Source organism: Schistocerca piceifrons, chromosome 4 (genome assembly GCF_021461385.2).
Source record: "Schistocerca piceifrons isolate TAMUIC-IGC-003096 chromosome 4, iqSchPice1.1, whole genome shotgun sequence".
NCBI classification, from domain to species: Eukaryota; Metazoa; Arthropoda; class Insecta; order Orthoptera; family Acrididae; genus Schistocerca; species Schistocerca piceifrons.
In genome coordinates, this window is record NC_060141.1 from 847,382,475 (window position 1) to 847,454,563 (window position 72,089).

Consider the following 72,089-nt stretch of genomic DNA (forward strand, 5'->3'; position numbering starts at 1 on the left):
TCTTGTACTTAATTCGGCATTGTGCTTTTGTATATATTTCCGATGCAATTTCTGTGTTTCATCGTCAATAAGAAGGTCAGAGGGATACATTAAACCTGAAGTGAAGCATCGGAATCTATAACTAGTGTCACAGGAATGGCTCAAAACATAGACAGGAAGAAGAGTCAGTCTTCTTGTACTTAACTCGGCAATGAGACTTTTATATTTAATACCGATGCAATTTCTGTGTTTAATCGTCAATAAGAAGGTCAGAGGGATACAGCAAACATATAGTGAAGCACCGGAATCAAAAACTGGTCTCACAGAAAATGTTCACAACATAGTCAGTAAGAAGAGACAGTCTTCTTGTACTTAAGTCGGCATTGTGCCTTTTCTATTTAATTCCGATGCAATTTCTGTGTTTTGTCGTCAGTAAGAAGTTCCAAGGGATACGTAAACCGTAAGTGAAGCATCGGAATCTAAAACCGGTCTCACAGGAAAGGTTCAAAACATAGACAGTAAGAAGAGCCAGTCTTCTTGAACTCGATTCGGCATTGTGAATTTTGCAATTAATTTCGGTGCAATTTTTGTGTTTCATCGTCAATAAGAAGGTCAGATGGATACAGTAAACCCGAGGTGAAGCATCGCAATCTATAACTAGTGTCACAGGAATGGTTCACAACAAAGACAGTAGGAAGAGTCAGTCTTCTTGTACTTAATTCGGCATTGTGCCATTTGTATTTAATTCCGTTGCAATTTCTGTGTTTCATCGTCAATAAGAAGGTCAAAGGGTTACAGTAAACCTGAAGTAAAGCATCGGAATATATAACTAGTGTCTCGGGAATGGTTCAAAACATAGACAGTAAGAAGAGTCAGTTTTCTTGTACTTAATTCGGCATTGTGCCTTTTGTATTTATTTCCGATGCAATTTCTGTGCTTCATCGTCAATAAGGAGGTCCAAGGGATACAGTAAACTTATAGTGAAGCATCAGATTCTGAACTGGTCTCACAGGAAATGTTCAAAACATAGTCAGTAAGAAGAGCCAGTCTTCTTGAACTCGAGTTGGCATTGTGCCTTTTGTAATTAATTTCGATGCAATTTCTGTGTTTCATCGTCAATAAGAAGGTCAGACGGATAACTTAAACCTGAGGTGAAGCTTCGCAATCTATAACTAGTGTCACAGGAATGGCTCAAAACATAGACAGTAAGAAGTGTCAGTCTTCTTGTACTTAAGTCGGCAAAATGACTTTTATATTTAATACCGATGCAATTTTCGTGTTTCATCGTCAATAAGAAGGTCCAAGGGATACAGTAAACCCGAAGTGAAGCATCGGAATCTATAATAGTGTCACAGGAATGGTTCAAAGCATAGACAGTAGGAAGAGTCAGTCTTCTTGTACTTGAGTCGGCATTCTGCCTTTTGTATTTAATTCCGATGCAAAAATCTGTGTTTCGTCGTCAATTAGAAGATCAGAGGGATACAGTAAACCTGAAGTTTAGCATCGGAATCTATAACTAGTGTCAAAGGAATGGTTCAAAGCATAGACAGTAAGAAGAGTCAGTCTTCTTGAACTTAAGTCGGCAATGTGACTGTTATATTTAATACCGATGCAATTTCTGTGTTTAATCGTCAATAAGAACGTCAGAGGGATACAGTAAATATATAGTGAAGCACCGGAATCTAAAACTGGTCTCACAGAAAATGTTCACAACATAGTCAGTAAGAAGAGTCAGTCTTCTTGTGCTTAAGTCGGCATTGTGCCTTTTCTATTTAATTCCGATGCAATTTCTGTGTTTTGTCGTCAGTAAGAAGGTCCAAGGGATACAGTAAACCGGAAGTGAAGCATCGGAATCTAAAACCGGTCTCACAGGAAAGGTTCAAAACATAGACAGTAAGAAGAGCCAGTCTTCTTGAACTCGATTCGGCATTGTGAATTTTGTAATTAATTTCGGTGCAATTTCTGTGTTTCATCGTCAATAAAAAGGTCAGAGGGATACAGTAAACCTGAAGTGAAGCATCGGAATCTATAACTAGTGTCACAGGAATGGCTCAAAGCATAGACAGTAAGAAGAGTCAGTCTTCTTGTACTTAAGTCGGCAATGTGACTTTTATATTTAATACCGATGCAATTTCTGTGTTTAATCGTCAATAAGAACGTCAGAGGGATACAGTAAACATATTGTGAAGCACTGGAATCTAAAACTGGTCTCACAGAAAATGTTCACAACATAGTCAGTAAGAAGAGTCAGTCTTCTTGTGCTTGAGTCGGCATTGTGCCTTTTCTATTTATTTCCGATGCAATTTCTGTGTTTTTTCGTCAGTAAGAAGGTCCAAGGGATACAGTAAACCGGAAGTGAAGCATCGGAATCTATAATAGTGTCACAGGAATGATTCAAAGCATAGACAGTAGGAAGAGTCAGTCTTCTTGTACTTGAGTTGGCATTCTGCCTTCTGTATATATTTCCGATGCAATTTCTGTGTTTCATCGTCAATTAGAAGGTCAGAGGGATACAGTAAACCTGAAGTTTGGCATCGGAATCTATAACTAGTGTCAAAGGAATGGTTCAAAACATAGACAGTAAGAAAAGTCAGTCTTCTTGTACTTAAGTCGGCATTGTGTGTATGTATTTAATTCCGATGCTATTTCTGTGTTTCATCGTCAATAAGAAGGTCAGAGGGATACAGTAAACCTGAAGTGAAGCATCGGAATCTATAACTAGTGTAACAGGAATGGTTCAAAACATAGACAGTAAGAAGAGTCAGTATTCTTGACATGAGTCGGCATTGTGCCTTTTGTATTTAATCCGATGCAATTTCTGTGTTTCTTCGTCATTACGAAGGTCAGTGGGATACAGTAAACCCGAAGTGAAGCATCGGAATCTACAACTAGTGTCACAGGAATGGTCCAAAACATAGACAGTAGGAAGAGTAGTTCTCTTGTACTTAATTCGGCATTGTGCTTTTGTATTTAATTCCGATGCAATTTCTGTGTTTCATCGTCAATAAGAAGGTCAGAGGGATACAGTAAACCTGAAGTGAATCATCGGAATCTATAACTAGTGTCACGGGAATGCTTCAGAACATAGACAGTATGAAGAGTTAGTTTTCTTGTACTTAAGTCGGCATTGTGCCATTTCTATTTAATTCCGATGCAATTTCTGTGTTTCATCGTTAACAAGAAGTTCAGAGGGATACAGTAAACCTGAAATGAGGCATCGGAAACTATAACTAGTGTCACAGGAATGGTTCAAATCATAGACAGTAAGAAGAGTCAGTCTTCTTTTACTTAAGTCGGCAATGCGACTTTTATATTTAATACCGATGCAATTTCTGTGTTTAATGGTCAATAAGAGGGTCAGAGGGATTCATTTAACGTATAGTGAAGCATCGGAATCTACCACTGGTCTCACAGGAAATGTTCAAAATATAGTAAGAAGTGTCAGTCTTCTTGTACTTAAGTCGGCATTGTGCCTTTTGTATTTAATTCCGATGCAATTTCTGTGTTTAATCGTCAATAAGAAGCTCCAAGGGATACAGTAAACATATAGTGAAGCATCGGAATCTAAAACTGGTCGCACAGGAAATGTTCAAAACATAGTCAGGAAGAAGTGTCAGTCTTTAAGTACTTAAGTCGGCATTGTGCCTTTTGTATTTAATTCCGATGCAATTTCTGTGTTTAATCGTCAATACGAAGGTCCAAGGGATACAGTAAACATATAGTGATGCATCGACATCATGGACAGTAAGACGATCCAGGCTTCTTGAACTCGATGCGGCATTGTGCCTTTTGTAATTAATTTCGATGCAATTTCTGTGTTTCATCGTCGGTAAGAAGGTCAGAGGGATACAGTAAACCTGAGGTGAAGCATCGCAATCTATAACTAGTGTCACAGGAATGGTTCAAAACATGGAGAGTAAGAAGTGTCAGTCTTCTTATACTTAAGTCGGGAATGAGACTTTATATTTAATACCGATACAATTTTCATGTTCATTGTCAATGAGAAGGTCCAAGGGATACAGTAAACCCGAAGTGAAGCATCGGAAACTATAATTAGTGTCACAGGAATGGTTCAAAACATAGACAGTAGGAAGAGTCAATCTTCTTGTACTTGAGTCGGTATTGTGCCTTTTGTATTTAATTCCGTTGCAATTTTTGTGTTTCATCGTGAATAAGAAGGTCAGTGGGATACAGTAAACCCGAAGAGAAGCATCGGAATCTAAACTGGTCTCACAGGAAATGTTCAAATCATAGTCAGTAAGAAGAGTCAGTCTTCTTGTACTTAAGTCGGCATTGTGCACTTTGCATCTATTTCCGATGCAATTTCTGTAATTCATCGTGAATAAGAAGGTCAGAGGGATACAGTACACCTGAAGTGTAGCATCGGAATCTATAACTAGTGTCACAGGAATGGTTCAAACAAAAACGGTAGGAAGAGTCAGTTTTCTTGTACTTAAGTCGACATTGTGCCTTTTCTCTTTAAGTCCGATGCAATTTCTGTGTTTCGACGTCAATAAGAAGGTCCAAGGGATACAGTAAACCTCAAGTGAAGCTTCGGAATCCATAACTAGTGTCACAAGAATAATTCAAAACATAGACAGTAAGAAGAGTCAGTTTTTCTGTACTTAAGACGGCATTGTGCCTTTTCTATTTAATTCCGATGCAATTTCTGTGTTTTGTCGTCAGTAAGAAGGTCCTAGGGATACAGTAAACCTGAAGTGAAGCATCCGAATCTAAATCCGGTCGCACAGGATAGGTTCAAATCATAGACAGTAAGAAGAGCCTGTCTTCTTGAACTCGATTCGGCATTGTGCTTTTTGTATTAAATTTCGATGCAATTTCTGTGTTTCATCGTCAATAAGAAGGTCAGAGGGATACAGTAAACCTGAGGTGAAGCATCGCAATCTATAACTAGTGTCACAGGAATGGTTCAAAACATAGACAGTAAGAAGTGTCAGTCTTCTTGTACTTAAGTCGGCAATGTGACTTTTATACTTAATACCGTTCAATTTTCGTGTTTCATCGTCAATAAGAAGGTCAGAGGTTTACAGTAAACCTGAAGTGAAGCATCGGAATCTATAACTAGCGTCACAGGAATGGCTCAAAACATAGACAGTAAGAAGAGTCAGTCTTCTTGTACTTAAGTCGGCAATGTGACTTTTATATTTAATACATAAGCAATTTCTGTGTTTAATCGTCAATAAGAAGGTCAGAAGGATACAGCAAACATATAGTGAAGCACCGGTATCTATAACTGGTCTCACAGAAATTGTTCACAACATAGTCAGTAAGAAGAGTCAGTCTTCTTGTGCTTAAGTCGGCATTGTGCCTTTTCTATTTAATTCCGATGCAATTTCTGTGTTTTGTCGTCAGTAAGAAGGTCCAAGGGATACAGTATACCGGAAGTGAAGCATTGGAATCTAAAACCGGTCACAGGAAAGGTTCAAAACATAGACAGTAAGAAGAGCCAGTCTTCTTGATCTTGATTCGGCATTGTGAATTTTGTAATTAATTTCGGTGCAATTTCTGTGTTTCATCGTCAATAAGAAGGTCAGATGGATACAGTAAACCCGAGGTGAAGCATCGCAATCTACAACTAGTGTCACAGGAATGGTTCAAAACAAAGACAGTAGGAAGACTCTGTCTTGTTGTACTTAATTCAGCATTGTGCCATTTGTATTTAATTCCGATGCAATTTCTGTGTTTCATCGTCAATAAGAAGGTCAAACGGTTACAGTAAACCTGAAGTAAAGCATCAGAATCTATAACTAGTGTCTCGGGAATGGTTCAAAACATAGACAGTAAGAAGAGTCAGTTTTCTTGTACTTAATTCGGCATTGTGCATTTTGTATTTAATTCCGATGCAATTTCTGTGTTTAATCGTCAATAAGAAGGTCCAAGTCATACAGTAAACATATTGTGATGCATCGGAATCTAAAACTGGTCTCACAGGAAATGTTCAAAAGATAGTCAGTAAGAAGAGTCAGTCTTCTTGTACTTCAGTCGGCGTTGTGCCTTTTGTATTTATTTCCGATGCAATTTCTGTGTTTCATCGTCAATAAGGAAGTCCAAGGGAAACAGTAAACATATAGTGAAGCATCAGAATCGAAACTGGTCTCACAGGAAATGTTCAAAACATAGTCAGTAAGAAGAGTCAGTCTTCTTGTACTTAAGTCGGCGTTGTGCCTTTTGTATTTATTTCGATGCAATTTCTGTGTTTCATCGTCAATAAGGAGGTCCAAGGGATACAATAAACATATAGTGAAGCATCAGAATCTAAACTGGTCTCACAGGAAATGTTCAAAACATAGTCAGTAAGAAGAGTCAGTCTTCTTGTACTTAAGTCGGCATTGTGCATTTTGCATTTATTTCCGATGCAATATCTGTAATTCATCGTCAATAAGAAGGTCAGAGGGATACAGTACACCTGAAGTGAAGCATCGGAAATTATAACTAGTGTCACAGGAATGGTTCAAACAAAAACAGTAAGAAGAGTCAGTTTTCTTGTACTTAAGTCGACATTGTGCCTTTTCTCTTTAAGTGCGATGCAATTTCTGTGTTTCGACGTCAATAAGTAGTTCCAAGGGATACACTAAACCTGAAGTGAGGCTTCGGAATCTATAACTAGTGTCACAAGAATAATTCAAAACATAGACAGTAAGAAGTGTCAGTCTTCTTGTACCTAAGTCGGCAATGTGACTTTTATATTTAATACCGATGCAATTTTCGTGTTTCATCGTCCATAAGAAGGTCCAAGGGATACAGTAAACCCGATTTGACGCATCGGAATCTATAATAGTGTCACAGGAATGGTTCAAAGCATAGACAGTAAGAAGAGTCAGTCTTCTTGTACTTGAGTCGGCATTCTGAATTTTGTATTTAATTCCGATGCAATATCTGTGTTTCATCGTCAATTAGGAGGTCAGAGGGTTACAGTAAACCTGACGTTTAGCATCGGAAACTATAACTAGTGTCAAAGGAATGGTTCAAAACATAGACAGTAAGAAAAGCCAGTCTTCTTGTACTTAAGTCGGCATTGTGCCTATGTATTTAATTCCGATGCAATTTCTGTGTTTCATCGTCAATAAGAAGGTCAGAGGGATACAGTAAACCTGAAGTGAAGCATCGGAATCTATAACTAGTGGCACAGGAATGGTTCAAAACATAGACAGTAAGAAGAGCCAGTCTTCTTGTACATGAGTCGGCATTGTGCCTTTTGTATTTAATTCCGATGCAATTTCTGTGTTTCATCGTCAATAAGAAGGTCAGAGGGATACAGTAAACCTGAAGTGAAGCATCGGAATCTATAACTAGTGTCACAGGAATGGCTCAAACATAGACAGTAAGAAGAGTCAGTCTTCTTGTACTTAAGTCGGCAATGTGCCTTTTATATTTAATACCGATGCAATTTTCGTGTTTCATCGTCAATAAGAAGGTCAGAGGGATACAGTAAACCTGAAGTGAAGCATCGGAATCTATAACCAGTGTCACAGGAATGGCTCAAAACATAGACAGTAAGAAGAGTCAGTATTCTTGTGCTTAAGTCGGCAATGTGACTTTTATATTTAATACCAAAGCAATTTCTGTGTTTAATCGTCAATAAGAAGGTCAGAGGGATACAGCAAACATATAGTGAAGCACCGGTATCTAAAACTGGTCTCACAGAAATTGTTCACAACATAGTCAGTAAGAAGAGTCAGTCTTCTTGTGCTTAAGTCGGCATTGTGCCTTTTCTATTTAATTCCGTTGCAATTTCTGTGTTTTGTCGTCAGTAAGAAGGTCCAAGGGATACAGTAAACCGGAAGTGAAGCATCGGAATCTAAAACCGGTCACAGGAAAGGTTCAAAACATAGACAGTAAGAAGAGTCAGTCTTCTTGATCTTGATTCGGCATTGTGAATTTTGTAATTAATTTCGGTGCAATTTCTGTGTTTCATCGTCAATAAGAAGGTCAGATGGATACAGTAAACCCGAGGTGAAGCATCGCAATCTATAACTAGTGTCACAGGAATGGTTCAAAGCAAAGACAGTAGGAAGAGTCAGTCTTCTTGTACTTAATTCGGCATTGTGCCATTTGTATTTAATTCCGATCCAATTTCTGTGTTTCATCGTCAATAAGAAGGTCAAAGGGTTACAGTAAACCTGAAGTAAAGCATCGGAATCTATAACTAGTGTCTCGGGAACGGTTCAAAACATAGACAGTAAGAAGAGTCAGTTTTGTTGTACGTAATTCGGCATTGTGCCTTTTGTATTTATTTTCGATGCAATATCTGTGTTTCATCGTGAATAAGTAGGTCAGAGCGATACAGTAAACCTGAAGTGAAGCATCGGAATCTATAACTAGTGTCACAGGAATGGTTCAAACAAAGACAGAAAGAAGAGTCAGTTTTCTTGTACTTAAGTCGACATTGTGCCTTTTCTATTTAATTCCGATGCAATTTCTGTGTTTTGTCGTCAGTAAGAAGGTCCAAGGGATTCAGTAAACCGGAAGTGAAGCATCGGAATCTAAAACCGGTCTCAGAGGAAAGGTTCAAAGCATAGACAGTAAGAAGAGCCAGTCTTCTTGAACTCGATTCGGCATTGTGAATTTTGTAATTAATTTCGGTGCAATTTCTGTGTTTCATCGTCAATAAGAAGGTCAGATGGATACAGTAAACGCGAGGTGAAGCATCGCAATCTACAACTAGTGTCACAGGAATGGTTCAAAACAAAGACAGTAGGAAGAGTCAGTCTTCTTGTACTTAATTCGGCATTGTGCCATTTGTATTTAATTCCGATGCAATTTCTGTGTTTCATTGTCAATAAGAAGGTCAAAGGGTTACAGTAAACCTGAAGTAAAGCATCAGAATCTATAACTAGTGTCTCGGGAATGGTTCAAAACATAGACAGTAAGAAGAGTCAGTTTTCTTGTACTTAATTCGGCATTGTGCCTTTTGTATTTAATTCCGATGCAATTTCTATGTTTAATCGTCAATAAGAAGGTCCAAGTCATACAGTAAACATATTGTGATGCATCGGAATCTAAAACTGGTCTCACAGGAAATGTTCAAAAGATAGTCAGTAAGAAGAGTCAGTCTTCTTGTACTTAAGTCGGCGTTGTGCCTTTTGTATTTATTTCCGATGCAATTTCTGTGTTTCATCGTCAATAAGGAGGTCCAAGGGAAACAGTAAACATATAGTGAAGCATTAGAATCTAAACTTGTCTCACAGGATATGTTCAAAACATAGTCAGTAAGAAGAGTCAGTCTTCTTGTACTTAAGTCGGCGTTGTGCCTTTTGTATTTATTTCCGATGCAATTTCTGTGTTTCATCGTCAATTAGGAGGTCAGAGGGTTACAGTAAACCTGACGTTTAGCATCGGAATCTATAACTAGTGTCAAAGGAATGGTTCAAAACATAGACAGTAAGAAAAGCCAGTCTTCTTGTACTTAAGTCGGCATTGTGCCTATGTATTTAATTCCGATGCAATTTCTGTGTTTTATCGTCAATACGAAGGTCAGAGGGATACAGTAAACCTGAAGTGAAGCATCGGAATCTATAACTAGTGTCACAGGAATGGTTCAAAACATAGACAGTAAGAAGAGCCAGTCTTCTTGTACATGAGTCGGCATTGTGCCTTTTGTATTTAATTCCGATGCAATTTCTGTGTTTCATCGTCAATAAGAAGGTCAGAGGGATACAGTAAACCTGAAGTGAAGCATCGGAATCTATAACTAGTGTCACATTAATGGCTCAAAACATAGACAGTAAGAAGAGTCAGTCTTCTTGTACTTAAGTCGGCAAAGTGACTTTTATATTTAATACCGATGCAATTTCTGTGTTTAATCGTCAATAAGAAGGTCTGAGGGATACAGTAAACATATAGTGAAGCACCGGATTCTAAAACTGGACTCACAGAAAATGTTCAGAACATAGTCAGCAAGAGGAAACAGTCTTCTTGTGCTTAAGTCGGCATTGTGCCTTTTCTATTTAATTCCGGTGCAATTTCTGTGTTTTGTCGTTAGTAAGAAGGTCCAAGGGATACAGCAAACCGGAAATGAAGCATCGGAATCTAAAACCGGTCTCACAGGACAGGTTCAAAACATAGACAGTAAGAAGAGCCAGTCTTCTTGAACTCGATTCGGCATTGTGAATTTTCTAATTAATTTCGGTGCAATTTCTGTGTTTCATCGTCTATAAGAAGGTCAGATGGATACAGTAAACCCGAGGTGAAGCATCGCAATCTGTAACTAGTGTCACAGGAATGGTTCAAAACAAAGACAGTAGGAAGAGTCAGTCTTCTTGTACTTAATTCGGCATTGTGCCACTTGTATTTAATTCCGATGAAATTTCTGTGTTTCATCGTCAATAAGAAGGTCAAAGGGTTACAGTAAACCTGAAGTAAAGCATCGGAATCTATAACTAGTGTCCCGGGAATGGTTCAAAACATAAACAGTAAGAACAGTCAGTTTTCCTGTACTTAATTCGGCATTGTGCATTTTGTATTTATTTTCGATGCAATATCTGTGTTTCATCGTGAATAAGAAAGTCAGAGCGATACAGTAAACCTGAAGTGAAGCACCGGAATCTATAACTAGTGTCACAGGAGTGGTTCAAACAAAGACAGTAAGAAGAGTCAGTTTTCTTGTACTTAAGTCGACATTGTACCTTTTCTATTTAATTCCGATGCAATTTCTGTGTCTTGTCGTCAATAAGAAGGTCCATGTCATACAGTAAACATATAGTGATGCATCGGAATCTAAAACTGCTCTCACAGGAAATGTTCAAAAGGTAGTCAGTAAGAAGAGTCAGTCTTCTTGTACTTAAGTCGGCGTTGTGCCTTTTGTATTTATTTCCGATGCAATTTCTGTGTTTCATCGTCAATAAGGAGGTCCAAGGGATACAGTAACATATAGTGAAGCATCAGAATCTAAACTGGTCTCACAGGAAATGTTCAAAACGTAGTCAGTCAGAAGAATCAGTTTTCTTGTACTTAAGTCGAAATTGTGCCTTTTCTCTTTAAGTCCGATGCAATTTCTGTGTTTTGTCGTCAGTAAAAAGGTCCTAGGGATACAGTAAACCTGAAGTGAAGCATCCGAATCTAAAACCGGTCTCACAGGAAAGGTTCAAATCATAGACAGTAAGAACAGCCAGTCTTCTTGAACTCGATTCGGCATTGTGTCTTTTGTAATTAATTTCGATGCAATTTCTGTGTTTCATCGTCAATAAGAAGGTCAGAGGGATACAGTAAACCTGAGGTGAAGCATCGCAATCTATAACTAGTGTCACAGGAATGGTTCAAAACATAGTCAGTAAGAAGAGCCAATCTTCTTGTACATGAGTCGGCATTGTGCCTTTTATATTTAATTCCGATGCAATTTCTGTGTTTCATCGACAATAAGAAGCTCAGTGCAATACAATAATCCCGAAGTGGAGCATCGGAATCTACAACTAGTGTCACAGGAATGGTTCAAAACATAGACAGTAGGAAAAGTAGTTCTCTTGTACTTAATTCGGCATTGTGCTTTTGTATATATTTCCGATGCAATTTCTGTGTTTCATCGTCAATAAGAAGGTCAGAGGGATACATTAAACCTGAAGTGAAGCATCGGAATCTATAACTAGTGTCACAGGAATGGCTCAAAACATAGACAGGAAGAAGAGTCAGTCTTCTTGTACTTAACTCGGCAATGAGACTTTTATATTTAATACCGATGCAATTTCTGTGTTTAATCGTCAATAAGAAGGTCAGAGGGATACAGCAAACATATAGTGAAGCACCGGAATCTAAAACTGGTCTCACAGAAAATGTTCACAACATAGTCAGTAAGAAGAGACAGTCTTCTTGTACTTAAGTCGGCATTGTGCCTTTTCTATTTAATTCCGATGCAATTTCTGTGTTTTGTCGTCAGTAAGAAGTTCCAAGGGATACGTAAACCGTAAGTGAAGCATCGGAATCTAAAACCGGTCTCACAGGAAAGGTTCAAAACATAGACAGTAAGAAGAGCCAGTCTTCTTGAACTCGATTTGGCATTGTGAATTTTGCAATTAATTTCGGTGCAATTTTTGTGTTTCATCGTCAATAAGAAGGTCAGATGGATACAGTAAACCCGAGGTGAAGCATCGCAATCTATAACTAGTGTCACAGGAATGGTTCACAACAAAGACAGTAGGAAGAGTCAGTCTTCTTGTACTTAATTCGGCATTGTGCCATTTGTATTTAATTCCGTTGCAATTTCTGTGTTTCATCGTCAATAAGAAGGTCAAAGGGTTACAGTAAACCTGAAGTAAAGCATCGGAATATATAACTAGTGTCTCGGGAATGGTTCAAAACATAGACAGTAAGAAGAGTCAGTTTTCTTGTACTTAATTCGGCATTGTGCCTTTTGTATTTATTTCCGATGCAATTTCTGTGCTTCATCGTCAATAAGGAGGTCCAAGGGATACAGTAAAGTTATAGTGAAGCATCAGATTCTGAACTGGTCTCACAGGAAATGTTCAAAACATAGTCAGTAAGAAGAGCCAGTCTTCTTGAACTCGAGTTGGCATTGTGCCTTTTGTAATTAATTTCGATGCAATTTCTGTGTTTCATCGTCAATAAGAAGGTCAGACGGATAACTTAAACCTGAGGTGAAGCTTCGCAATCTATAACTAGTGTCACAGGAATGGCTCAAAACATAGACAGTAAGAAGTGTCAGTCTTCTTGTACTTAAGTCGGCAAAATGACTTTTATATTTAATACCGATGCAATTTTCGTGTTTCATCGTCAATAAGAAGGTCCAAGGGATACAGTAAACCCGAAGTGAAGCATCGGAATCTATAATAGTGTCACAGGAATGGTTCAAAGCATAGACAGTAGGAAGAGTCAGTCTTCTTGTACTTGAGTCGGCATTCTGCCTTTTGTATTTAATTCCGATGCAAAAATCTGTGTTTCGTCGTCAATTAGAAGATCAGAGGGATACAGTAAACCTGAAGTTTAGCATCGGAATCTATAACTAGTGTCAAAGGAATGGTTCAAAGCATAGACAGTAAGAAGAGTCAGTCTTCTTGAACTTAAGTCGGCAATGTGACTGTTATATTTAATACCGATGCAATTTCTGTGTTTAATCGTCAATAAGAACGTCAGAGGGATACAGTAAATATATAGTGAAGCACCGGAATCTAAAACTGGTCTCACAGAAAATGTTCACAACATAGTCAGTAAGAAGAGTCAGTCTTCTTGTGCTTAAGTCGGCATTGTGCCTTTTCTATTTAATTCCGATGCAATTTCTGTGTTTTGTCGTCAGTAAGAAGGTCCAAGGGATACAGTAAACCGGAAGTGAAGCATCGGAATCTAAAACCGGTCTCACAGGAAAGGTTCAAAACATAGACAGTAAGAAGAGCCAGTCTTCTTGAACTCGATTCGGCATTGTGAATTTTGTAATTAATTTCGGTGCAATTTCTGTGTTTCATCGTCAATAAAAAGGTCAGAGGGATACAGTAAACCTGAAGTGAAGCATCGGAATCTATAACTAGTGTCACAGGAATGGCTCAAAGCATAGACAGTAAGAAGAGTCAGTCTTCTTGTACTTAAGTCGGCAATGTGACTTTTATATTTAATACCGATGCAATTTCTGTGTTTAATCGTCAATAAGAACGTCAGAGGGATACAGTAAACATATTGTGAAGCACTGGAATCTAAAACTGGTCTCACAGAAAATGTTCACAACATAGTCAGTAAGAAGAGTCAGTCTTCTTGTGCTTGAGTCGGCATTGTGCCTTTTCTATTTATTTCCGATGCAATTTCTGTGTTTTTTCGTCAGTAAGAAGGTCCAAGGGATACAGTAAACCGGAAGTGAAGCATCGGAATCTAAAACCGGTCTCACAGGAAAGGTTCAAAACATAGACAGTAAGAAGAGCCAGTCTTCTTGAACTCGATTCGGCATTGTGAATTTTGTAATTAATTTCGGTGCAATTTCTGTGTTTAATCGTCAATAAGAAGGTCAGATGGATACAGTAAACCCGAGGTGAAGCATCGCAATATATAACTAGTGTCACAGGAATGGTTCAAAACAAAGACAGTAGGAAGAGTCAGTCTTCTTGTACTTAATTCGGCATTGTGCCATTTGTATTTAATTCCGATGCAATTTCTGTGTTTCATCGTCAATAAGAAGGTCAAAGGGTTACAGTAAACCTGAAGTAAAGCATCGGATCTATAACTAGTGTCTCGGGAATGGTTCAAAACATAGACAGTAAGAAGAGTCAGTTTTCTTGTACTTAATTCGGCATTGTGCCTTTTGTATTTATTTTCGATGCAATATCTGTGTTTCATCGTGAATAAGAAGGTCAGAGCGATACAGTAAACCTGAAGTGAAGCATCGGAATCTAGAACTAGTGTCACAGGAATGGTTCAAACAAAAACAGTAAGAAGAGTCGGTTTTCTTGTACTTAAGTCGACATTGTGCTTTTCTATTTAGTTCCGATGCAATTTCTGTGTTTTGTCGTCAGTAAGAAGGTCCAAGGGAGACAGTAAAAATGAAGTGATGCATCGGAATCTAAAACCGGTCTCACAGGAAAGGTTCAACACATGGACAGTAAGAAGAGCCAGTCTTCTTGAACTCGATTCGGCATTCTGCATTTTGTAATTAATTTCGATGCAATTTCTGTGTTTCATCGTCGGTAAGACGGTCAGAGGGATACAGTAAACCTGAGGTGAAGCATCGCAATCTATAACTAGTGCCACAGGAATGGTTAAAAGCATAGACAGTAAGAAGTGTCAGTCTTCTTGTACTTAAGTCGGCAATGTGACTTTTATTTTTAATACCGATACAATTTTCGTGTTTTATCGTCAATGAGAAGGTCCAAGGGATACAGTAAACCCGAAGTGAAGCATCGGAAACTATAATAAGTGTCACAGGAATGCTTCAATACGTAGACAGTAGGAAGAGTCAGTCTTCTTGTACTTGAGTCGGCATTGTGCCTTTTGTATTTAATTCCGATGCAATTTCTGTGTTTCATCGTCCATAAGAAGGTCAGAGGGATATAGTAAACCTGAAGTGAAGCATCGGAATCAATAACTAGTGTCACAGGAATGGTTCAAACAAAAACAGTAAGAAGAGTCGGTTTTCTTATACTTAAGTCGACATTGTGACCTTTCTCTTTAAGTCCGATGCAATTTCTGTGTTTCGACGTCAATAAGAAGGTCCAAGGGATACAGTAAACCTGAAGTGAAGCTTCGGAATCTATAACTAGTGTCAGAAGAATAATTCAAAACATAGACAGTAAGAAGAGTCAGTTTTTCTGTACTTAAGACGGCATTGTGCCTTTTCTATTTAAATCCGATGCAATTTCTGTGTTTTGTCGTCAGTAAGAAGGTCCTAGGGATACAGTAAACCTGAAGTGAAGCATCCGAATCTAAACCCGGTCTCACAGGAAAGGTTCAAAACATAGACAGTAAGAAGAGCCAGTCTTCTTGAACTCGATTCGGCATTGTGCCTTTTGTAATTAATTTCGATGCAATTTCTGTGTTTCATCGTCAATAAGAAGGTCCAAGGGTTGCAGTAAACCTGAAGTGAAGCACCGGAATCTATAACTAGTGTCACAGGAATGGTTCAAAACATAGACAGTAAGAAGGGTCAGTCTTCTTGTACATGAGCCGGCAATGTGACTTTTATATTTAATACCGATGCAATTTTCGTGTTTCATCGTGAATAAGATGGTCCAAGGGATACAGTATACCTGAAGTGAAGCATCGGAATCTATAACTAGTGTCACAGGAATGGCTCAAACATAGACAGTAAGAAGAGTCAGTCTTCTTGTACTTAAGTCGGCAATGTGCCTTTTATATTTAATACCGATGCAATTTTCGTGTTTCATCGTCAATAAGAAGGTCAGAGGGATACAGTAAACCTGAAGTGAAGCATCGGAATCTATAACTAGTGTCACAGGAATGGCTCAAAACATAGACAGTAAGAAGAGTCAGTATTCTTGTGCTTAAGTCGGCAATGTGACTTTTATATTTAATACCAAAGCAATTTCTGTGTTTAATCGTCAATAAGAAGGTCAGAGGGATACAGCAAACATATAGTGAAGCACCGGTATCTAAAACTGGTCTCACAGAAATTGTTCACAACATAGTCAGTAAGAAGAGTCAGTCTTCTTGTGCTTAAGTCGGCATTGTGCCTTTTCTATTTAATTCCGTTGCAATTTCTGTGTTTTGTCGTCAGTAAGAAGGTCCAAGGGATACAGTAAACCGGAAGTGAAGCATCGGAATCTAAAACCGGTCACAGGAAAGGTTCAAAACATAGACAGTAAGAAGAGTCAGTCTTCTTGATCTTGATTCGGCATTGTGAATTTTGTAATTAATTTCGGTGCAATTTCTGTGTTTCATCGTCAATAAGAAGGTCAGATGGATACAGTAAACCCGAGGTGAAGCATCGCAATCTATAACTAGTGTCACAGGAATGGTTCAAAACAAAGACAGTAGGAAGAGTCAGTCTTCTTGTACTTAATTCGGCATTGTGCCATTTGTATTTAATTCCGATCCAATTTCTGTGTTTCATCGTCAATAAGAAGGTCAAAGGGTTACAGTAAACCTGAAGTAAAGCATCGGAATCTATAACTAGTGTCTCGGGAACGGTTCAAAACATAGACAGTAAAAAGAGTCAGTTTTGTTGTACGTAATTCGGCATTGTGCCTTTTGTATTTATTTTCGATGCAATATCTGTGTTTCATCGTGAATAAGTAGGTCAGAGCGATACAGTAAACCTGAAGTGAAGCATCGGAATCTATAACTAGTGTCACAGGAATGGTTCAAACAAAGACAGAAAGAAGAGTCAGTTTTCTTGTACTTAAGTCGACATTGTGCCTTTTCTATTTAATTCCGATGCAATTTCTGTGTTTTGTCGTCAGTAAGAAGGTCCAAGGGATTCAGTAAACCGGAAGTGAAGCATCGGAATCTAAAACCGGTCTCAGAGGAAAGGTTCAAAGCATAGACAGTAAGAAGAGCCAGTCTTCTTGAACTCGATTCGGCATTGTGAATTTTGTAATTAATTTCGGTGCAATTTCTGTGTTTCATCGTCAATAAGAAGGTCAGATGGATACAGTAAACGCGAGGTGAAGCATCGCAATCTACAACTAGTGTCACAGGAATGGTTCAAAACAAAGACAGTAGGAAGAGTCAGTCTTCTTGTACTTAATTCGGCATTGTGCCATTTGTATTTAATTCCGATGCAATTTCTGTGTTTCATTGTCAATAAGAAGGTCAAAGGGTTACAGTAAACCTGAAGTAAAGCATCAGAATCTATAACTAGTGTCTCGGGAATGGTTCAAAACATAGACAGTAAGAATTGTCAGTTTTCTTGTACTTAATTCGGCATTGTGACTTTTGTATTTAATTCCGATGCAATTTCTATGTTTAATCGTCAATAAGAAGGTCCAAGTCATACAGTAAACATATTGTGATGCATCGGAATCTAAAACTGGTCTCACAGGAAATGTTCAAAAGATAGTCAGTAAGAAGAGTCAGTCTTCTTGTACTTAAGTCGGCGTTGTGCCTTTTGTATTTATTTCTGATGCAATTTCTGTGTTTCATCGTCAATAAGGAGGTCCAAGGGAAACAGTAAACATATAGTGAAGCATTAGAATCTAAACTTGTCTCACAGGAAATGTTCAAAACATAGTCAGTAAGAAGAGTCAGTCTTCTTGTACTTAAGTCGGCGTTGTGCCTTTTGTATTTATTTCCGATGCAATTTCTGTGTTTCATCGTCAATTAGGAGGTCAGAGGGTTACAGTAAACCTGACGTTTAGCATCGGAATCTATAACTAGTGTCAAAGGAATGGTTCAAAACATAGACAGTAAGAAAAGCCAGTCTTCTTGTACTTAAGTCGGCATTGTGCCTATGTATTTAATTCCGATGCAATTTCTGTGTTTTATCGTCAATACGAAGGTCAGAGGGATACAGTAAACCTGAAGTGAAGCATCGGAATCTATAACTAGTGTCACAGGAATGGTTCAAAACATAGACAGTAAGAAGAGCCAGTCTTCTTGTACATGAGTCGGCATTGTGCCTTTTGTATTTAATTCCGATGCAATTTCTGTGTTTCATCGTCAATAAGAAGGTCAGAGGGATACAGTAAACCTGAAGTGAAGCATCGGAATCTATAACTAGTGTCACATTAATGGCTCAAAACATAGACAGTAAGAAGAGTCAGTCTTCTTGTACTTAAGTCGGCAAAGTGACTTTTATATTTAATACCGATGCAATTTCTGTGTTTAATCGTCAATAAGAAGGTCTGAGGGATACAGTAAACATATAGTGAAGCACCGGATTCTAAAACTGGTCTCACAGAAAATGTTCAGAACATAGTCAGCAAGAGGAAACAGTCTTCTTGTGCTTAAGTCGGCATTGTGCCTTTTCTATTTAATTCCGGTGCAATTTCTGTGTTTTGTCGTTAGTAAGAAGGTCCAAGGGATACAGCAAACCGGAAATGAAGCATCGGAATCTAAAACCGGTCTCACAGGACAGGTTCAAAACATAGACAGTAAGAAGAGCCAGTCTTCTTGAACTCGATTCGGCATTGTGAATTTTCTAATTAATTTCGGTGCAATTTCTGTGTTTCATCGTCTATAAGAAGGTCAGATGGATACAGTAAACCCGAGGTGAAGCATCGCAATCTGTAACTAGTGTCACAGGAATGGTTCAAAACAAAGACAGTAGGAAGAGTCAGTCTTCTTGTACTTAATTCGGCATTGTGCCACTTGTATTTAATTCCGATGAAATTTCTGTGTTTCATCGTCAATAAGAAGGTCAAAGGGTTACAGTAAACCTGAAGTAAAGCATCGGAATCTATAACTAGTGTCCCGGGAATGGTTCAAAACATAAACAGTAAGAACAGTCAGTTTTCCTGTACTTAATTCGGCATTGTGCATTTTGTATTTATTTTCGATGCAATATCTGTGTTTCATCGTGAATAAGAAAGTCAGAGCGATACAGTAAACCTGAAGTGAAGCACCGGAATATATAACTAGTGTCACAGGAGTGGTTCAAACAAAGACAGTAAGAAGAGTCAGTTTTCTTGTACTTAAGTCGACATTGTACCTTTTCTATTTAATTCCGATGCAATTTCTGTGTCTTGTCGTCAATAAGAAGGTCCATGTCATACAGTAAACATATAGTGATGCATCGGAATCTAAAACTGCTCTCACAGGAAATGTTCAAAAGGTAGTCAGTAAGAAGAGTCAGTCTTCTTGTACTTAAGTCGGCGTTGTGCCTTTTGTATTTATTTCCGATGCAATTTCTGTGTTTCATCGTCAATAAGGAGGTCCAAGGGATACAGTAACATATAGTGAAGCATCAGAATCTAAACTGGTCTCACAGGAAATGTTCAAAACATAGTCAGTCAGAAGAATCAGTTTTCTTGTACTTAAGTCGACATTGTGCCTTTTCTCTTTAAGTCCGATGCAATTTCTGTGTTTTGTCGTCAGTAAAAAGGTCCTAGGGATACAGTAAACCTGAAGTGAAGCATCGCAATCTATAACTAGTGTCACAGGAATGGTTCAAAACATAGTCAGTAAGAAGAGCCAATCTTCTTGTACATGAGTCGGCATTGTGCCTTTTATATTTAATTCCGATGCAATTTCTGTGTTTCATCGACAATAAGAAGCTCAGTGCAATACAATAATCCCGAAGTGGAGCATCGGAATCTACAACTAGTGTCACAGGAATGGTTCAAAACATAGACAGTAGGAAAAGTAGTTCTCTTGTACTTAATTCGGCATTGTGCTTTTGTATATATTTCCGATGCAATTTCTGTGTTTCATCGTCAATAAGAAGGTCAGAGGGATACATTAAACCTGAAGTGAAGCATCGGAATCTATAACTAGTGTCACAGGAATGGCTCAAAACATAGACAGGAAGAAGAGTCAGTCTTCTTGTACTTAACTCGGCAATGAGACTTTTATATTTAATACCGATGCAATTTCTGTGTTTAATCGTCAATAAGAAGGTCAGAGGGATACAGCAAACATATAGTGAAGCACCGGAATCTAAAACTGGTCTCACAGAAAATGTTCACAACATAGTCAGTAAGAAGAGACAGTCTTCTTGTACTTAAGTCGGCATTGTGCCTTTTCTATTTAATTCCGATGCAATTTCTGTGTTTTGTCGTCAGTAAGAAGTTCCAAGGGATACGTAAACCGTAAGTGAAGCATCGGAATCTAAAACCGGTCTCACAGGAAAGGTTCAAAACATAGGCAGTAAGAAGAGCCAGTCTTCTTGAACTCGATTTGGCATTGTGAATTTTGCAATTAATTTCGGTGCAATTTTTGTGTTTCATCGTCAATAAGAAGGTCAGATGGATACAGTAAACCCGAGGTGAAGCATCGCAATCTATAACTAGTGTCACAGGAATGGTTCACAACAAAGACAGTAGGAAGAGTCAGTCTTCTTGTACTTAATTCGGCATTGTGCCATTTGTATTTAATTCCGTTGCAATTTCTGTGTTTCATCGTCAATAAGAAGGTCAAAGGGTTACAGTAAACCTGAAGTAAAGCATCGGAATATATAACTAGTGTCTCGGGAATGGTTCAAAACATAGACAGTAAGAAGAGTCAGTTTTCTTGTACTTAATTCGGCATTGTGCCTTTTGTATTTATTTCCGATGCAATTTCTGTGCTTCATCGTCAATAAGGAGGTCCAAGGGATACAGTAAACTTATAGTGAAGCATCAGATTCTGAACTGGTCTCACAGGAAATGTTCAAAACATAGTCAGTAAGAAGAGCCAGTCTTCTTGAACTCGAGTTGGCATTGTGCCTTTTGTAATTAATTTCGATGCAATTTCTGTGTTTCATCGTCAATTAGAAGGTCAGACGGATAACTTAAACCTGAGGTGAAGCTTCGCAATCTATAACTAGTGTCACAGGAATGGCTCAAAACATAGACAGTAAGAAGTGTCAGTCTTCTTGTACTTAAGTCGGCAAAATGACTTTTATATTTAATACCGATGCAATTTTCGTGTTTCATCGTCAATAAGAAGGTCCAAGGGATACAGTAAACCCGAAGTGAAGCATCGGAATCTATAATAGTGTCACAGGAATGGTTCAAAGCATAGACAGTAGGAAGAGTCAGTCTTCTTGTACTTGAGTCGGCATTCTGCCTTTTGTATTTAATTCCGATGCAAAAATCTGTGTTTCGTCGTCAATTAGAAGATCAGAGGGATACAGTAAACCTGAAGTTTAGCATCGGAATCTATAACTAGTGTCAAAGGAATGGTTCAAAGCATAGACAGTAAGAAGAGTCAGTCTTCTTGAACTTAAGTCGGCAATGTGACTGTTATATTTAATACCGATGCAATTTCTGTGTTTAATCGTCAATAAGAACGTCAGAGGGATACAGTAAATATATAGTGAAGCACCGGAATCTAAAACTGGTCTCACAGAAAATGTTCACAACATAGTCAGTAAGAAGAGTCAGTCTTCTTGTGCTTAAGTCGGCATTGTGCCTTTTCTATTTAATTCCGATGCAATTTCTGTGTTTTGTCGTCAGTAAGAAGGTCCAAGGGATACAGTAAACCGGAAGTGAAGCATCGGAATCTAAAACCGGTCTCACAGGAAAGGTTCAAAACATAGACAGTAAGAAGAGCCAGTCTTCTTGAACTCGATTCGGCATTGTGAATTTTGTAATTAATTTCGGTGCAATTTCTGTGTTTCATCGTCAATAAAAAGGTCAGAGGGATACAGTAAACCTGAAGTGAAGCATCGGAATCTATAACTAGTGTCACAGGAATGGCTCAAAGCATAGACAGTAAGAAGAGTCAGTCTTCTTGTACTTAAGTCGGCAATGTGACTTTTATATTTAATACCGATGCAATTTCTGTGTTTAATCGTCAATAAGAACGTCAGAGGGATACAGTAAACATATTGTGAAGCACTGGAATCTAAAACTGGTCTCACAGAAAATGTTCACAACATAGTCAGTAAGAAGAGTCAGTCTTCTTGTGCTTGAGTCGGCATTGTGCCTTTTCTATTTATTTCCGATGCAATTTCTGTGTTTTTTCGTCAGTAAGAAGGTCCAAGGGATACAGTAAACCGGAAGTGAAGCATCGGAATCTAAAACCGGTCTCACAGGAAAGGTTCAAAACATAGACAGTAAGAAGAGCCAGTCTTCTTGAACTCGATTCGGCATTGTGAATTTTGTAATTAATTTCGGTGCAATTTCTGTGTTTAATCGTCAATAAGAAGGTCAGATGGATACAGTAAACCCGAGGTGAAGCATCGCAATATATAACTAGTGTCACAGGAATGGTTCAAAACAAAGACAGTAGGAAGAGTCAGTCTTCTTGTACTTAATTCGGCATTGTGCCATTTGTATTTAATTCCGATGCAATTTCTGTGTTTCATCGTCAATAAGAAGGTCAAAGGGTTACAGTAAACCTGAAGTAAAGCATCGGATCTATAACTAGTGTCTCGGGAATGGTTCAAAACATAGACAGTAAGAAGAGTCAGTTTTCTTGTACTTAATTCGGCATTGTGCCTTTTGTATTTATTTTCGATGCAATATCTGTGTTTCATCGTGAATAAGAAGGTCAGAGCGATACAGTAAACCTGAAGTGAAGCATCGGAATCTAGAACTAGTGTCACAGGAATGGTTCAAACAAAAACAGTAAGAAGAGTCGGTTTTCTTGTACTTAAGTCGACATTGTGCTTTTCTATTTAGTTCCGATGCAATTTCTGTGTTTTGTCGTCAGTAAGAAGGTCCAAGGGAGACAGTAAACCTGAAGTGATGCATCGGAATCTAAAACCGGTCTCACAGGAAAGGTTCAACACATGGACAGTAAGAAGAGCCAGTCTTCTTGAACTCGATTCGGCATTCTGCATTTTGTAATTAATTTCGATGCAATTTCTGTGTTTCATCGTCGGTAAGACGGTCAGAGGGATACAGTAAACCTGAGGTGAAGCATCGCAATCTATAACTAGTGCCACAGGAATGGTTAAAAGCATAGACAGTAAGAAGTGTCAGTCTTCTTGTACTTAAGTCGGCAATGTGACTTTTATTTTTAATACCGATACAATTTTCGTGTTTTATCGTCAATGAGAAGGTCCAAGGGATACAGTAAACCCGAAGTGAAGCATCGGAAACTATAATAAGTGTCACAGGAATGCTTCAATACGTAGACAGTAGGAAGAGTCAGTCTTCTCGTACTTGAGTCGGCATTGTGCCTTTTGTATTTAATTCCGATGCAATTTCTGTGTTTCATCGTCCATAAGAAGGTCAGAGGGATATAGTAAACCTGAAGTGAAGCATCGGAATCAATAACTAGTGTCACAGGAATGGTTCAAACAAAAACAGTAAGAAGAGTCGGTTTTCTTATACTTAAGTCGACATTGTGACCTTTCTCTTTAAGTCCGATGCAATTTCTGTGTTTCGACGTCAATAAGAAGGTCCAAGGGATACAGTAAACCTGAAGTGAAGCTTCGGAATCTATAACTAGTGTCAGAAGAATAATTCAAAACATAGACAGTAAGAAGAGTCAGTTTTTCTGTACTTAAGACGGCATTGTGCCTTTTCTATTTAAATCCGATGCAATTTCTGTGTTTTGTCGTCAGTAAGAAGGTCCTAGGGATACAGTAAACCTGAAGTGAAGCATCCGAATCTAAACCCGGTCTCACAGGAAAGGTTCAAAACATAGACAGTAAGAAGAGCCAGTCTTCTTGAACTCGATTCGGCATTGTGCCTTTTGTAATTAATTTCGATGCAATTTCTGTGTTTCATCGTCAATAAGAAGGTCCAAGGGTTGCAGTAAACCTGAAGTGAAGCACCGGAATCTATAACTAGTGTCACAGGAATGGTTCAAAACATAGACAGTAAGAAGGGTCAGTCTTCTTGTACATGAGCCGGCAATGTGACTTTTATATTTAATACCGATGCAATTTTCGTGTTTCATCGTGAATAAGATGGTCCAAGGGATACAGTAAACCTGAAGTGAAGCATCGGAATCTATAATAGTGTCACAGGAATGGTTCAAAGCATAGACAGTAGGAAGAATCAGCCTTCTTGTACTTGGGTCGGCATTCTGGCTTTTGTATTTAATTCCGATGCAATTTCTGTGTTTCATCGTCAATTAGAAGGTCAGAGGGATACAGTAAACCTGAAGTTTAGCATCGGAATCTATAACTAGTGTCACAGGAAAGGTTCAAATCATAGATTGTAAGAAGAGTTAGTTTTCTTTTACTTAAGACTGCATTGTGCATTTTCTATTTAATTCTGATTCATATTCTGTGTTTCGTCGTCAATAAGAAGGTCAGAGAGATACAGTATACCTAAAGTGAAGCATCTGAACCTATAACTAGTGTCACAAGAATAATTCAAAACATAGACAGTAAGAAGAGTCAGTTTTTCTGTACTTAAGACGGCATTGTGCCTTTTCTATTTAATTCCGATGCAAATTCTGTGTTTTGTCGTCAGTAAGAAGGTCCTAGGGATACAGTAAACCTGAAGTGAAGCATCCGAATCTAAAACCGGTCTCACAGGAAAGGTTCAAAACATAGACAGTAAGAAGAGTCATCGTCAATAACAAGGTCCAAGGGACAGTAAACCCGAAGTGAAGCATCGGAATCTATAATAGTGTCACAGGAATGGTTCAAAGCATAGACAGTAGGAAGAGTCAGTCTTCTTGAACTCGATTCGACATTGTGCCTTTTGTAATTAATTTCGATGCAATTTCTGTGTTTCATCGTCTATAAGAAGGCCAGAGGGATACAGTAAACCTGAGGTGAAGCATCGCAATCTATAACTAGTGTCACAGGAATGGTTCAAAACATAGACAGTAAGAAGTGTCAGTCTTCTTGTACTTAAGTCGGCAATGTGACTTTTATATTTAACACCGATGCAATTTTCGAGTTTCATCGTCAATAACAAGGTCAGAGAGATACAGTAAATCTGAAGTTTAGCATTGGAACCTATAACTAGTGTCAAAGGAATGGTTCAAAGCATAGACAGTAAGAAGAGTCAGTCTTCTTGTACTTAAGTCGGCAATGTGACTTTTATATTTAATTCCGATGCAATTTCTGTGTTTTGTCGTCAGTAAGAAGGTCCAAGGGATACAGTAAACCGGAAGTGAAGCATCGGAATCTAAAACCGGTCTCACAGGAAAGGTTCAAAACATAGACAGTAAGAAGAGCCAGTCTTCTTGAACTCGATTCGGCATTGTGAATTTTGTAATTAATTTCGGTGCAATTTCTGTGTTTCATCGTCAATAAAAAGGTCAGAGGGATACAGTAAACCTGAAGTGAAGCATCGGAATCTATAACTAGTGTCACAGGAATGGCTGAAAGCATAGACAGTAAGAAGAGTCAGTCTTCTTGTACTTAAGTCGGCAATGTGACTTTTATATTTAATACCGATGCAATTTCTGTGTTTAATCGTCAATAAGAACGTCAGAGGGATACAGTAAACATATTGTGAAGCACTGGAATCTAAAACTGGTCTCACAGAAAATATTCACAACATAGTCAGTAAGAAGAGTCAGTCTTCTTGTGCATAAGTCGGCATTGTGCCTTTTCTATTTATTTCCGATGGAATTTCTGTGTTTTTTCGTCAGTAAGAAGGTCCAAGGGATACAGTAAACCGGAAGTGAAGCATCGGAATCTAAAACCGGTCTCACAGGAAAGGTTCAAAACATAGACAGTAAGAAGAGTCAGTTTTCTTGTACTTAATTCGGCATTGTGCCTTTTGTATTTATTTTCGATGCAATATCTGTGTTTCATCGTGAATAAGAAGGTCAGAGCGATACAGTAAACCTGAAGTGAAGCATCGGAATCTAGAACTAGTGTCACAGGAATGGTTCAAACAAAAACAGTAAGAAGAGTCGGTTTTCTTGTACTTAAGTCGACATTGTGCTTTTCTATTTAGTTCCGATGCAATTTCTGTGTTTTGTCGTCAGTAAGAAGGTCCAAGGGAGACAGTAAACCTGAAGTGATGCATCGGAATCTAAAACCGGTCTCACAGGAAAGGTTCAACACATGGACAGTAAGAAGAGCCAGTCTTCTTGAACTCGATTCGGCATTCTGCATTTTGTAATTAATTTCGATGCAATTTCTGTGTTTCATCGTCGGTAAGACGGTCAGAGGGATACAGTAAACCTGAGGTGAAGCATCGCAATCTATAACTAGTGCCACAGGAATGGTTAAAAGCATAGACAGTAAGAAGTGTCAGTCTTCTTGTACTTAAGTCGGCAATGTGACTTTTATTTTTAATACCGATACAATTTTCGTGTTTCATCGTCAATGAGAAGGTCCAAGGGATACAGTAAACCCGAAGTGAAGCATCGGAAACTATAATAAGTGTCACAGGAATGCTTCAATACGTAGACAGTAGGAAGAGTCAGTCTTCTTGTACTTGAGTCTGCATTGTGCCTTTTGTATTTAATTCCGATGCAATTTCTGTGTTTCATCGTCCATAAGAAGGTCAGAGGGATATAGTAAACCTGAAGTGAAGCATCGGAATCTATAACTAGTGTCACAGGAATGGTTCAAACAAAAACAGTAAGAAGAGTCGGTTTTCTTATACTTAAGTCGACATTGTGACCTTTCTCTTTAAGTCCGATGCAATTTCTGTGTTTCGACGTCAATAAGAAGGTCCAAGGGATACAGTAAAACTGAAGTGAAGCTTCGGAATCTATAACTAGTGTCAGAAGAATAATTCAAAACATAGACAGTAAGAAGAGTCAGTTTTTCTGTACTTAAGACGGCATTGTGCCTTTTCTATTTAAATCCGATGCATTTTCTGTGTTTTGTCGTCAGTAAGAAGGTCCTAGGGATACAGTAAACCTGAAGTGAAGCATCCGAATCTAAACCCGGTCTCACAGGAAAGGTTCAAAACATAGACAGTAAGAAGAGCCAGTCTTCTTGAACTCGATTCGGCATTGTGCCTTTTGTAATTAATTTCGATGCAATTTCTGTGTTTCATCGTCAATAAGAAGGTCCAAGGGCTGCAGTAAACCTGAAGTGAAGCACCGGAATCTATAACTAGTGTCACAGGAATGGTTCAAACATAGACAGTAAGAAGGGTCAGTCTTCTTGTACATGAGTCGGCATTGTGCCTTTTGTATTTAATTCCGATGCTATTTCTGTGTTTAATCGTCAATAAGATGGTCCAAGGGGTACAGTAAACATATAGTGAAGCATCGGAATCTAAAACTGGTCTAACAGGAAATGTTAAAATTATACTCAGTATGAAGAGTGAGTCTTCTTGTACTTAAGACGGCATTGTGCCTTTTGTATTTAATTCCGATGCTATTTCTGTGTTTAATCGTCAATAAGATGGTCCAAGGGGTACAGTAAACATATAGTGAAGCATCGGAATCTAAAACTGGTCTCACAGGAAATGTTCAAAAGATAGTCAGTAAGAAGAGTCAGTCTTCTCGTACTTAAGTCGGCGTTGTGCCTTTTGTATTAAATTCCGAAGCAATTTCTGTGTTTCATAGTCAATAAGATGGTCCTAGGGATACAGTAAACATATAGTGAAGCATCATTATCTAAACTGGTCTCACAGGATATGTTCAAAACGTAGTCAGTAAGAAGAGTCAGTCTTCTTGTACTTACGTCTTCATTGTGCCTTTTGTATTTAATTCCGATGCAATTTCTGTGTTTCATCGTCAATAAGAAGGTCCAAAGGATACAGTAAACCTGAAGTGAAGCATCGGAATCTAAAACTGGTCTCACAGGAAAGGTTCAAATCATAGATTGTAAGAAGAGTTAGTTTTCTTTTACTTAAGACTGCATTGTGCATTTTCTATTTAATTCTGATTCATATTCTGTGTTTCGTCGTCAATAAGAAGGTCAGAGAGATACAGTATACCTAAAGTGAAGCATCTGAACCTATAACTAGTGTCACAAGAATAATTCAAAACATAGACAGTAAGAAGAGTCAGTTTTTCTGTACTTAAGACGGCATTGTGCCTTTTCTATTTAATTCCGATGCAAATTCTGTGTTTTGTCGTCAGTAAGAAGGTCCTAGGGATACAGTAAACCTGAAGTGAAGCATCCGAATCTAAAACCGGTCTCACAGGAAAGGTTCAAAACATAGACAGTAAGAAGAGTCATCGTCAATAACAAGGTCCAAGGGACAGTAAACCCGAAGTGAAGCATCGGAATCTATAATAGTGTCACAGGAATGGTTCAAAGCATAGACAGTAGGAAGAGTCAGTCTTCTTGAACTCGATTCGACATTGTGCCTTTTGTATTTAATTCCGATGCAATTTCTGTGTTTCATCGTCAATAAGAAGGTCCAAAGGATACAGTAAACCTGAAGTGAAGCATCGGAATCTAAAACTGGTCTCACAGGAAAGGTTCAAATCATAGATTGTAAGAAGAGTTAGTTTTCTTTTACTTAAGACTGCATTGTGCATTTTCTATTTAATTCTGATTCATATTCTGTGTTTCGTCGTCAATAAGAAGGTCAGAGAGATACAGTATACCTAAAGTGAAGCATCTGAACCTATAACTAGTGTCACAAGAATAATTCAAAACATAGACAGTAAGAAGAGTCAGTTTTTCTGTACTTAAGACGGCATTGTGCCTTTTCTATTTAATTCCGATGCAAATTCTGTGTTTTGTCGTCAGTAAGAAGGTCCTAGGGATACAGTAAACCTGAAGTGAAGCATCCGAATCTAAAACCGGTCTCACAGGAAAGGTTCAAAACATAGACAGTAAGAAGAGTCATCGTCAATAACAAGGTCCAAGGGACAGTAAACCCGAAGTGAAGCATCGGAATCTATAATAGTGTCACAGGAATGGTTCAAAGCATAGACAGTAGGAAGAGTCAGTCTTCTTGAACTCGATTCGACATTGTGCCTTTTGTAATTAATTTCGATGCAATTTCTGTGTTTCATCGTCTATAAGAAGGCCAGAGGGATACAGTAAACCTGAGGTGAAGCATCGCAATCTATAACTAGTGTCACAGGAATGGTTCAAAACATAGACAGTAAGAAGTGTCAGTCTTCTTGTACTTAAGTCGGCAATGTGACTTTTATATTTAACACCGATGCAATTTTCGAGTTTCATCGTCAATAACAAGGTCAGAGAGATACAGTAAATCTGAAGTTTAGCATTGGAACCTATAACTAGTGTCAAAGGAATGGTTCAAAGCATAGACAGTAAGAAGAGTCAGTCTTCTTGTACTTAAGTCGGCAATGTGACTTTTATATTTAATTCCGATGCAATTTCTGTGTTTTGTCGTCAGTAAGAAGGTCCAAGGGATACAGTAAACCGGAAGTGAAGCATCGGAATCTAAAACCGGTCTCACAGGAAAGGTTCAAAACATAGACAGTAAGAAGAGCCAGTCTTCTTGAACTCGATTCGGCATTGTGAATTTTGTAATTAATTTCGGTGCAATTTCTGTGTTTCATCGTCAATAAAAAGGTCAGAGGGATACAGTAAACCTGAAGTGAAGCATCGGAATCTATAACTAGTGTCACAGGAATGGCTCAAAGCATAGACAGTAAGAAGAGTCAGTCTTCTTGTACTTAAGTCGGCAATGTGACTTTTATATTTAATACCGATGCAATTTCTGTGTTTAATCGTCAATAAGAACGTCAGAGGGATACAGTAAACATATTGTGAAGCACTGGAATCTAAAACTGGTCTCACAGAAAATATTCACAACATAGTCAGTAAGAAGAGTCAGTCTTCTTGTGCATAAGTCGGCATTGTGCCTTTTCTATTTATTTCCGATGGAATTTCTGTGTTTTTTCGTCAGTAAGAAGGTCCAAGGGATACAGTAAACCGGAAGTGAAGCATCGGAATCTAAAACCGGTCTCACAGGAAAGGTTCAAAACATAGACAGTAAAAAGAGCCAGTCTTCTTGAACTCGATTCGGCATTGTGAATTTTGTAATTAATTTCGGTGCAATTTCTGTGTTTAATCGTCAATAAGAAGGTCAGATGGATACAGTAAACCCGAGGTGAAGCATCGCAATATATAACTAGTGTCACAGGAATGGTTCAAAACAAAGACAGTAGGAAGAGTCCGTCTTCTTGTACTTAATTCGGCATTGTGCCATTTGAATTTAATTCCGATGCAATTTCTGTGTTTCATCGTCAATAAGAAAGTCAAAGGGTTACAGTAAACCTGAAGTAAAGCATCGGATCTATAACTAGTGTCTCGGGAATGGTTCAAAACATAGACAGTAAGAAGAGTCAGTTTTCTTGTACTTAATTCGGCATTGTGCCTTTTGTATTTATTTTCGATGCAATATCTGTGTTTCATCGTGAATAAGAAGGTCAGAACGATACAGTAAACCTGAAGTGAAGCATCGGAATCTAGAACTAGTGTCACAGGAATGGTTCAAACAAAAACAGTAAGAAGAGTCGGTTTTCTTGTACTTAAGTCGACATTGTGCTTTTCTATTTAGTTCCGATGCAATTTCTGTGTTTTGTCGTCAGTAAGAAGGTCCAAGGGAGACAGTAAACCTGAAGTGATGCATCGGAATCTAAAACCGGTCTCACAGGAAAGGTTCAACACATGGACAGTAAGAAGAGCCAGTCTTCTTGAACTCGATTCGGCATTCTGCATTTTGTAATTAATTTCGATGCAATTTCTGTGTTTCATCGTCGGTAAGACGGTCAGAGGGATACAGTAAACCTGAGGTGAAGCATCGCAATCTATAACTAGTGCCACAGGAATGGTTAAAAGCATAGACAGTAAGAAGTGTCAGTCTTCTTGTACTTAAGTCGGCAATGTGACTTTTATTTTTAATACCGATACAATTTTCGTGTTTCATCGTCAATGAGAAGGTCCAAGGGATACAGTAAACCCGAAGTGAAGCATCGGAAACTATAATAAGTGTCACAGGAATGCTTCAATACGTAGACAGTAGGAAGAGTCAGTCTTCTTGTACTTGAGTCGGCATTGTGCCTTTTGTATTTAATTCCGATGCAATTTCTGTGTTTCATCGTCCATAAGAAGGTCAGAGGGATATAGTAAACCTGAAGTGAAGCATCGGAATCTATAACTAGTGTCACAGGAATGGTTCAAACAAAAACAGTAAGAAGAGTCGGTTTTCTTATACTTAAGTCGACATTGTGACCTTTCTCTTTAAGTCCGATGCAATTTCTGTGTTTCGACGTCAATAAGAAGGTCCAAGGGATACAGTAAACCTGAAGTGAAGCTTCGGAATCTATAACTAGTGTCAGAAGAATAATTCAAAACATAGACAGTAAGAAGAGTCAGTTTTTCTGTACTTAAGACGGCATTGTGCCTTTTCTATTTAAATCCGATGCAATTTCTGTGTTTTGTCGTCAGTAAGAAGGTCCTAGGGATACAGTAAACCTGAAGTGAAGCATCCGAATCTAAACCCGGTCTCACAGGAAAGGTTCAAAACATAGACAGTAAGAAGAGCCAGTCTTCTTGAACTCGATTCGGCATTGTGCCTTTTGTAATTAATTTCGATGCAATTTCTGTGTTTCATCGTCAATAAGAAGGTCCAAGGGTTGCAGTAAACCTGAAGTGAAGCACCGGAATCTATAACTAGTGTCACAGGAATGGTTCAAACATAGACAGTAAGAAGGGTCAGTCTTCTTGTACATGAGTCGGCATTGTGCCTTTTGTATTTAATTCCGATGCTATTTCTGTGTTTAATCGTCAATAAGATGGTCCAAGGGGTACAGTAAACTTATAGTGAAGCATCGGAATCTAAAACTGGTCTAACAGGAAATGTTAAAATTATACTCAGTATGAAGAGTGAGTCTTCTTGTACTTAAGACGGCATTGTGCCTTTTGTATTTAATTCCGATGCTATTTCTGTGTTTAATCGTCAATAAGATGGTCCAAGGGGTACAGTAAACATATAGTGAAGCATCGGAATCTAAAACTGGTCTCACAGGAAATGTTCAAAAGATAGTCAGTAAGAAGAGTCAGTCTTCTCGTACTTAAGTCGGCGTTGTGCCTTTTGTATTAAATTCCGAAGCAATTTCTGTGTTTCATAGTCAATAAGATGGTCCTAGGGATACAGTAAACATATAGTGAAGCATCATTATCTAAACTGGTCTCACAGGATATGTTCAAAACGTAGTCAGTAAGTAGAGTCAGTCTTCTTGTACTTACGTCTTCATTGTGCCTTTTGTATTTAATTCCGATGCAATTTCTGTGTTTCATCGTCAATAAGAAGGTCCAAAGGATACAGTAAACCTGAAGTGAAGCATCGGAATCTAAAACTGGTCTCACAGGAAAGGTTCAAATCATAGATTGTAAGAAGAGTTAGTTTTCTTTTACTTAAGACTGCATTGTGCATTTTCTATTTAATTCTGATTCATATTCTGTGTTTCGTCGTCAATAAGAAGGTCAGAGAGATACAGTATACCTAAAGTGAAGCATCTGAACCTATAACTAGTGTCACAAGAATAATTCAAAGCATAGACAGTAAGAAGAGTCTGTTTTTCTGTACTTAAGACGGCATTGTGCCTTTTCTATTTAATTCCGATGCAAATTCTGTGTTTTGTCGTCAGTAAGAAGGTCCTAGGGATACAGTAAACCTGAAGTGAAGCATCCGAATCTAAAACCGGTCTCACAGGAAAGGTTCAAAACATAGACAGTAAGAAGAGAAAGTCTTCTTGAACTCGATTCGACATTGTGCCTTTTGTAATTAATTTCGATGCAATTTCTGTGTTTCATCGTCTATAAGAAGGTCAGAGGGATACAGTAAACCTGAGGTGAAGCATCGCAATCTATAACTAGTGTCACAGGAATGGTTCAAAACATAGACAGTAAGAAGTGTCAGTCTTCTTGTACTTAAGTCGGCAATGTGACTTTTATATTTAACACCGATGCAATTTTCGAGTTTCATCGTCAATAACAAGGTCCAAGGGATACAGTAAACCCGAAGTGAAGCATCGGAATCTATAATAGTGTCACAGGAATGGTTCAAAGCATAGACAGTAGGAAGAGTCAGTCTTCTTGTACTTGAGTCGGCATTCTGCCTTTTGTATTTAATTCCGATGCAATTTCTGTGTTTCATCGTCAATTAGAAGGTCAGAGAGATACAGTAAATCTGAAGTTTAGCATTGGAACCTATAACTAGTGTCAAAGGAATGGTTCAAAGCATAGACAGTAAGAAAAGCCAGTCTTATTGTACTTAAGTCGGCATTGTGCCTATGTATTTAATTCCGATGCAGTTTCTGTGTTTCATCGTCAATAAGAAGGTCAGTGGGATACAGTAATTTCGAAGAGAAGCATAGGAATTTAAAACTGGTCTCACAGGAAATGTTCAGAGCATAGACAGTAAGAAGTGTCAGTCTTCTTGTACTTAAGTCGGCATTGTGCCTTTTGTATTTAATTCCGATGCAATTTCTGTGTTTAATCGTCAATAAGAAGGTCCAAGTCATACAGTAAACATATTGTGATGCATCGGAATCTAAAACTGGTCTCACAGGAAATGTTCAAAAGGTGGTCAGTAAGAAGAGTCAGTCTTCTTGTACTTAAGTCGGCGTTGTGCCTTTTGTATTTATTTCCGATGCAATTTCTGTGTTTCATCGTCAATAAGGACGTCCAAGGGATACAATAGACATATAGTGAAGCATCAGAATCTAAACTGGTCTCACAGGAAATGTTCAAAACATAGTCAGTAAGAAGAGTCAGTCTTCTTGTACTTAAGTCGGCGTTGTGCCTTTTCTATTTATTTCCGATGCAATTTCTGTGTTTCATCGTCAATAAGGAGGTCCTAGGGATACAATAAACATATAGTGAAGCATCAGAATCTAAACTGGTCTCGCAGGAAATGTTCAAAACATAGTCAGTAAGAAGAGTCAGTCTTCTTGTTCTTAAGTCGGCATTGTGCATTTTGCATTTATTTCCGATGTAATTTCTGTAATTCATCGTCAATAAGAAGGTCAGAGGGATACAGTACACCTGAAGTGAAGCATCGGAATCCATAACTAGTGTCACAGGAATGGTTCAAACAAAAACAGTAAGAAGAGGCAGTTTTCTTGTACTTAAGTCGACATTGTGCCTTTTCTCTTTATGTCCGATGCAATTTCTGTGTTTCGACGTCAATAAGAAGGTCCAAGGGATACAGTAAACCTGAAGTGAAGCTTCGGAATCTATAACTAGTGTCACAAGAATAATTCAAAACATAGACAGTAAGAAGAGTCAGTTTTTCTGTACTTAAGACGGCAATGTGTCTTTTCTATTTAATTCTGAAGCAATTTCTGTGTTTTGTCGTCAGTAAGAAGGTCCTAGGGATACAGTAAACCTGAAGTGAAGCATCCGAATCTAAAACCGGTCTCACAGGAAAGGTTCAAAACATAGACAGTAAGAACAGCCAGTCTTCTTGAACTCGATTCGGCATTGTGCCTTTTGTAATTAATTTCGATGCAATTTCTGTGTTTCATCGTCAATAAGAAGGTCAGAGGGATACAGTAAACCTGAGGTGAAGCATCGCAATCTATAACTAGTATCACAGGAATGGTTCAAAACATAGTCAGTAAGAAGAGCCAATCTTCTTGTACATGAGTCGGCATTGTGCCTTTTATATTTAATTCCGATGCAATTTCTGTGTTTCATCGTCAATAAGAAGCTCACTGCGATACAGTAATCCTGAAGTGGAGCATCGGAATCTACAACTAGTGTCACAGGAATGGTTCAAAACATAGACAGTAGGAAAAGTAGTTCTCTTGTACTTAATTCGGCATTGTGCTTTTGTATTTATTTCCGATGCAATTTCTGTGTTTCATCGTCAATAAGAATGTCAGAGGGATACATTAAACCTGAAGTGAAGCATCGGAATCTATAACTAGTGTCACAGGAATGGCTCAAAACATAGGCAGTAAGAAGAGTCAGTCTTCTTGTACTTAAGTCGGCAATGTGACTTTTATATTTAATACCGATGCAATTTCTGTGTTTAATCGTCAATAAGAAGGTCAGAGGGATACAGTAAACATATAGAGAAGCACCGGAATCTAAAACTGGTCTCACAGAAAATGTTCACAACATAGTCAGTAAGAAGAGCTAGTCTTCTCGAACTCGAGTTGGCATTGTGCCTTTTGTAATTAATTTCGATGCAATTTCTGTGTTTCATCGCCAATAAGAAGGTCAGACGGATACGTTAAACCTGAGGTGAAGCTTCGCAATCTACAACTAGTGTCACAGGAATGGTTCACAACAAAGACAGTAGGGAGAGTCAGTCTTCTTGTACTTAATTCGACATTGTGCCATTTGTATTTAATTCCGATGCAATTTCTGTGTTTCATCGTCAATAAGAAGGTCAAAGGGTTACAGTAAACCTGAAGTAAAGCATCGGAATATATAACTAGTGTCTCGGGAATGGTTCAAAACATAGACAGTAAGAAGAGACAGTTTTCTTGTACTTAATTCGGCATTGTGCCTTTAGTATTTATTTCCGATGCAATTTCTGTGTTTCATCGGCAATAAGGAGGTCCAAGGGATACAGTAAACTTATAGTGAAGCATCAGAATCTAAACTGGTCTCACAGGAAATGTTCAAAACATAGTCAGTAAGAAGAGCCAGTCTTCTTGAACTCGAGTTGGCATTGTGCCTTTTGTAATTAATTTCGATGCAATTTCTGTGTTTCATAGCCAATAAGAAGGTCAGACGGATACGTTAAACCTGAGGTGAAGCTTCGCAATCTATAACTAGTGTCACAGGAATGGTTCAAAACATAGACAGTAAGAAGTGTCAGTCTTCTTGTACTTAAGTCGGCAATGTGACTTTTATATTTAATACCGATGTAATTTTCGTGTTTCATCGTCAATAAGAAGGTCCAAGGGATACAGTAAACCCGAAGTGAAGCATCGGAATCTATAATAGTGTCACAGGAATGGTTCAAAGCATAGACAGTAGGAAGAGTCAGTCTTCTTCTACTTGAGTCGGCATTCTGCTTTTTGTATTTAATTACGATGCAATTTCTGTGTGTCGTCGTCAATTAGAAGATCAGAGGGATACAGTAAACCTGAAGTTTAGCATCGGAATCTATAACTAGTGTCAAAGGAATGGTTCAAAACATAGACAGTAAGAAAAGCCAGTCTTCTTGTACTTAAGTCGGCATTGTGCCTATGTATTTAATTCCGATGCAATTTCTGTGTTTCATCGTCAATAAGAAGGTCAGAGTTATACAGTAAACCTGAAGTGAAGCATCGGAATCTATAACTAGTGTCACAGGAATGGTTCAAAACATAGACAGTAAGAAGAGCCAGTCCTCTTGTACATGAGTCGGCATTGTGCCTTTTGTATTTAATTCCGATGCAATTTCTGTGTTTCATCGTCAATAAGAAGGTCAGAGGGATACAGTAAACCTGAAGTGAAGCATCGGAATCTATAACTAGTGTCACAGGAATGGCTCAAAACATAGACAGTAAGAAGAGTCAGTCTTCTTGTACTTAAGTCGGCAATGTGACTTTTATATTTAATACCGATGCAATTTCTGTGTTTAATCGTCAATAAGAACGTCAGAGGGATACAGTAAACATATAGTGAAGCACCGGAATCTAAAACTGGTCTCACAGAAAATGTTCACAACATAGTCAGTAAGAAGATTCAGTCTTCTTGTGCTTAAGTCGGCATTGTGCCTTTTCTATTTAATTCCGATGCAATTTCTGTGTTTTGTCGTCAGTAAGAAGGTCCAAGGGATACAGTAAACCGGAAGTGAAGCATCGGAATCTAAAACCGGTCTCACAGGAAAGGTTCAAATCATAGACAGTAAGAAGAGCCAGTCTTCTTGAACTCGATTCGGCATTGTGAATTTTGTAATTAATTTCGGTGCAATTTCTGTGTTTAATCGTCAATAAGAAGGTCAGATGGATACAGTAAACTCGAGGTGAAGCATCGCAATCTATAACTAGTGTCACAGGAATGGTTCAAAACAAAGACAGTAGGAAGAGTCAGTCTTCTTGTACTTAATTCGGCATTGTGCCATTTGTATTTAATTCCGATGCAATTTCTGTGTTTCATCGTCAATAAGAAGGTCAAAGGGTTACAGTAAACCTGAAGTAAAGCATCGGATCTATAAGTAGTGTCTCGGGAATGGTTCAAAACAGAGACAGTAAGAAGAGTCAGTTTTCTTGTACTTAATTCGGCATTGTGCCTTTTGTATTTATTTTCGATGCAATATCTGTGTTTCATCGTGAATAAGAAGGTCAGAGCGATACAGTAAACCTGAAGTGAAGCATCGGAATCTAGAACTAGTGTCACAGGAATGGTTCAAACAAAGACAGTAAGAAGAGTCAGTTTTCTTGTACTTAAGTCGACATTGTGCTTTTCTATTTAGTTCCGATGCAATTTCTGTGTTTTGTCGTCAGTAAGAAGGTCCAAGGGAGACAGTAAACCTGAAGTGAAGCATCGGAATCTAAAACCGGTCTCAGAGGAAAGGTTCAAATCATAGATTGTAAGAAGAGTTAGTTTTCTTTTACTTAAGACTGCATTTTGCATTTTCTATTTAATTCTGATTCATATTCTGTGTTTCGTCGTCAATAAGAAGGTCAGAGAGATACAGTACACCTAAAGTGAAGCATCTGAACCTATAACTAGTGTCACAAGAATAATTCAAAACATAGACAGTAAGAAGAGTCAGTTTTTCTGTACTTAAGACGGCATTGTGCCTTTTCTATTTAATTCCGATGCAAATTCTGTGTTTTGTCGTCAGTAAGAAGGTCCTAGGGATACAGTAAACCTGAAGTGAAGCATCCGAATCTAAAACCGGTCTCACAGGAAAGGTTCAAAACATAGACAGTAAGAAGAGAAAGTCTTCTTGAACTCGATTCGACATTGTGCCTTTTGTAATTAATGTCGATGCAATTTCTGTGTTTCATCGTCTATAAGAAGGTCAGAGGGATATAGTAAACCTGAGGTGAAGCATCGCAATCTATAACTAGTGTCACAGGAATGGTTCAAAACATAGACAGTAAGAAGTGTCAGTCTTCTTGTACTTCAGTCGGCAATGTGACTTTTATATTTAAGACCGATGCAATTTTCGAGTTTCATCGTCAACAAGAAGGTCAGAGGGATACATTAAACCTGAAGTGAAGCATCGGAATCTATAACTAGTGTCACAGGAATGGCTCAAAACATAGACAGTAAGAAGAGTCAGTCTTCTTGTACTTAAGTCGGCAATGTGACTTTTATATTTAATACCGATGCAATTTCTGTGTTTTGTCGTCAGTAAGAAGGTCCAAGGGATACAGTAAACCGGAAGTGAAGCATCGGAATCTAAAACCGGTCTCACAGGAAAGGTTCAAAACATAGACAGTAAGAAGAGCCAGTCTTCTTGAACTCGATTCGGCATTGTGCCTTTTGTAATTAATTTCGATTCAATTTCTGTGTTTCTTCGTCGGTAAGACGGTCAGAGGGATACAGTAAACCTGAGGTGAAGCATCGCAATCTATAACTAGTGCCAGAGGAATGGTTCAAAACAAAGACAGTAGGAAGAGTCAGTCTTCTTGTACTTAATTCGGCATTGTGCCATTTGTATTTAATTCCGATGCAATTTCTGTGTTTCATCGTCAATAAGAAGGTCAGAGGGATACAGTAAACCTGAAGTGAAGCATCGGAATCAATAACTAGTGTCACAGGAATGGTTCAAACAAAAACAGTAAGAAGAGTCAGTTTTCTTATACTTAAGTCGACATTGTGACCTTTCTCTTTAAGTCCGATGCAATTTCTGTGTTTCGACGTCAATAAGAATGTCCAAGGGATACAGTAAACCTGAAGTGAAGCATCGCAATCTATAACTAGTGTCACAGGAATGGTTCAAAACAAAGACAGTAGGAAGAGTCAGTCTTCTTGTACTTAATTCGGCATTGTGCCATTTGTATTTAATTCCGATGCAATTTCTGTGTTTCATCGTCAATAAGAAGGTCCAAGGGGTACAGTAAACATATAGTGAAGCATCGGAATCTAAAACTGGTCTCACAGGAAATGTTCAAAAGATAGTCAGAAAGAAGAGTCAGTCTTCTCGTACTTAAGTCGGCGTTGTGCCTTTTGTATTAAATTCCGATGCAATTTCTGTGTTTCATCGTCAATAAGAAGGTCCAAAGGATACAGTAAACCTGAAGTGAAGCATCGGAATCTGAAACTGGTCTCACAGGAAAGGTTCAAATCATAGATTGTAAGAAGAGTTAGTTTTCTTTTACTTAAGACTGCATTGTGCATTTTCTATTTAATTCTGATTCATATTCTGTGTTTCGTCGTCAATAAGAAGGTCAGAGAGATACACTATACCTAAAGTGAAGCATCTGAACCTATAACTAGTGTCACAAGAATAATTCAAAACATAGACAGTAAGAAGAGTCAGCTTTTCTGTACTTAAGACGGCATTGTGCCTTTTCTATTTATTTCCGATGCAAATTCTGTGTTTTGTCGTCAGTAAGAAGGTCCTAGGGATACAGTAAACCTGAAGTGAAGCATCCGAATCTAAAACCAGTCTCACAGGAATAGTTCAAAACATAGACAGTAAGAAGAGAAAGTCTTCTTGAACTCGATTCGACATTGTGACTTTTGTAATTAATTTCGATGCAATTTCTGTGTTTCATCGTCTATAAGAAGGTCAGAGGGATACAGTAAACCTTAGGTGAAGCATCGCAATCTATAACTAGTGTCACAGGAATGGTTCAAAACATAGACAGTAAGAAGTGTCAGTCTTCTTGTACTTAAGTCGGCAATGTGACTTTTATATTTAACACCGATGCAATTTTCGAGTTTCATCGTCAATAAGAAGGTCCAAGGGATACAGTAAACCCGAAGTGAAGCATCGGAATCTATAATAGTGTCACAGGAATGGTTCAAAGCATAGACAGTAGGAAGAGTCAGTCTTCTTGTACTTGAGTCGGCATTCTGCCTTTTGTATTTAATTCCGATGCAATTTCTGTGTTTCATCGTCAATAAGAAGGTCAGTGGGATACAGTAATTTCGAAGAGAAGCATCGGAATTTAAAACTGGTCTCACAGGAAATATTCAAAGCATAGTCAGTAAGAAGTGTCAGTCTTCTTGTACTTAAGTCGGCATTGTGCCTTTTGTATTTATTTCCGATGCAATTTCTGTGTTTCATCGTCAATAAGGAGGTCCAAGGGATACAGTAAACATATAGTGAAGCATCAGAATCTAAACTGGTCTCACAGGAAATGTTCAAAACATAGTCAGTAAGAAGAGTCAGTCTTCTTGTACTTAAGTCGGCGTTGTGCCTTTTGTATTTATTTCCGATGCAATTTCTGTGTTTCATCGTCAATAAGGAGGTCCAAGAGATACAATAAACATATAGTGAAGCATCAGAATTTAAACTGGTCTCACAGGAAATGTTCAAAACATAGTCAGTAAGAAGAGTCAGTCTTCTTGTTCTTAAGTCGGCATTGTGCATTTTGCATTTATTTCCGATGCAATTTCTGTAATTCATCGTCAATAAGAAGGTCAGAGGGATACAGTACACCTGAAGTGAAGCATCGGAATCCATAACTAGTGTCACAGGAATGGTTCAAACAAAAACAGTAAGAAGAGTCAGTTTTCTTGTACTTAAGTCGAAATTGTGCCTTTTCTCTTTATGTCCGATGCAATTTCTGTGTTTCGACGTCAATAAGAAGGTCCAAGGGATACAGTAAACCTGAAGTGAAGCTTCGGAATCTATAACTAGTGTCACAAGAATAATTCAAAACATAGACAGTAAGAAGAGTCAGTTTTTCTGTACTTAAGACGGCAATGTGTCTTTTCTATTTAATTCTGAAGCAATTTCTGTGTTTTGTCGTCAGTAAGAAGGTCCTAGGGATACAGTAAACCTGAAGTGAAGCATCCGAATCTAAAACCGGTCTCACAGGAAAGGTTCAAAACATAGACAGTAAGAACAGCCAGTCTTCTTGAACTCGATTCGGCATTGTGCCTTTTGTAATTAATTTCGATGCAATTTCTGTGTTTCATCGTCAATAAGAAGGTCAGAGGGATACAGTAAACCTGAGGTGAAGCATCGCAATCTATAACTAGTGTCACAGGAATGGTTCAAAACATAGTCAGTAAGAAGAGCCAATCTTCTTGTACATGAGTCGGCATTGTGCCATTTATATTTAATTCCGATGCAATTTCTGTGTTTCATCGTCAACAAGAAGGTCAGAGGGATACATGAAACCTGAAGTGAAGCATCGGAATCTATAACTAGTGTCACAGGAATGGCTCAAAACATAGACAGTAAGAAGAGTCAGTCTTCTTGTACTTAAGTCGGCAATGTGACTTTTATATTTAATACCGATGCAATTTCTGTGTTTAATCGTCAATAAGAAGGTCAGAGGAATACAGTAAACATATAGTGAAGCACCGGAATCTAAAACTGGTCTCACAGAAAATGTTCACAACATAGTCAGTAAGAAGAGACAGTCTTCTTGTACTTAAGTCGGCATTGTGCCTTTTCTGTTTATTTCCGATGCAATTTCTGTGTTTTGTCGTCAGTAAGAAGGTCCAAGGGATACAGTAAACCGGAAGTGAAGCATCGGAATCTAAAACCGGTCTCACAGGAAAGGTTCAAAACATAGACAGTAAGAAGAGCCAGTCTTCTTGAACTCGATTCGGCATTGTGATTTTTGCAATTAATTTCGGTGCAATTTTTGTGTTTCATCGTCAATAAGAAGGTCAGATGGATACAGTAAACCCGAGGTGAAGCATCGCAATCTATAACTAGTGTCACAGGAATGGTTCACAACAAAGACAGTAGGAAGAGTCAGTCTTCTTGTACTTAATTCGGCATTGTGCCATTTGTATTTAATTCCGATGCAATTTCTGTGTTTCATCGTCAATAAGAAGGTCAAAGGGTTACAGTAAACCTGAAGTAAAGCATCGGAATATATAACTAGTGTCTCGGGAATGGTTCAAAACACAGACAGTAAGAAGAGTCAGTTTTCTTGTACTTAATTTGGCATTGTGCCTTTTGTATTTATTTCCGATGCAATTTCTGTGTTTCATCGTCAATAAGGAGGTCCAAGGGATACAGTAAACTTATAGTGAAGCATCAGAATCTAAACTGGTCTCACAGGAAATGTTCAAAACATAGACAGTAAGAAGAGTCAGTCTTCTTGTACTTAAGTCGGCAATGTGACTTTTATATTTAATACCGATGCAATTTTTCGTGTTTCATCGACAATAAGAAGGTCCAAGGGATACAGTAAACCCGAAGTGAAGCATCGGAATCTATAACTAGTGTCACAGGAATGGTTCAAAGCATAGACAGTAGGAAGAGTCAGTCTTCTTGTACTTGAGTCGGCATTCTGCCTTTTGTATTTAATTCCGATGCAATTTCTGTGTTTCATCGTCAATAAGAAGGTCAGAGGGATACAGTAAACCTGAAGTGAAGCATCGGAATCTATAACTAGTGTCACAGGAATGGCTCAAAACATAGACAGTAAGAAGAGTCAGTCTTCTTGTACTTAAGTCGGCAATATGACTTTTATATTTAATACCGATGCAATTTCTGTGTTTAATCGTCAATAAGAACGTCAGAGGGATACAGTAAACATATAGTGAAGCACCGGAATCTAAAACTGGTCTCACAGAAAATGTTCACAACATAGTCAGTAAGAAGAGTCAGTCTTCTTGTGCTTAAGTCGGCATTGTGCCTTTTCTATTTAATTCCGATGCAATTTCTGTGTTTTGTCGTCAGTAAGAAAGTCCAAGGGATACAGTAAACCGGAAGTGAAGCATCGGAATCTAAAACCGGTCTCACAGGAAAGGTTCAAATCATAGACAGTAAGAAGAGCCAGTCTTCTTGAACTCGATTCGGCATTGTGAATTTTGTAATTAATTTCGGTGCAATTTCTGTGTTTAATCGTCAATAAGAAGGTCAGATGGATACTGTAAACTCGAGGTGAAGCATCGCAATCTATAACTAGTGTCACAGGAATGGTTCAAAACAAAGACAGTAGGAAGAGTCAGTCTTCTTGTACTTAATTCGGCATTGTGCCTTTTGTATTTATTTTCGATGCAATATCTGTGTTTCATCGTGAATAAGAAGGTCAGGGCGATACAGTAAACCTGAAGTGAAGCATCGGAATCTAGAACTAGTGTCACAGGAATGGTTCAAACAAAGACAGTAAGAAGAGTCAGTTTTCTTGTACTTAAGTCGACATTGTGCTTTTCTATTTAGTTCCGATGCAATTTCTGTGCTTTGTCGTCAGTAAGAAGGTCCAAGGGAGACAGTAAACCCGAAGTGAAGCATCGGAATCTAAAACCGGTCTCACAGGAAAGGTTCAAAACATGGACAGTAAGAAGAGCCAGTCTTCTTGAACTCGATTCGGCATTGTGCCTTTTGTAATTAATTTCGATGCAATTTCTGTGTTTCTTCGTCGGTAAGACGGTCAGAGGGATACAGTAAACCTGAGGTGAAGCATCGCAATCTATAACTAGTGCCACAGGAATGGTTAAAAACATAGACAGTAAGAAGTGTCAGTCTTCTTGTACTTAAGTCGGCAATGTGACTTTTATATTTAATACCGATACAATTTTCGTGTTTCATCGTCAATGAGAAGGTCCAAGGGATACACTAAATCCGAAGTGAAGCATCGGAAACTATAATAAGTGTCACAGGAATGGTTCAAAACGTAGATAGTAGGAAGAGTCAGTCTTCTTGTACTTGAGTCGGCATTGTGCCTTTTGTATTTAATTCCGATGTAATATCTGTGTTTCATCGTCCATAAGAAGGTCAGAGGGATACAGTAAACCTGAAGTGAAGCATCGGAATCTATAACTAGTGTCACAGGAATGGTTCAAACAAAAACAGTAAGAAGAGTCAGTTTTCTTATACTTAAGTCGACATTGTGACCTTTCTCTTTAAGTCCGATGCAATTTCTGTGTTTCGACGTCAATAAGAAGGTCCAAGGGATACAGTAAACCTGAAGTGAAGCATCGCAATCTATAACTAGTGTCACAGGAATGGTTCAAAACAAAGACAGTAGGAAGAGTCAGTCTTCTTGTACTTAATTCGGCATTGTGCCATTTGTATTTAATTCCGATGCAATTTCTGTGTTTCATCGTCAATAAGAAGGTCCAAGGGATACAGTAAACATATAGTGAAGCATCGGAATCTAAAACTGGGCAAACAGGAAATGTTAAAATCATACTCAGTAAGAAGAGTGAGACTTCTTGTACTTAAGTCGGCATTGTGCCTTTTGTATTTAATTCCGATGCTATTTCTGTGTTTAATCGTCAATAAGAAGGTCCAAGGGGTACAGTAAACATATAGTGAAGCATCGGAATCAGAACTGGTCTCACAGGAAATGTTCAAAAGATAGTCAGTAAGAAGAGTCAGTCTTCTCGTACTTAAGTCGGCGTTGTGCCTTTTGTATTAAATTTCGATGCAATATCTGTGTTTCATCGTCAATAAGAAGGTCCAAAGGATACAGTAAACCTGAAGTGAAGCATCGGAATCTAAAACTGGTCTCACAGGAAAGGTTCAAATCATAGATTGTAAGAAGAGTTAGTTTTCTTTTACTTAAGACTGCATTGTGCATTTTCTATTTAATTCTGATTCATATTCTGTGTTTCGTCGTCAATAAGAAGGTCAGAGAGATACAGTATACCTAAAGTGAAGCATCTGACACTATAACTAGTGTCACAAGAATAATTCAAAACATAGACAGTAAGAAGAGTCAGTTTTTCTGTACTTAAGACGGCAATGTGTCTTTTTTATTTAATTCTGAAGCAATTTCTGTGTTTTGTCGTCAGTAAGAAGGTCCTAGGGATACAGTAAACCTGAAGTGAAGCATCCGAATCTAAAACCGGTCTCACAGGAAAGGTTCAAAACATAGACAGTAAGAACAGCCAGTCTTCTTGAACTCGATTCGGCATTGTGCCTTTTATATTTAATTCCGATGCAATTTCTGTGTTTCATCGTCAATAAGAAGCTCAGTGCGATACAGTAATCCCGAAGTGGAGCATCGGAATCTACAACTAGTGTCACAGGAATGGTTCAAAACATAGACAGTAGGAAAAGTAGTTCTCTTGTACTTTATTCGGCATTGTGCTTTTGTATTTATTTCCGATGCAATTTCTGTGTTTCATCGTCAATAAGAAGTTCAGAGGGATACATTAAACCTGAAGTGAAGCATCGGAATCTATAACTAGTGTCACAGGAATGGCTCAAAACATAGACAGTAAGAAGAGTCAGTCTTCTTGTACTTAAGTCGGCAATGTGACTTTTATATTTAATACCGATGCAATTTGTGTGTTTAATCAACAATAAGAAGGTCAGAGGGATACAGTAAACATATAGTGAAGCACCGGAATCTAAAACTGGTCTCACAGAAAATGTTCACAACATAGTCAGTAAGAAGAGACATTCTTCTTGTACTTAAGTCGGCATTGTGCCTTTTCTGTTTAATTCCGATGCAATTTCTGTGTTTTGTCGTCAGTAAGAAGGTCCAAGGGATACAGTAAACCGGAAGGGAAGCATCGGAATCTAAAACCGGTCTCACAGGAAAGGTTCAAAACATAGACAGTAAGAAGAGCCAGTCTTCTTGAACTCGATTCGGCATTGTGAATTTTGCAATTAATTTCGGTGCAATTTTTGTGTTTCATCGTCAATAAGAAGGTCAGATGGATACAGTAAACCCGAGGTGAAGCATCGCAATCTATAACTAGTGTCACAGGAATGGTTCACAACAAAGACAGTAGAAAGAGTCAGTCTTCTTGTACTTAATTCGGCATTGTGCCATTTGTATTTAATTCCGATGCAATTTCTGTGTTTCATCGTCAATAAGAAGGTCAAAGGGTTACAGTAAACCTGAAGTAAAGCATCGGAATATATAACTAGTGTCTCGGGAATGGTTCAAAACATAGACAGTAAGAAGAGTCAGTTTTCTTGTACTTAATTCGGCATTGTGGCTTTTGTATTTATTTCCGATGCAATTTCTGTGTTTCATCGTCAATAAGGAGGTCCAAGGGATACAGTAAACTTATAGTGAAGCATCAGAATCTAATCTGGTCTCACAGGAAATGTTCAAAACATTGTCAGTAAGAAGAGCCAGTCTTCTTGAACTCGAGTTGGCATTGTGCCTTTTGTAATTAATTTCGATGCAATTTCTGTGTATCATCGTCAATAGGAAGGTCAGACGGATACATTAAACCTGAGGTAAAGCTTCGCAATCTATAACTAGAGTCACAGGAATGGTTCAAAACAAAGACAGTAAGAAGTGTCAGGCTTCTTGTACTTAAGTCGGCAATGTGACTTTTATATTTAATACCGATGCAATTTTCGTGTTTCATCGTCAATAAGAAGGTCCAAGGGATACAGTAAACCCGAAGTGAAGCATCGGAATCTATAATAGTGTCACAGGAATGGTTCAAAGCATAGACAGTAGGAAGAGTCAGTCTTCTTGTACTTGAGTCGGCATTCTGCCTTTTGTATTTAATTCCGATGCAATTTCTGTGTTTCGTCGTCAATTAGAAGATCAGAGGGATACAGTAAACCTGAAGTTTAGCATCGGAATCTATAACTAGTGTCAAAGGAATTGTTCAAAAACATAGACAGTAAGAAGAGCCAGTCTTCTTGTACATGAGTCGGCATTGTGCCTTTTGTATTTAATTCCGATGCAATTTCTGTGTTTCATCGTCAATAAGAAGTTCAGAGGGATACAGTAAACCTGAAGTGAAGCATCGGAATCTATAACTAGTGTCACAGGAATGGCTCAAAACATAGACAGTAAGAAGAGTCAGTCTTCTTGTACTTAAGTCGGCAATGTGACTTTTATATATGATACCGATGCAATTTCTGTGTTTAATCGTCAATAAGAACGTCAGAGGGATACAGTAAACATATAGTGAAGCACCGGAATCTAAAACTGGTCTCACAGAAAATGTTCACAACATAGTCAGTAAGAAGAGTCAGTCTTCTTGTGCTTAAGTCGGCATTGTGCCTTTTCTATTTAATTCCGATGCAATTTCTGTGTTTTGTCGTCAGTAAGAAGGTCCAAGGGATACAGTAAACCGGAAGTGAAGCATCGGAATCTAAAACCGGTCTCACAGGAAAGGTTCAAATCATAGACAGTAAGAAGAGCCAGTCTTCTTGAACTCGATTCGGCATTGTGAATTTTGTAATTAATTTCGGTGCAATTTCTGTGTTTAATCGTCAATAAGAAGGTCAGATGGATACAGTAAACTCGAGGTGAAGCATCGAAATCTATAACTAGTGTCACAGGAATGGTTCAAAACAAAGACAGTAGGAAGAGTCAGTCTTCTTGTACTTAATTCGGCATTGTGCCATTTGTATTTAATTCCGATGCAATTTCTGTGTTTCATCGTCAATAAGAAGGTCAAAGGGTTACAGTAAACCTGAAATAAAGCATCGGATCTATAACTAGTGTCTCGGGAATGGTTCAAAACAGAGACAGTAAGAAGAGTGAGTTTTCTTGTACTTAATTCGGCATTGTGCCTTTTGTATTTATTTTCGATGCAATATCTGTGTTTCATCGTGAATAAGAAGGTCAGAGCGATACAGTAAACCTGAAGTGAAGCATCGGAATCTAGAACTAGTGTCACAGGAATTTTTCAAACAAAGACAGTAAGAAGAGTCAGTTTTCTTGTACTTAAGTCGACATTGTGCTTTTCTATTTAGTTCCGATGCAATTTCTGTGTTTTGTCGTCAGTAAGAAGGTCCAAGGGAGACAGTAAACCTGAAGTGAAGCATCGGAATCTAAAACCGGTCTCACAGGAAAGGTTCAAAGCATGGACAGTAAGAAGAGCCAGTCTTCTTGAACTCGATTCGGCATTGTGCCTTTTGTAATTAATTTCGATGCAATTTCTGTGTTTCTTCGTCGGTAAGACGGTCAGAGGGATACAGTAAACCTGAGGTGAAGCATCGCAATCTATAACTAGTGCCACAGGAATGGTTAAAAACATAGACAGTAAGAAGTGTCAGTCTTCTTGTACTTAAGTCGGCAATGTGACTTTTATAATTAATACCGATACAATTTTCGTGTTTCATCGTCAATGAGAAGGTCCAAGGGATACACTAAACCCGAAGTGAAGCATCGGAAACTATAATAAGTGTCACAGGAATGGTTCAAAACGTAGACAGTAGGAAGAGTCAGTCTTCTTGTACTTGAGTCGGCATTGTGCCTTTTGTATTTAATTCCGATGTAATTTCTGTGTTTCATCGTCCATAAGAAGGTCAGAGGGATACAGTAAACCTGAAGTGAAGCATCGGAATCTGTAACTAGTGTCGCAGGAATGGTTCAAACAAAAACAGTAAGAAGAGTCAGTTTTCTTATACTTAAGTCGACATTGTGACCTTTCTCTTTAAGTCCGATGCAATTTCTGTGTTTCGACGTCAATAAGAAGGTCCAAGGGATACAGTAAACCTGAAGTGAAGCTTCGGAATCTATAACTAGTGTCACAAAAATAATTCAAAACATAGACAGTAAGAAGAGTCAGTTTTTCTGTACTTAAGACGGCATTGTGCCTTTTCTATTTAAATCCGATTCAATTTCTGTGTTTTGTCGTCAGTAAGAAGGTCCTAGGGATACAGTAAACCTGAATTGAAGCATCCGTATCTAAAACCGGTCTCACAGGAAAGGTTCAAAACATAGACAGTAAGAAGAGCCAGTCTTCTTGTACTTGAGTCGGCATTGTGCCTTTTGTATTTAATTTCGATGCAATTTCTGTGTTTCATCGTCAATAAGAAGGTCAGAGAGATACAGTATACCTAAAGTGAAGCATCTGAACCTATAACTAGTGTCAAGGAATGGTTCAAAACATACACCGTAAGAAGAGTCAGTTTTCTTGTACTTAAGTCCGCATTGTGCCTTTTCTGTTCAATTCCGATGCAATTTCTGTGTTTCATCGTCAATAAGAAGGTCCAAGGGATACAGTAAACATATAGTGAAGCATAGGAATCTAAAACTGGTCTAACAGGCAATGTTAAAATCATACTCAGTAAGAAGAGTTAGTCTTCTTGTACTTAAGTCGGCATTGTGCCTTTTGTATTTAATTCCGATGCTATTTCTGTGTTTAATCGTCAATAAGAAGGTCCAAGGGATACAGTAAACATATAGTGAAGCATCGGAATCTAAAACTGGTCTCACAGGAAATGTTCAAAAGATAGTCAGTAAGAAGAGTCAGTCTTCTCGTACTTAAGTCGGCGTTGTGCCTTTTGTATTAAATTCCGATGCAATTTCTGTGTTTCATCGTCAATAAGATGGTCCTAGGGATACAGTAAACATATAGTGAAGCATCAGAATCTAAACTGGTCTCACAGGTTATGTTCAAAACGTAGTCAGTAAGAAGAGCCAGTCTTCTTGAACTCGATTCGGCTTTGTGCCTTTTGTAATTAATTCCGATGCAATTTCTGTGTTTCATCGTCAATAAGAAGGTCAGAGGGTTACAGTAAACCTGAGGTGAAGCATCGCAATCTATAACTAGTGTCACAGGAATGGTTCAAAACATAGACAGTAAGAAGTGTCAGTCTTCTTGTACTTAAGTCGGCAATGTGACTTTTATATTTAACACCGATGCAATTTTCTAGTTTCATCGTCAATAAGAAGGTGCAAGGGATACAGTAAACCCGAAGTGAAGCATCGGAATCAATAATGGTGTCACAGGATTGGTTCAAAGCATAGACAGTAGGAAGAGTCAGTCTTCTTGTACTTGAGTCGGCATTCTGCCTTTTGTATTTAATTCCGATGCAATTTCTGTGTTTCATCGTCAATTAGAAGGTCAGAGGGATACAGTAAACCTGAAGTTTAGCATCGGAATCTATAACTAGTGTCACAGGAATGGTTCAAATCATAGACAGTAAGAAGAGCCAGTCTTCTTGTACATGAGTCGGCATTGTGCCTTTTGTATTTAATTCCGATGCAATTTCTGTGTTTCATCGTCAATGAGAAGGTCAGTGGGATACAGTAATCCCGAAGTGAAGTATCGGAATCTACAACTAGTGTCACAGGAATGGTTCAAAGCATAGACAGTAGGAAGAGTAGTTCTCTTGTACTTAATTCGGCATTGTGCTTTTGTTTTTTTTTTCCGATGCAATTTCTGTGTTTCATCGTCAATAAGAAGGTCAGAGGGATACAGTAAACCTGAAGTGAAGCATCGGAATCTATAACTAGTGTCACAGGAATGGCTCAAAACATAGACAGTAAGAAGAGTCAGTCTTCTTGTACTTAAGTCGGCAATGTGACTTTTATATTTAATACCGATGCAATTTCTGTGTTTGATCGTCAATAAGAAGGTCAGAGGGATACAGTAAACATATAGTGAAGCACCGGAATCTAAAACTAGTCTCACAGAAAATGTTCACAACATAGTCAGTAAGAAGAGTCAGCCTTCTTGTGCTTAAGTCGGCATTGTGCCTTTTCTATTTAATTCCGATGCAATTTCTGTGTTTTGTCGTCAGTAAGAAGGTCCAAGGGATACAGTAATCCGGAAGTGAAGCATCGGAATCTAAAACCGGTCTCAGAGGAAGGGTTCAAAACATAGACAGTAAGAAGAGCCAGCCTTCTTGAACTCGATTCGGCATTGTGAATTTTGTAATTAATTTCGGTGCAATTTCTGTGTTTCATCGTCAATAAGAAGGTCAGATGGCTACAGTAAACCCGAGGTGAAGCATCGCAATCTATAACTAGTGTCACAGGAATGGTTCAAAACAAAGACAGTAGGAAGAGTCAGTCTTCTTGTACTTAATTCGGCATTGTGCCATTTGTATTTAATTCCGATGCAATTTCTGTGTTTCATCGTCAATAAGAAGGTCAAAGGGTTACAGTGAACCTGAAGTAAAGCATCGGAATCTATAACTAGTGTCTCGGGAATGGTTCAAAACATAGACAGTAAGAAGAGTCAGTTTTCTTGTACTTAATTCGGCATTGTGCCTTTTGTATTTATTTTCGATGCAATATCTGTGATTCATCGTGAATAAGAAGGTCAGTGCGATACAGTAAACCTGAAGTGAAGAATCGGAATCTATAACTAGTGTCACAGGAATGGTTCAAACAAACACAGTAAGAAGAGTCAGTTTTCTTGCACTTAAGTCGACATTGTGCATTTTCTATTTAATTCCGATGCAATTTCTGTGTTTTGTCGTGAGTAAGAACGTCCAAGGGAGACAGTAAACCTGAAGAGAAGCATCGGAATCTAAAACCGGTCTCACAGGAAAGGTTCAAAACATGAACAGTACGAAGAGCCACTCTTCTTGAACTCGATTCGGCATTGTGCCTTTTGTAATTAATTTCTATGCAATTTCTGTGTTTCATCGTCGGTAAGACGGTCAGAGGGATACAGTGACCCTGAGGTGAAGCATCGCAATCTATAACTAGTGTCACAGGAATGGTTCAAAACATAGACAGTAAGAAGTGTCAGTCTTCTTGTACCTAAGTCGGCAATGTGACTTTTATATTTAATACCGATACAATTTTCGTGTTTCATCGTCAATGAGAAGGTCCAAGGGATACAGTAAACCCGAAGCGAAGCATCGGAAACTATCATAAGTGTCACAGAAATGGTTCAAAACATGGACAGTAGGAAGAGTCAGTCTTCTTGTACTTCAGTCGGCATTGTGCCTGTTGTATTTAATTCCGATGCAATTTCTGTGTTTCATCGTCAATAAGAAGGTCAGCGGGATACAGTAAACCCAAGGAGAAGCATCGGAATCAAAAACTGGTCTCACAGGAAATGTTCAAAACATAGTCAGTAAGAAGTGTCAGTCTTCTTGTACTTAAGTGCGCATTGTGCCTTTTGTATTTAAATCCGATGCAATTTCTGTGTTTCATCGTCAATAAGGAGGTCCAAGGGATACAATAAACATATAGGGAAGCATCGGAATCTAAACTGGTCTCACAGGAAATGTTCAAAACATAGTCAGTAAGAAGAGTCAGTCTTCTTGTACTTAAGTCGGCATTGTGCCTTTTGTATCTAATTACGATGCAGTTTCTTTTTTCATCGTCAATAAGAAGGACAAGGGGCTACAGTAAACCTGAAGTGAAGAATCGTAATCTATAACTAGTGTCACAGAATGGTTCAAAACATAGACAGCAAGAAGAGTCAGGTTTCATGTACTTAATTCGGCATTGTGCCTTTTGTATTTAATTCCGATGCAATTTCTGTGTTTCATCGTCAATAAGAAGGTCAGAGGGATTACAGTAAACCTGAAGTGAAGCCTCGGAATCTATAACTAGTGTCACGGCAATGGTTCAAAACATAGACAGTAAGAAGAGTCAGTTTTCTTGCAGCTAAGTCGGCATTTTGCCTTCTCTATTTAATTCCGATGCAATTACTGTGTTCCATTGTCAATAAGTAGGTCAGAGGGATACAGTTAACCTGAAGTGAAGCATCGGAAAATATAACTAGTGTCACAGGAATGTTTCAAAACATAGACAGTAATAACAGTCAGGCTTCTTGTACTTAAGTCGGCATTGTGCCTTTTGTATTTAATACCGATGCAATTTTCGTGTTTCATCGTCAATAATAAGGTCCAAGGGATACAGTAAACCGGAAGTGAAGAATCGGAATCTATAACTTGTGTCACAGGAATGGTTCAAAACATATACAGTAAGAGGAGTCAGTCTTTTGTACATAAGTCGGCATTGTGCCATTTGTATTTAATTCCAATGCAATTTCTGTGTTTGATCGTCAATAAGAAGGTCAGAGGGATACAGTAAACCTGAAGTGAAGCATCGGAATCCATAACTAGTGTCAAACGAATGGTTCAAAACATAGACAGTAAGAAGAGTCAGTCCTCTTGTACTTAAGTGGGCATTGTGCCTTTTCTATATAATTCCGATGCAATTTCTGTGTTTCATCGTCAATAAGAAGGTCAGAGGGATACAGTAAACCTGAAGTGCAGCATCGGAATCTATAACTAGTGTCACAGGACTGGTTCAAAACATAGACAGTAGGAAGAGTCAGTCTTCTTGTACTTAAGTCGGCAGTGTGCCTTTTGTATTTAATTCCGATGCTATTTCTGTGTTACATCGTCGATAAGAAGGTCCAAGGGATACAGTAAACCTGAAGTGAAGAATCGGAATCTATAACTAGTGTCACAGGAATGGTTCAAAACATAGACAGAAAGAGGAGCCAGAGTTCTTGTACTTGAGTCGGCATTGTGCCTATGTATTTAATTCCGATGCAATTTCTGTGTTACATCATCAATAAGAAGGTCTGAGGGATACAGTAAACCTGAAGTGAAGCATCGGAATCTATAACTAGTGTCACAGGAATGGTTCAAAACATAGACAGTTAGAAGAGTCAGTCTTCTTGTAATTAAGTCGGCATTGTGCCTTTTGTATTTAATTCCGATGCAATTTCTGTGTTTCATCGTCAATAAGGAGGTCAGAAGGTTACAGTAAACCTGAAGTGAAGCATCGGAATCTATAACTAGTGTCACGGGAATGGTTCAAAACATGGACAGTAAGAAGAGTCAATTTTCTTGTACTTAAGTCGGCATTGTGCCATTTCAATTTAATTCCGATGCAATTACTGTGTTTCATCGTCAATAAGAAGGTCAGAGGGACACAGTTAACCTGAAATGAAGCATCGGAAAATATAACTAGTGTCACAGGAATGGTTCAAAACATAGACAGTAAGAAGAGCCAGTCTGCTTGTACTTGAGTCGGAATTGTGCCTATGTATTTAATTCCGATGCAATTTCTGTGTTTCATCGTCAATAAGAAGGTCAGAGGGATACAGTAAACCCGAAGTGAAGCATCGGAATCTATAACTAGTGCCACAGGAATGGTTCAAAACATAGATAGTAATAAGAGTCAGTCTTCTTGTACTTAAGTCGGCATTGTGCCTTTGGTATTTAATACCGATGCAATTTTCGTGTTTCATCGTCAATAAGAAGGTCCAAGAGATACAGTAAACCGGAAGTGAAGCATCGGAATCTACAACTAGTGTCACAGGAATGGTTCAAAACATAGACAGTAATAAGAGTCAGTCATCTTGTACTTAAGTCGGCATAGTGCCTTTTGTATTTAATACCGATGCAATTTTCGTGTTTCATGGTCAATAAGAAGGTCCAAGGGATACAGTAAACCGGAAGTGAATCATCGGAAACTATAACTAGTGTCACAGGAATGGTTAAAAATATAGACAGTAAGAAGAGACAGTCTTCTTGTACTTGAATCGGCATTGTGCCTTTTGTAATTAATTCCGACGCGATTTCTGTGTTTGATCGTCAATAAGAAGGTCAGAGGGATACAGTAAACCAGAAGTGAAGCATCGGAATCTATAACTAGTGTCAAAGGAATGGTTCAAATCATAGACAGTAAGAAGAGTCAGTCTTCTTGTACTTAAGTCGGCATTGTGCCTTTTCTATATAATTCCGATGCAATTTCTGTGTTTCATCGTCAATAAGAAGGTCAGAGGAATACAGTAAACCTGAAGTGAAGCATCGGAATCGATAACTGGTGTCACAGGAATGGTTCAAAGCATAGACAGTAGGAAGAGTCAGTCTTCTTGTACTTAAGTCGGCAGTGTGCCTTTTGTATTTAATTCCGACGCTATTTCTGTGTTACATCGTCAATAGGAAGGTCCAAGGGATACAGTAAACCTGAAGTGAAGAATCGGAATCTGTAACTAGTGTCACAGGAATGGTTCAGAACATAGACAGAAAGAGGAGCCAGTCTTCTAGTACTTAAGTCGGCATTGTGCCTTTTGTATTTAATTCCGATGCAATTTCAGTGTTTCATCGTCAATAAGAAGGTCAGAGGGTTACAGTAACCGTGAAGTGAAGAATCGGAATCTATAACTAGTGTCACAGGAATGGTTCAAATCATAGACAGTAAGAAGGGTCAGTTTTCTTGTACTTAATTCGGCATTGTGCCTTTTGTATTTAATTCCGATGCAATTTCTGTGGTTCATCGTCAATAAGGAGGTCAGAGGGTTACAGTAAACCTGAAGTGAAGCATCGGAATGTATAACTAGTGTCACGGGAATGGTTCAAATCATAGACAGTAAGAAGAGTCAGTTTTCATGTACTTAAGTCGGCGTTGTGCCATTTCAATTTAATTCCGATGCAATTACTGTGTTTCATCGTCAACAAGAAGGTCAGAGGGATACAGTTAACCTGAAGTGAAGCATCGGAATCTATAACTAGTGTCACAGGAGTGGTTCAAAGCATAGGCAGTAAGAAGAGCCAGTCTTCTTGTACATGAGTCGGCATTGTGCCTTTTGTATTTAATTCCGACGCAATTTCTGTGTTTGATCGTCAATAAGAAGGTCAGAGGGATACAGTAAACCTGAAGTGAAGCATCGGAATCTATAACTAGTGTAAAAGGAATGGTTCAAAACATAGACAGTAAGAAGAGTCAGTCTTCTTGTACTTAAGTCGGCATTGTGCCTTTTCTATATAATTCCGATGCAATTTCTGTGTTTCATCGTTAATAAGAAGGTCAGAGGGATACAGTAAACCTGAAGTGAAGCATCGGAATCTATAACCAGTGTCACAGGAATGGTTCAAAGCATAGACAGTAGGAAGAGTCAGTCTTCTTGTACTTAAGTCGGCAGTGTGTCTTTTGTATTTAATTCCGATGCTATTTCTGTGTTTCATCGTCAATAAGAAGGTCCAAGGGATACAGTAAACCTGAAGTGATGCATCGGAATCTATAGCTAGTGTCACAGGAATGTTTCAAAACATTGACAGAAAGAAGAGCCAGTCTTCTTGTACTTGAGTCGGCATTGTGCCTATGTATTTAATTCCGATGGAATTTCTGTGATTCATCGTCAATAAGAAGGTCAGAGGGATACAGTAAACCTGAAGTGAAGCATCGGAATTTATAACTAGTGTCACAGGAATGGTTAAAAACATAGACAGTAAGAAGAGCCAGTCTTCTTGTACATGAGTCGGCATTGTGCCTTTTGTATTTAATTCCGACGCTATTTCTGTGTTACATCGTCAATAGGAAGGTCCAAGGGATACAGTAAACCTGAAGTGAAGAATCGGAATCTGTAACTAGTGTCACAGGAATGGTTCAGAACATAGACAGAAAGAGGAGCCAGTCTTCTAGTACTTAAGTCGGCATTGTGCCTTTTGTATTTAATTCCGATGCAATTTCAGTGTTTCATCGTCAATAAGAAGGTCAGAGGGGTTCAGTAAACCAGAAGGAAGCATCGGAATCTATAAATGGTGTCACAGGAATAGTTCAAAGCAGAGACAGTAATAAGAGTCAGTCGTCTTGTACTTAAGACGGCATTGTGCCTTTTATATTTAATTCCGATGCGATTTCTGTGTTTCATCATCAATAAGAAGGTCTGAGGGATACAGTAAACCTGAAGTGAAGCGTCGGAATCTATAACTAGTGTCACAGGAATGGTTCAAAACATAGACAGTAAGAAGAGTCAGTCTTCTTGTACTTAAGTCGGCATTGTGCCTATTGTATTTAATTCCGATGCAGTTTCTGTGTTTCGTCGTCAATAAGACGGTCCAAGGGATACAGTAAACATATAGTGAGGCATCGGAATCAAAAACTGGTCACACAGGAAGTGTTCAAATCATAAGCAGTAAGAAGAGTCAGTCTTCTTGTACTTAAGTCGGCATTGTGCCTTTTCCATTTAATTCCGATGTAATTTCTGTGTATCGTCGTCAATACGAAGGTCCAAGGGACACAGAAAACCTGAAGTGAAGCATCGGAATCTATAACTAGTGGCACAGGAATGGTTCAAAACATAGACAGCAGGAAGAGTCAGTCTTCTTGTACTTAAGTCGGCATTGTGCATTTTTTATTTAATTCCGATGAAATTTCACAGTTTCGTCGTCAATAAGAAGGTCCAAGGGATACAGTAAACCTGAAGTGAAGCATCAGAATCTAAAACTAGTGTCACAGGAAAGGTTCAACAAATAGACATTAAGAAGAGTCAGTCTTCTTGTACTTAAGTCGGCATTGTGACTTTTGTATTTCATTCCGATGCAATTTCTGTGTTTCATCGTCAATAAGAAGGTCTGAGGGATACAGTAAACCTGAAGTGAAGCATCGGAACCTATAACTAGTGTCACAGGAAAGGTTCAAATCATAGACAGTAGGAAGAGTCAGTCTTCTTGTACTTAATTCGGCATTGTGCCTTTTGTATTTAGTTCCGATGCAATTTCTGTGTTTCATCGACAATAAGAAGGTCAGAGGGATCCAGTAAACCTGAATTGAAGCATCGGAATCTATAACTAGTGTCACAGGTACGGTTCAAAACATAGACAGTAAGAAGAGTCAGTTTTCTTGTACTTAAGTCGGCATTGTGCCTTTTATATTTAATTCCGATGCAACTTCCGTGTTTCGTCGTCAATAAGAAGGTCAGAGGGATACAGTAAACCTGAGGTAAGCATCGGAATCTATTACTAGTGACAAAGGAATGGTTCAAACATAGACAGTAGGAAGAGTCAGTGTTCTTGTACTTAAGTCGGCATTGTGCCTTTTGTATTTAATTCCGATGCAGTTTCTGTGTTTCGTCGTCAATAAGACGGTCCAAGGGATACAGTAAACATATAGTGAAGCATCGGAATCAAAAATTGGTCACACAGGAAATGTTCAAAACATAGTCAGTAAGAAAAATCAGTCTTCTTGCACTTTAGTCGGCATTGTGCCTTTTCTATTTAATTCCGATGCAATTTCTGTGTTTTATCGTCAACAAGAATGTCAGAGGGATACATTAAACCTGAAGTGTTGCATCGGAATCTATAACTAGTGTCACAGGAATGCTTCAAAACATAGACAGTAAGAAGAGTCAGTCTTCTTGTACTTAAGTCGGCATTGTGCATTTTTTATTTAATTCCGATGCAATTTCACAGTTTCGTCGTCAATAGGAAGGTCCATGGGATACAGTAAACCTGAAGTGAAGCATCGGAAACTATAACTAGTGTCACAGAAAGGTTCAACAAATAGACAGTAAGAAGTGTCAGTCTTCTTGTATTTAAGTCGGGATTGTGACTTTTGTATTTAATTCCGATGCAATTTCTGTGTTTCATCGTCAATAAGAAGGTCTGAGGGATACAGTAAACCTCAAGTGAAGCATCGGAATATATAACCAGTGTCACAGGAATGGTTCATATCATAGACAGTAAGAAGAGTCTGTCTTCTTGTACTTACGTCGGCATTATGCCTTTTGTATTTAATTCCGATGCAATCTCTGTGTTTCATCGTCAATGAGAAGGTCAGATGGTTACAGTAAACCTGAGGTGAGGCATCGGAATATGTAACTAGTGTCACAGGAATGGTTCAAAACATAGACAGTAAGAAAAGTCAGTCTTCTTGTACTTAAGTCGGCAGGGTGCCTTTTGTATTTAATTCCGATGCAATTTCTGTGTTTCATCGTGAATAAGAGGGTCAGAGGGATTCAGTAAACCTGAAGGGAAGCATCGGAATCTATAACTAGTGTCACAGGAATGGTTCAAAACATAGACAGTAGGAAGAGTCAGTCTTCTTGTACTTAAGTCGGCATTGTGCCTTTTCTATTTAATTCCGATGCAATTTCTGTGTTTCGTCGTCAATAAGAAGGTCCCAGGGATACAATAAACCTGAAGTAAGCATAGGAATCTATAACTAGTGTCACAGGTATGGTTCAAAATATAGAGAGTAAGAAGAGTCAGTCTTCTTTTACTTAAGTCGGCATTTCTGTGTTTCATCGGCAATAAGAAGGTCAGAGGGATACAGTAAACCTGAGGTGAAGCATCGGAATCTGTAATTAGTGTCACAGGAATGGTTCAAAACATAGACTGTAGGAAGTGTCCGTGTTCTTGTACTTAAGTCCTCATTGTGCCCTTTGTATTTAGTTCCTATGCACTTTCTGTGTTTCATCGTCAATAAGAAGGTCCAAGGGATACAGTAAACCTGAAGTGAAGCATCGGAATCTATAACTACTGTCACAGGAATGGTTAAAAACATACACAGAAGGAAGAGTCAGTGCTCATGTACTTAAGTCGGCATTGTGCCTTTTGTATTTAATTCCGATGCTATTTCTGTGTTTCATCGTCAATAAGAAGGTCGAAGGGATACAGTAAACCTGAAGTGAAGCATCGGAATCTATAACTAGTGTCACAGGAATGGTTCAAATCGTAGACAGTTGGAAGAGTCAGTCTTCTTGAACTAAAGTCGGCATTGTGCCTCTTCTGTTTAATTCCGATGCAATTTCTGTGTTTCGTCGTCAATAAGGAGGTCCAAGTGATACAGTAAACCTGAAGTGAAGCATCGGAATCTATAACTAGTGTCACAGGAATGGTTAGAAAAATAGACAGTAAGAATAGTCAGTCTTCTTGTACTTAAGTCGGCATTGTGCCTTTTGTATTTAATTCCGATGAAATTTCTGTGTTTCATCGTCAATAAGAGGGTCAGAGGGATACAGCACACCTGAATTGAAGCATCGAAATCTATAACTAGTGTCACAGGAGAGGTTCAAAGCATAGACAGTAAGAAGAGTCAGTCTTCTTGTACTTAAGTCGGCATTGTGCATTTTCTATTTAATTCCGATGCGACGTCCGTGTTTCGTCGTCAATAAGAAGGTCAGAGGGATACATTAATCCTGAAGTGAAGCATCGGATCTATAACTAGTGACAAAGGAATGTTTCAAACTTAGACAGTAGGAAGAGTCAGTGTTCTTGTACTTAAGTCGGCATTGTGCCTTTTGTATTTAATTCCGATGCAGTTTCTGTGTTTCGTCGTCAATAAGACGGTCCACAGGATACAGTAAACATATAGTGAGGCATCGGAATCAAAAACTTCTCACACAGGAAGTGTTCAAATCATAGTCAGTAAGAAGAGTCAGTCTTCTTGTACGTAAGTCGGCATTGTGCCTTTTCCATTTAATTCCGATGTAATTTCTGTGTATCGTCGTCAATACGATGGTCTAAGGGACACAGAAAACCTGAAGTGAAGCATCGGAATCTATAACTAGTGGCACTGGAATGGTTCAAAACATAAACAGTAAGAAGAGTCAGTCTTCTTGTACTTAAGTCGGCATTGTGCATTTTTTATATAATTCCGATGAAATTTCACAGTTTCGTCGTCAATAAGAAGGTCCAAGGGATACAGTAAACCTGAAGTGAAGCATCAGAATCTGTAACTAGTGTCACAGGAAAGGTTCAACAAATAGACAGTAAGAAGAGTCAGTCTTCTTGTACTTAAGTCGGCATTGTGACTTTTGTATTTCATTCCGATGCAATTTCTGTGTTTCATCGTCAATAAGAAGGTCTGAGGGATACAGTAAACCTGAAGTGAAGCATCGGAATCTATAACTAGTGTCACAGGAATGGTTTAAAACATAGACAGTAAGAAGAGTCAGTCTTCTTGTACTGAAGTCGGCATTGTGCCTTTTGTATTTAATTCCGATGCAATTACTGTGTTTCATCGTCAATAAAATGGTCAGAGGGAACAGTAAACATAAAGTAAAGCATCGGAATCTATAACTAGTGTCACAGGAATGGTTCAAAACATAGACCGTAGGAAGAGTCAGGCTTCTTGTACTTAAGTCGGCATTGTGCCGTTTCCATTTAATTCCGATGTAATTTCTGTGTATCGTCGTCAATACGATGGTCTAAGGGACACAGAAAACCTGAAGTGAAGCATCGGAATCTATAACTAGTGGCCCTGGAATGGTTCAAAACATAGACAGTAGGAAGAGCCAGTCTTCTTGTACTTAAGTCGGCATTGTGCTATTTTATTTAATTCCGATGCAAATTCATTGTTTCGTCGTCAATAAGAAGGTCCAAGGGAGACAGTAAACCTGAAGTGAAGCATCGGAATCTATAACTTGTGTCACAGGAAAGGTTCAACAAATAGACAGTAAGAAGAGTAATTCGTCTTGAACTTAAGTCGGCATTGTGCCCTTTTATTTAATTCCGATGCAATTTCATTGTTTCGTCGTCAATAAGAAGGTCTAAGGGATACAGTAAACCTGAAGTGAAGCATCAGAATCTTTAACTAGTGTCACAGGAAAGGTTCAACAAATAGACAGTAAGAAGAGTCAGTCTTCTTGTACTTAAGTCGGCATTGTGCCTTTTTTATTTAATTCCGATGCAATTTCATTGTTTCATCGTCAATAAGAAGGTCCAAGAGATACAGTAAACCAGAAGTGAAGCATCGGAATCTAAAACTAGTGTCACAGGAAAGGTTAAACAAATAGACAGTAAGAAGATTCAGTCTTCTTGTACTTAAGTCGGCATTGTGGCTTTTGTATTTAATTTCGATGCAATTTCTGTGTTTTATCGTCAATAATAAAGTCAGAGGGATACAGTAAACCTGAAGTAAAGCATCGGACTCTATAACTTGTGTCACAGGAATGGTTCAAACAAAGAAAGTAGGAAGAGTCAGGCTTCTTGTACTTAAGTCGGCATTGTGCCTTTTCCATTTCATTCCGATGCAATTTCTGTGTTTCGTCGTCAATACGAAGGTCCAACGGATACAGTAAACCTCAAGTGAAGCATCGGAATCTATAACTAGTGTCACAGGAATGGTTCAAATCATAGACAGCAAGAAGAGTTAGTCTTCTTGTACTTAAGTCGGCATTGCGCCTTTTCTATTTAATTCCGATGCAATTTCTGTGTTTCATCGTCAATAAGAATGTCAGAGGGATACAGTAAACCTCAAGTGAAGTATCGGAATCTATAACCAGTGTCACAGGAATGGTTCATATCATAGACAATAAGAAGAGTCTGTCTTCTTGTACTTAAGTCGGCATTATGCCTTTTGTATTTAATTCCGATGCAATCTCTGTGTTTCATCATCAAAGAGAAGGTCAGATGGTTACAGTAAACCTGAGGTGAGGCATCGGAATCTATAACTAGTGTCACAGGAATGGTTCAAAGCATAGACAGTAAGAAAACTCAGTCTTCTTGTACTTAAGTCGGCAGGGTGCCTTTTGTATTTAATTCCGATGCAATTTCTGTGTTTCATCGTCAATAAAAAGGTGAGAGGGTTTCAGTAAACCCGAGGTGAAGCATCGGAATCTATAACTAGTGTCACAGGTATGGTTCAAAACATAGACAGTAGGAAGAGTCAGTCTTCTTGTACTTAAGTCGGCATTGTGCCTTTTCTATTTAATTCCGATGCAATTTCTGTGTTTCGTTGTCAATAAGAAGGTGCCAGGGATACAGTAAACCTGAAGTAAGCATAGGAATCTATAACTAGTGTCACAGGAATGGTTCAAAACATAGACAGTAAGAAGAGTCAGTCTTCATGTACCTAAGTCTGCATTGTGCTTTTTCTATTTAATTCCGATGCAATTTCTGTGTTTCATCGTCAATATGAATGAGAGAGGGATACAGTAAACCTGAAGTGAAGCATCGGAATTTATAACTAGTGTCACAGGAATGGTTCAAAACATAGACAGTTTGAAGAGTAATTCTTCTTTTACTTATGTCGGCATTGTGCTTTTCTATTTAATTAAGATGCAATATCTGTGTTTCGTCGTCAATAAGATGGTCCAAGGGATACAGTAAACGTGAAGTGAAGCATCGGAATCTATAACTAGTGTTTCAGGAAAGGTTCAGAACATAGACAGTAAGAAGAGTCAGTCTTCTTGTACTTAAGTCGGCATTGTGCCTTTTGTATTTAATTCCGATGCAACTTCTGTGTTTCATCTTCAATAAGAAGGTCCAAGGGATACAGTAAACCGGAAGTGAAGCATCGGAATCTATAACTAGTGTCACAGGAATGGTTAGAAAAATAGACAGTAAGAAGAGTCAGTCTTCTTGTACTTAAGTCGGCATTGTGCCTTTTGTATTTAATTCCGATGAAATTTCTGTGTTTCATCGTCAATAAGAGGGTCAGAGGGATACAGCACACCTGAATTGAAGCATCGAAATCTATAACTAGTGTCACAGGAATGGTTCAAAACATAGACGGTAAGAAGAGTCAGTCTTCTTGTACTTAAGTCGGCATTGTGACTTTTGTATTTCATTCCGATGCAATTTCTGTGTTTCATCATCAATAAGAAGGTCTGAGGGATACAGTAAACCTGAAGTGAAGCATCGGAATCTATAACTAGTGTCACAGGAATGGTTCAAAACATAGACAGTTATAAGAGTCAGTCTTCTTGTACTGATGTCGGCATTGTGCCTTTTGTATTTAATTCCGATGCAATTACTGCGTTTCATCGTCAATAAGAAGGTCAGAGGGAACAGTAAACCTGAGGTAAAGCATCGGAATCTATAACTAGTGTCACAGGAATAGTTCAAAACATAGACCGTAGGAAGAGTCAGGCTTCTTGTACTTAAGTCGACATTGTGCCGTTTCCATTTAATTCCGATGTAATTTCTGTGTATCGTCGTCAATACGATGGTCTAAGGGACACAGAAAACCTGAAGTGAAGCATCGGAATGTGTAACTAGTGTCACAGGAATGGTTCAAAACATAGACAGTAAGCAGAGTCAGTTTTCTTGTACTTAAGTCGCCATTGTGCCTTTTCTATTCAATTCCGATGCAATTTCTTTGTTTCGTCGTCAATAACAAGATCCAAGAAATACAGTAAACCTGAAGTGAAGCATCGGAATGTAAAACCAATCTGACAGGAAAGTTTCAAAACGTAGACAGTAAGAAGAGCCAATCTTCTTGTACTTGAGTCGGCATTGTGCCTTTTGTATTTAATTCCGATGCAATTTCTGTGTTTCATCGTCAATAAGAAGGTCAGAGAGATACAGTATACATAAAGTGAAGCATCTGAACCTATAACTAGTGTCACAGGAATAGTTCAAAACATACACAGTAAGAAGAGTCAGTTTTCTTGTACTTAAGTCCGCATTGCGCCTTTTCTATTTAATTCCGATGCAATTTCTGTGTTTCATCGTTAATAAGGAGGTCCAAGGGATACAGTAAACATATAGTGAAGCATCGGAATCTAAAACCGGTCTAACAGGAAATGTTCAAAACATACTCAGTAAGAAGAGTCAGTCTTCTTGTACTTACGTCGGCATTGAGCCTTTTGTATTTAATTCCGATGCTATTTCTATGTTTAATCGTCAATAAGAAGGTCCAAAAGATACAGTAAACATATAGTGAAGCATCGGAATCTAAAACCGGTCTAACAGGAAATGTTCAAAACATACTCAGTAAGAAGAGTCAGTCTTCTCGTACTTAAGTCGGCGTTGTGCATTTTTGTATTAAATTCCAATGTCTGTGTTTCATCGTCAATGAGATGGTCCTAGGGATACAGTAAACATATATTGAAGCATCAGAATCTAAACTGGTCTCACAGGATATGTTCAAAACGTAGTCAGTAAGAAGAGTCAGTCTTCTTGTATTTAAGTCGGCATTGTGCCTTTTGTATTTAATTCCGATGCAATTTCTGAGTTTCATCGTCAATAAGAAGGTCCAAAGGATACAGTAATCCTGAAGTGAAGCATCGGAATCTAAAACTGGTCTCACAGGAAAGGTTCAAATCATAGAAAGTAAGAAGAGTTAGTTTTCTTTTACTTAAGACTGCATTGTGCGTTTTCTATTTAATTCTGATTCAAATTCTGTGTTTCGTCGTCAATTCGAAGGTCCAAGGGATACAGTAAACCTGAAGTGAAGCATTGGAATCTAAAACCGGTCTCACAGGAAAGCTTCAAAACATAGACAGTAAGAAGAGCCAGTCTTCTTGTACTTGAGTCGGCAATGTGCCTTTTGTATTTAATTCCGATGGAATTTCTGTGTGTCATCGACAATAAGAAGGTCAGAGGGATACAGCAAACCTGAAGTGAAGCATCGGAATCTATGGCTAGTGTCACAGGAATGGTTCAAAATATAGTCAGTAAGAAGAGACAGTTTTCTTGTACTTAAGTCGACATTGTGCCTTTTCTCTTTAATTCCGATGCAGTTTCTATGTTTCAACGTCAATTAGAAGGTCCATTGGATACAGTAAACCTGAAGTGAAGCATCGTAATCTAAAACCGGTAATACAGGAAAGTTTCAAAACACAGGCAGTAAGAAGAGCCAGTCTTCTTGTACTTGAGATGGCATTGTGTCTTTTGCATTTAATTCCGATGCAATTTCTGTGTTTAATCGTCAATAAGAAGGTCAGAGGGATACAGTAAACCTGAGGTGATTCATCGCAATCTATGACTAGTGTCACAGAAATGGTTCAAAAAATAGACTGTAAGAAGTATTAGTCTTCTTGTACTTAAGTCGGCAATGGGACTTTTATATTTAATACTGAATCTATTTACGTGTTTCATCGTCAATAAGAAGGTCCAAGGGATACAGTAAACCAGAAGTGAAGCATCGGAATCTAAAACCGGTATCACAGGAGAGGTTCAAATCATAGACAGTAAGCAGTGCCAGTCTTCTTGAACTCGATTCGGCATTGTGCAGTTTGTAATTTAATCCGATGCAATTTCTGTGTTTCATCGTCAATAAGAAGGTCAGAGGGATACAGTAAACCAGAGGTGAAGCATCGCAATCTATGACTAGTGTCACTGGAATGGTTCAAAACATAGACTGTAAGAAGTATCAGTCTTCTTGTACTTAAGTCGGCAATGTGACTTTTATATTTAATACCGAGTCTATTTACGTGTTTCATCGTCAATAAGAAGGTCCAAGGGATACAGTAAACCAGAAGTGAAGCATCGGAATCTATAACTAGTGTCACAGGAATGGCTCAAAACATAGACAGTAGGAAGAGTCGGTCTTCTTGTACTTGAGTCGGCATTGTACCTTTTGTATTTAATTCCGATGAAATTTCTGTGTTTCATCGTCAATAAGAAGGTCAGAGGGATACAGTAAACCTGAAGTGAAGCATCGGAATCTAAAACCGGTCTCACAGGAAAGGTTCAAAACATACACAGTAACAAGAGCCAGTCTTCTTGAACTCGATTCGGCTTTGTGCCTTTTGTAATTAATTCCGATGCAATTTCTGTGTTTCATCGTAAATAAGAAGGTCAGAAGGATACAGTAAACCTGAAGTGAAGCATCGGAATCTATAACTAGTGTCACAGGAATGGTTCAAAACATGGACAGTAAGAAGAGTCAGGTTTCTTGTACTTAATTCGGCATTGTGCCTTTTTTATTTAATTCCGATGCAATTTCTGTGTGTCATCGTCAATAAGAAGGTCAGAGGGTTACAGTAAACCTGAAGTGAAGCATCGGAATCTATAACTAGTGTCACGACAATAGTTCAAAACATAGACAGTAAGAAGAGTCAGTTTTCTTGTATCTAAGTCGGCATTTTGCCCTTTCTATGTAATTCCGATGCAATTACTGTGTTTCATCGTCAATAAGTAGGTCAGAGGGATACAGTTAACCTGAAGTGAAGCATCGGAAAATATAACTAGTGTCACAGGAATGCTTCAAAACATAGACAGTAAGAAGAGCCAGTCTTCTTGTACTTGAGTCGGAATTGTGCCTATGTATTTAATTCCGATGCAATTTCTGTGTTTCATCGTCAATAAGAAGGTCAGAGGGATACAGTAAACCCGAAGTGAAGCATCGGAATCTATAAGTAGTGTTGCAGGATCGGTTCAAAACATAGACAGTAATAAGAGTCAGTCTTCTTGTACTTAAGTCGGCATTTTGCCTTTTGTATTTAATACCGATGCAATTTTCGTGTTTTATCGTCAATAAGAAGGTCCAAGGAATGCAGTAAACCGGAAGTGAAGCATCGGAATTTATAACTAGTGTCACAGGAATGGTTCAAAACATAGACAGTAGGAAGACTAGTTCTCTTGTACTTAATTCGGCATTGTGCTTTTGTATTTATTTCCGATGCAATTTCTGTGTTTCATCGTCAATCAGAAGGTCATAGGGATACAGTATACCTGAAGTGAATCATCGGAATCTATAACTAGTGTCACGGGAATGCATCAAAACATAGATAGTAAGAAGAGTCAGTTTTCTTGTACTTAAGTCGGCATTGTGCCTTTTCTATTTGATTCCGATGCAATTGCTGTGTTTCATCGTCAATAAGAATTTCAGAGGGATACAGTAAACCTGAAGTGAAGCATCGGAATGTATAACTAGTGTCACAGGAATGGCCCAAAACATAGTTAGTAAGAAGAGTCAGTCTTCTAGTACTTAAGGCGGCAATGTGACTTTTATATTTAATACCGATGCAATTTCTGTGTTTAATCGTGAATAAGAAGGTCAGAGGGATACAGTAAACATATAGTGAAGCACCGGAATCTAATACTGGTCTCACAGAAAATGTTCACAACATAGTCAGTAAGAAGAGTCAGTCTTCTTGTGCTTAAGTCGGCATTCTGCCTTTTCTATTTAATTCCGATGCAATTTCTGTGTTTCATCGTCGATAAGAAGGTCCAAGGGATACAGTAAACCGGAAGTGAAGCATCGGAAACTATAACTAGTGTCACAGGAATGGTTCAACATATAGACAGTAGGAAGAGACAGTCTTCTTGTACTTGAGTCGGCATTGTGCCTTTTGTATTTAATTCCGATGCGATTTCTGTGTTTAATTGTCAATAAGATGGTCAGAGGGATACAGTAAACCTGAAGTGAAGCATCGGAATCTATAACTAGCGTCAAAGGAATGGTTCAAAACATAGACAGTATGAAGAGTCAGTCTCCCTGTACTTAAGTCGGCATTGTGCCTTTTGTATTTAATTCCGATGCAATTTCTGTGTTTCATTGTCAATAGGAAGGTCAGAGGGATACAGTAAACCTGAAGTGAACCATCGGAATCTAAGACTGGTCTCACAGGAATGGTTCAAATCATAGACGGTAAGAAGAGTTAGTTTTCCTGTACTTAATTCAGCATTGTGCCTTTTGTATTTATTTCCGATGCAATATCTGTGTTTCATCGTGAATAAGAAGGTCAGAGCGATACAGTAAACCTGAAGTGAAGCATCGGAAGCGATAACTAGTGTCACAGGAATTGTTCAAAAGCATAGACAGTAAGAACAGTCAGATTTCTTGTACTTAAGTCGACTTTGTGCCTTTTCTCTTTAATTCCGATGCAATTTCGGTGTTTCGACGTCAATAAGAAGGTCCATGGGATACAGTAAACCTGAAGTGAAGCATCGGAATCTACAACCGGGAAAACAGGAAAGTTTCAAAACACAGGCAGTAAGAAGATCCTGTCTTCTTGTACTTGAGTTAGCACTGTGTCTTTTGTATTTAATTCCGATGCAATTTCTTTGTTTAATCGTCATTAAGAAGGTCAGAGGGATACAGTAAACATATAGTGAAGCACCGGAATCTAAAACTGGTCTCACAGAAAATGATCTAAGCATAGTCAGTAAGAAGACACAGTCTTCTTGTACTTAAGGCGGCATTGTGCCTTTTCTATTTAATTCCGATGGAATTTCTGTGTTTTGTCGTCAGTAAGATGGGCCAAGGGATACAGTAAACCTGAAGTGAAGCATCGGAATCTAAAACCGGTCTCACAGGAAAGGTTCAAAACATGGACAGTAAGAAGAGCCAGTCTTCTTGAACTCGACTCGGCATTGTGCCTTTTGTAATTAAATCCGATGCAATTTCTGTGTTTCATCGTCAATAAGAAGGTCCAAGGAATACAGTAAACCTGAAGTGAAGAATCGGAATCTATAACAAGTGTCACACAAATGGTTCAAACATAGACAGATAGTAGAGCCAGTCCTCCTGATCTTGAGTCGGCATTGTGCCTATGTATTTAATTCCGATGCAATTTCTGTGTTACATCGTCAATAAGAAGGTCAGAGGGATACAGTATACCTGAAGTGAAGCATCGGAATCTATAACTAGTATCACAGGAATGGTTCAAAACATAGACAGTAAGAAGAGTCAGTCTTCATGTACTTAAGTCGGCATTGTGCCTTTTGTATCTAATTACGATGCAGTTTCTGTGTTTCATCGTCAATAAGAAGGTCAAGGGGCTACAGTAAACCTGAAGTGAAGCATCGTAATCTATAACTAGTGTCACAGGAATGGTTCAAAACATAGACAGCAAGAAGAGTCAGGTTTCATGTACTTAATTCGGCATTGTGCCTTTTGTATTTAATTCCGATGCAATTTCTGTGTTTCATCGTCAATAAGAAGGTCAGAGGGATTACAGTAAACCTGAAGTGAAGCCTCGGAATCTATAACTAGTGTCAGGGCAATGGTTCAAAACATAGACAGTAAGAAGAGTCAGTTTTCTTGCAGCTAAGTCGGCATTTTGCCTTCTCTATTTAATTCCGATGCAATTACTGTGTTTCATTGTCAATAAGTAGGTCAGAGGGATACAGTTAACCTGAAGTGAAGCATCGGAAAATATAACTAGTTACACAGGAATGTTTCAAAACATAGACAGTAATAAGAGTCTGGCTTCTTGTACTTAAGTCGGCATTGTGCCTTTTGTATTTAATACCGATGCAATTTTCGTGTCTCATCGTCAATAATAAGGTCCAAGGGATACAGTAAACCGGAAGTGAAGCATCGGAATCTATAACTAGTGTCACAGGAATGGTTCAAAACATATACAGTAAGAGGAGTCAGTCTTTTGTACATAAGTCGGCATTGTGCCATTTGTATTTAATTCCAATGCAATTACTGTGTTTGATCGTCAATAAGAAGGTCAGAGGGATTCAGTAAACCTGAAGTGAAGCATCGGAATCTATAACTAGTGTCAAAGGAATGGTTCAAAGCATAGACAGTAGGAAGAGTCAGTCTTCTTGTACTTAAGTCGGCAGTGTGCCTTATGTATTTAATTCCGATGCTATTTCTGTGTTCATCGTCAATAAGAAGGTCCAAGGGATACAGTAAACCTGAAGTGAAGAATCGGAATCTATAACTAGTGTCACAGGAGTGGTTCAAAACATAGAGAGAAAGAGGAGCCAGAGTTCTTGTACTTGAGTCGGCATTGTGCCTATGTATTTAATTCCGATGCAATTTCTGTGTTACATCATCAATAAGAAGGTCTGAGGGATACAGTAAACCTGAAGTGAAGCATCGGAATCTATAACTAGTGTCACAGGAATGGTTCAAAACATAGACAGTAAGAAGAGTCAGTCTTCTTGTACTTAAGTCGGCATTGTGCCTTTTGTATTTAATTCCGATGCAATTTCAGTGTTTCATCGTCAATAAGAAGGTCAGAGGGTTACAGTAAACGTGAAGTGAAGCATCGGAATCTATAACTAGTGTCACAGGAATGGTTCAAAACATAGACAGTAAGATGAGTCGGTTTTCTTGTACTTAATTCGGCATTGTGCCTTTTGTATTTAATTCCGATGCAATTTCTGTGTTACATCGTCAATAAGGAGGTCAGAGGGTTACAGTAAACCTGAAGTGAAGCATCGGAATCTATAACTAGTGTCACGGGAATGGTTCAAAACATGGACAGTAAGAAGAGTAAATTTTCTTGTACTTAAGTCGGCATTGTGCCATTTCAATTTAATTCCGATGCAATTACTGTGTTTCATCGTCAATAAGAAGGTCAGAGGGACACAGTTAACCTGAAATGAAGCATCGGAAAATATAACTAGTGTCACAGGAATGGTTCAAAACATAGACAGTAAGAAGAGCCAGTCTGCTTGTACTTGAGTCGGAATTGTGCCTATGTATTTAATTCCGATGCAATTTCTGTGTTTCATCGTCAATAAGAAGGTCGGAGGGATACAGTAAACCCGAAGTGAGGCATCGGAATCTATAACTAGTGCCACAGGAATGGTTCAAAACATAGATAGTAATAAGAGTCAGTCTTCTTGTACTTAAGTCGGCATTGTGCCTTTTGTATTTAATACCGATGCAATTTTCGTGTTTCATCGTAAATAAGAAGGTCCAAGGGATACAGTAAACCGGAAGTGAAGCATCGGAATCTATAACTAGTGTCACGGGAATGGTTCAAATCATAGACAGTAAGAAGAGTCAGTTTTCATGTACTTAAGTCGGCGTTGTGCCATTTCAATTTAATTCCGATGCAATTACTGTGTTTCATCGTCAATAAGAAGGTCAGAGGAATACAGTAAACCTGAAGTGAAGCATCGGAATCTATAACTAGTGTCACAGGAATGGTTCAAAGCATAGACAGCAGGAAGAGTCAGTCTTCTTGTACTTAAGTCGGCAGTGTGCCTTTTGTATTTAATTCCGACGCTATTTCTGTGTTACATCGTCAATAGGAAGGTCCAAGGGATACACTAAACCTGAAGTGAAGAATCGGAATCTGTAACTAGTGTCACAGGAATGGTTCAAAACATAGACAGAAAGAGGAGCCAGTCTTCTTGTACTTGAGTCGGCATTGTGCCTATGTATTTAATTCCGATGCAATTTCTGTGTTATATCATCAATAAGAAGGTCTGAGGGATACAGTAAACCTGACGTGAAGCATCGGAATCTATAACTAGTGTCACAGGAATGGTTCAAAACATAGACAGTAAGAAGAGTTAGTCCTCTTGTACTTATGTCGGCATTGTGCCTTTTGTATTTAATTCCGATGCAATTTCAGTGTTTCATCGTCAATAAGAAGGTCAGAGGGTTACAGTAAACGTGAAGTGAAGCATCGGAATCTGTAACTAGTGTCACAAGAATGGTTCAAAACATAGACAGTAAGAAGGGTCAGTTTTCTTGTACTTAATTCGGCATTGTGCCTTTTGTATTTAATTCCGATGCAATTTCTGTGGTTCATCGTCAATAAGGAGATCAGAGGGTTACATTAAACCTGAAGTGAAGCATCGGAATCTATAACTAGTGTCACGGGAATGGTTCAAATCATAGACAGTAAGAAGAGTCAGTTTTCATGTACTTAAGTCGGCGTTGTGCCATTTCAATTTAATTCCGATGCAATTACTGTGTTTCATCGTCAACAAGAAGGTCAGAGGGATACAGTTAAACTGAAGTGAAGCATCGGAATCTATAACTAGTGTCACAGGAGTGGTTCAAAGCATAGACAGTAAGAAGAGCCAGTCTTCTTGTACATGAGTCGGCATTGTGCCTTTTGTATTTAATTCCGATGCAATTTCTGTGTTTGATCGTCAATACGAAGGTCAGAGGGATACAGTAAACCTGAAGTGAAGCATCGGAATCTATAACTAGTGTAAACGGGATGGTTCAAAACATAGACAGTAAGAAGAGTCAGTCTTCTTGTACTTAAGTCGGCATTGTGCCTTTTCTATATAATTCCGATGCAATTTCTGTGTTTCATCGTTAATAAGAAGGTCAGAGGGATACAGTAAACCTGAAGTGAAGCATCGGAATCTATAACCAGTGTCACAGGAATGGTTCAAAACATAGACAGTAGGAAGAGTCAGTCTTCTTGTACTTAAGTCGGCAGTGTGCCTTTTGTATTTAATTCCGATGCTATTTCTGTGTTTCATCGTCAATAAGAAGGTCCAAGG